Genomic DNA, 70,627 nt, shown 5'->3' on the forward strand with positions numbered 1-70,627 from the left:
ACCGGGGAAGGGGGCCTGCGGCGCTCAAACACCCCAGATCCAGCCGGAGGGCAACCCCAAGAACCGGAGCAGGGGCAGCACGCCCAGGCCGAGCAGAGGGGCCACAACCCCTATTCGTCCCCCCGCCGGTCAAGAGAAGGACCACAGGCCGCCACCAGCGCGGATCTGGAAGGGAGGCCACCATGGCGGCCAGACGGGCGGCTAGATCTCAAGCCACCCCGAAGCCGGCCGGGGCGGCAGCCGCCATGGCCAACGCCGCAGAGGCCAGATCCGGGGCCGAGCACCGCGCCAGGAGAGGATGCCGGAGAGGAAGGGTCGCCGTCGGGAGGAGAGATGGGGCGCAGATCCGGGCAGGGGAGCACGCAGGGACGCCCCGCCGCCGCCAGCAACCGCACGGGCGAAGCCGGGACGGCCGCCGACGACGGCGGAGGGAAGAGGAGGCGGGCGGGGGTGCCTGGCGCCGGATCTAGGGGTTCGCCCCCGAGTCGCCCAGGAGCGGACGACGCGGGGGGGGGGAGGGGGGAGGAAATGGCTTGTTCCCTGTCCTTCGAGCGAACCTGCTCGCCTCCCATGGTGGCCGCCGGGCAAAATCAGTAGGAGGGTACCCTAGGTTTCGAAAATTTACCCGGGGCGGCCGCCCCTACACGACCCCACGGTGGAGCCGCCCCTGGGCGAACCAACCTATGATTAGATGGTTAGGAGGATAGTGGTCTCTCCGGTTCATCAGAGGTCAAGTCCTACACTTCACATTGGTGCTCACATTTTGTTTTAATTAACTCCATGTCTTTCGGTGATGTGCGTTCAGTGGGAGAAGACGTTCATGTCGATTACGAAGACGTGTGTAGCAACTTCGTCAATCTCAAAATGATGTGACAGCTCAGTCTCTCGAAGGAGCTCGTAGGAGTAGGGTGTGCATATGTGTATGCGCGCGTGCATTCATAGGGATGAACGTGTATATGCATATGAGTGTCAGCTGTACCATGTTAAAATAAAAACCACGGTTGAGCCTGGCCCGGTAGAACTTGCACCGGCTAAGATAAACCTACACACCCGCAGACCCCGAGGAGACGTAGCGTATCTACCCTCCTACGCTAGCTGTTCTTCTCGGATCCCTTGATATATCAGAGAGCTTCACCAAACCCCCAGTTAACTAAGATTATATTCCCTTAATTCGCGTGAGCTTAGCTAGCAAGCACATGCATGGATATGCATGAACACCAGCATGCGCCCACCAATCACATGCGCCGGTGGATCGTCACATGCATTAGACTGATTCGACCCGACAGCCCCACTAATTAAGCAGAAAACAAGAGATGGGAGAGGAGGACAGAGGTCCTAACATGGTCCTCTGTTCTACGCTAGAAATCTCGATCGGTGGTTCCGCACTTCCGCTGCACGTTACCCCGCCGCTGCTAGGCGCCATCGATCGCCTATAAAATTGGTCAAGACGCCGTGTGCTGAGCCCATCCATCGATCCGCGCTGACCCCTGTCGTTGGGTGTTCCACTTTGCTTCCCCCACTAGCTAGCTAAGCTCCATCTGCATCCATCTATCCATCCTCCCATGGCGTCCGTGAAGCTCGCCGCCGTCCTCTTGGCGTGCGCCGCGCTCATGGCGACGGCGGCGGCGTACGCGCCGTACCGGCCGGAGCCCGAGCCCTGCAAGACGCAGGCCATGTACTTCAAGAACTGCCTCCTCCTCGTGAGCGAGTGCGAGAAGTGCTGCACGGGCGTGGTGGCCGACCCCGCGTGCTACTGCGAGGTGGAGCGGGAGGCGTTGATCGACTGCGCGCCCGGCCACCACTGCAGCCGCGCCGACAAGAAGATCAAGATCGCCGAGATGAACCTCTCCTGCATGAAGAACCTCAAGTGCAAGCATGCGTGATGGCCGGTACGGTACCTTAGCTGCAGCTTCCTACTACAAGTATATCTCGTCTCTCGTTTGTGTGTCCATCTCCGAGAGTTGATGTGGACTTTGTGGTCTGGCTTTGTTCCCACTATGATGATGGTTGTGTTGTGTCGTACGTCCCTATGTAAACTTTGGTATTAACAACATGGTGCTTGATCTAAAACTATCCACATCATCGTTGTTGTACGCTTCTATCATGTACTCCTTCTATTCAGAAATACTTCTCAGAAAAATGGATAAAAATGGGTGTATTTAGAACAAAAATACATTTGGATACATCCATCTCTTCGGCAAATAACATATATTTCTCCACAAGTATTTCCAGACAGAAGGAGTAGTACTTTGTTTGTCGATATCATGCATGTCTACTATTCTCCTTCTTCGGAGATCAAGGCATTTACCCCCACAAAAGTGTGTAAGTGTTCTTTTGGATTTCTTATCATCGTTCCCAAATTCACATTTAGAACGCGTCAGTGCCCTCTTTCGCGTGCATTTTCTCGGTTGACAACTTAGAATCAAGATGGTTTCCAAATTCGTACGTCAGCGTCTAGAAACCGGATCCAAACTTGTATATAACACATGGTACTCTAACACTATCAGCCCAAATCACGTTTTATATGGTTTGAGAAAAAAAATCAACTGTATCCTGTGATATTGCATGTTGCTTTGTATTCTAGTGCTGGCTTCCATTATATGATAGTAGTGTACATCTTTTGGTGACAACAATAATTCCTACACATTCTTTGTACTATGAGCTAATGATCCTGCAAGTCTAACATTTTGTTAAAGCTAGGGCCAGGGCGTACCTTATCAACCAAAATGTAGCACTAAGAGGAAATGTACCAATAAAAGTATATACACTTGGTGTTACAGTGCATTGGTGTAAGAGTATCAATAAGATTCTGGTACTCGTGTACAGGGCGTGTATCAATAACATATTGAGATTGAGAGCGGCGATTCAGCGCCCGAGCTGAGCTCAGGCAAAATCAAAAATTCGCAAAAAATAGAAAATAAATTCAAAAAAATCCGATTTTTTTTTGCAAGCAAGATGCTTATGTGTGTGTGATCTTCATGTAAATTTTGGTAGAGTTCTGACATTTGAGGAGTGCGCGACAAAAAAGAAAAAATTTCGCTATGTGAGTAAGGTTACTGTTCACGCACTGTTCTGACCGGTTTTCTCTTTTTTGCCATGAGCTCCACAGATGTTCAAATGGGATGAAAATTTACACGCACATCATGCACTCGAACATCTTCCATTCAAATAAAAATTCAATTTTTTCGATTTTTTCCCTATTTTTTATTGCGCTACTGTTCACCAGGTTTATCTAGACCTGGGCACCGAATTGGATATTCGATTGAGATTCCCCTAAAAAACATTTTGATACTCATGTTTGTGTATAGTATTAGTATCGATTTCCGAGTGCTACGGTGGTCCTGGTGGTTTGGTTTGTTTAGACTGATGTGTACTGGCAGCGCTCGAGCCCGGGCACGTACAGGTCCCTGACCCATACGGGATAGTTTTCCTACCCTAGCCGCCGCCACGCCAGGCGACTAGGGAGGCGATTTTCTTCCTCCGATCTCAGCCGGCCAGGGCGTTGGCCCCCTCTCCCTCCGGCTGCTCCGGCGGCGGGAGGGAGGGGGACCCCGTTCCTCCGTTCTGTAGTTAGGTTTTGGATTTGTAGGTCATGGTGCGCCGTTGGGGTGGTGGGAGCGGCGCCCGGACGAATAAATCTGCCTCAACTTTACTCCCACACCGGCGGTGCCGTTGATGGCGACGTCTCGGAGTTGATGGCATCGTGTGATTGCCGATTCTTCAGATCGGCTGTGTTAGGGTTCATGGGTGATGTTGGCGAGGCGGCGGCGACGACTTCATCAGGTGTGTCTCTCCTTCTGCTCTGTCCCCGTTGTTGTGGCGTTGTCTCCGACGTCATGGTGGAGCCGGAAGGTTTTGTCATCCAAGAGTACGTGCAGACGGTTGTTTGCGCAAGTGACAGCTGGAAGATGGTGCATCCCGTGCTGGGTTTGTGGTTGGTGGCTGACAGTTCTGGTTTCCTCCTTCGACGTCGTTGTCATGCGGGGGTGTCAGATCTAGAGTTCGATGGCGTGTCCGGGGACATGTTGCCCCGGTCTGATTCTTTCAACGGCAATGGTTTTCCTTCTGGCAAACTACTTTCGAGGTCCGTAAAGCTGCTGATCAGCGATGGAGCCGCGTCGAGCTCGGGTGAAGAGGTGATCTTTTTCTTTTCCTTTGGTGGTCGCTTCGGTGGTGTCGGAGGAGAGGAACAGGCGCTGGTATTATGCATAGGATTATCCTATCTTTTCAGTACTGTAATGTCGGTGCTTACGTGCCTTGTAACTGGATCTTTATTTTATAAATAAGACACGTATTACCATGCAAAAAAAAAAAGACTGATGTGTACTGCTTGTTTTTTTCCAACAAAAAGGTGGTTTGTGGAGCTACAAAATTGTCGAAGGCTAGTCTATCAAGAACCACAAATATGGATAAATGTCATGTGTGTATGCATACTAATGTTTAGTAGATCGTAGATGTAAAAATGAAGGTCGGGTACAAAGCCAAATATAACCACTAAACGCCACAAAACTAATCTTTGGCCGTCTCATCGACAAAAGTCCAATCTCTAATGTTCTCCCACACACTCATGTGCCACTCCATGAAAAATCTATAGAATACAAAAGTAGTTAGTGAAATTTAAGAAATACAAACATATTGGGCATTCATCATCGGCGACGTATGAGCCACCCTCCGCAAGAGTCGGAGTACAATACCCGGAGGAGTCGCTACTTTGACTCTCACGCTTGCGACCTTGCACTTTTGGTTGTCACCTTCGCCGTGTCACGGCTTGACTGTCGCACACCGACTCTCCTCGAGCTATCTCTCTTGCCTGCTTTTTTTTTTCTTTGAGAGAGGTCTTGCTTGCTTTTGGTGGTCTAGTCTCAAAGCTAGTTATCGCATGGGCCATAGTAGCACGCGCATTAGAAAGGCCTATTTGGTGCTTTGGCTGCTTACTGGTACAGGGCGCCCACGTTCGTTCCTACTGGGCCGGCCCATCTAGTCGTAGTGTGTTTCCAGTTTTGACATAAGTTCCCAACCGATTTTGCTAAGCTTCTAGAAGCTTCTGGCCGGTTTTAAAACTTTCCAGTAGCTCCAGACAAATTTTGTCTATTCTTTGATTATTTTTCTTTATTAATTTTCAAATTCATTATGTGCTAAAAAATTAATCTTTTTAAATTAATGAACATTTTTCAAATTTGCAAACATTTTTTAATTCGCATACATTTTTTCCAATCCATGATTCTTTTCAGATTTGAGAAACTTTTTAAAGTTCAACTCTTTTAAATGTGCAAGCACTTTTCTAATTCATGAATATTTTTGCATGGGTTCTACGTTTGCTGAATCAAAAGCTAAAAATGAAAAAAATGATTGCCATACAGCGATAGAGAAGGAAGATCTTCAAGAAGCATGTGAGTTAGATTCACTAAAGAAATGAGTTTCCTAAAACTCGGTTGACCGAGATTTAACCAAGTTTCGGTCGATTGCTTAGTCAATGGATCTCTGTGTGGAGATTCATGCTAGACTAAGCATCTTCCAACTGACCTCGCAGCATGTCGTCCCATCAGTCGCAACGTCCATAAGTGATGGTTGCAACATGTTGTCTCACCAATCACAGTGTTCCCCTCATTGCTTGCATCATGTCGTCCCATCATCCGCAGCATCTGCCATCGCCTTCATATACGAGTGTGCATAACCACTAGAACTAGTCGACTGTAGTGATTGGTCGTTGATTTGGTCGTGTTCATTGTGTCGTTCCTGCTGGCGGTGAGGTACGCCCGCTGGGCGATGAGTATCAACCAATTCGCGTCCCACGGCCAGGGGACATCGACGAAAGTCGACCAAACGCGCACCCCCGTGCTCACTAGGTGAGTTGGGTCGGCCCAACGCATGATCCCTCTTTCGGTTTTGGGAAAGCTCTAGAACCTTTCTAAACCTTTGTTTGTTTTTCATTTTTTTTGTTATTGTAAGTGCATCTAGTGCCCCTTAGTGATTTTGGTGTATTGAAGACTTATAGGTTAAGGGACTAATATGTTTGTGAGTATACACATGCTCTATAAGTCGATGAAGAGTTTGATATTTACAGTGAAAGTCGACCCCTAAAAATGAATGTCTTCAGCTGAAGACTTTGGTTCTCCTGAAGACTTTGAAAGTGAAGAAATTGGTGTGACTTTGAAGACTTGGATATCATGCGAGGATTATGAAGCGTGAAGATTTTTGTTTTCATAGTTTCATTTTCTCTTTCTTGAGTCATAGGAAACACCATACTGTTAAAGGAGGTCGAGGTAATACTAAGGAAACTGATTTCCAAGTGATGCCCATCTCAAAATCTTACACCTACCCAATCCTTTCGAGTGAAGCCATTGGAAATCTCATATCAGTTCAGTCAATTTCTTCAATGACAGAGACGAAGATGTTCTGGTCTCTGAGGAATTTGTTCTGACTGAGGAGTTAGGAATTATCTGAGGAACATGATTGCCTTGAGGAATTCGAACCTCAAATCCGACCGTTGCTGTGCTACGCGCCAGCTGTCCAAAATATCTTACCAATCATTGAAGGGCATTTATGTCTTATCATGTCGGGCTGCTCCTACAACCACTAGTTGGTTGGCTGCTTCGAGAGAAACCGACACTTGTCAATTGAGAGCATCCCATCCTCCGAGGACTTTGAGCGAAAATCATCAAGTGAGAAAACCCCAAACCCAAACCCAAACACCTACAAACCCAAAGTGATTGAGCATCACTGAAGAGATTGTTCCTGTGTGGAAACCGACACTTGTTATCTTTGAGGACTATGTATCCTCCAGACAGTTAGGCGTCATGGTCTGAGCATTCAAGAGGAATTGTGGATCGCTGAGTGACTAAGTCTGTGAATGTTTGGAAGTCACCTGTGAAGACTTACCACGAGTGTTGGGCGAGGTATGTGTGGTTTTAGCTCAAGGAGAATACGGTGAGGACTGTGTGTCCGGGACTGTGTGTCCTCGAATTTAAATACTCAGCCGCTCCAACCAGACGTACAACTGTCACAGTAGTTGGAACTGGTCTATCAAATCATTATCTTCACCAAGCCTACTGGTTCTATTTCCTCAAACCTTTCATTTCCTCATTCATGTGTTGATGAACCTGATCATTACTGTTTGAATACTTTCACTGAATATTTTCTCTATTTCCTCAATCCAATTTCTTCAGTCACATTGTCTTCAGCCTGCTTATCATGTGTTTACGCTTTCTGTACTATGTGTTTGTTCTCATTTAGTCATGATAACTCTGATATTACTCTGTTATGCTTATACCTGAGTACTTATTCCGCTGCTAGTTATTCGTGACTTACGAATTTCCTCACCCTAGAATTCCTCAGTGATGAATTTGTAAAAATCACCTATTCACCCCCCTTCTAGTCGACTTAACGCACTTTCAATTGGTATCAGAGCTTTATGGATTGGTGTTGGTGTTTGTAAGATGTATTGATCTGAATGCTATGGATGGAGACCTCACCCTTTTGCATGTAGCCTAGGAGGAATATTTAGGATACAATATTGGCAATAGATATATAAGGATGTGTTTGGTTCGAGAATTAGTAGAATGGAATGTCACGGTTCCATTCCATAAGAACGGGTTGGTTCCGTTCCTGTGTTTAGTAGGGACAATTGAGTGGAATGGAATGATTATATTTGAGTGTTTGGTTGAAGAGATGGAATTCGATGGATTTAGTTCAGCTCATCTAATATGCATAGTTGTAGCTATATTCTCAGCGACATTTTTGACTGAATATTTACACTGAATTGAATTTTGACATCAAACAAACGACACATACAAAGATAAAAAACATCAAGTGGCATGCCTATGCCGGCTTCACAGCAAGCTGTTGGATCAATCGAATTGGACGTAATCGGATCGATGTGAGCAAGCTTAGCCCATGCTGGCTTCACAACAAGCTGTTGGATCAATCGATCAAGGTGGTTTGAGCTAGCTTCCCACTCCGTTGCTCGCCTCCTCCTGCCATTCGCGTCCTCTGCTGCTGCTAGCTCGCCCCACCGTTCCCATGCTCCTAGACCGCCGCCACTGCTTCGTTCCCATGGCAGCAGCGCAGACGCAGATCGAGAAAGGGGAGAGTGGCTGTGGAGAGTATCTTCCTCATATGACAGCTCGCCGCTCACCCGCCCCGCTGGTAGCTCGCCGTCGCCCCACTGGCATGCGAGGGAGAGGCCTCGCCGGAGAGGGAGAGAGGTGGGAGTGGCCTCCGAGGACGCATATGAAGACTGGGGGAGAGACGAGGGAGTTGCGGGCTGAGCCGTTCCGCATGGTTCCACCGAATCGGAGGTATGACCCTGTGCCGCATATTGAGGGAATATGCCGCTCCAGAGAATTAGTGGGTTCCGGTTCCATCGTTGAACTAAACGCCAGAACATGGCCCAGGAACGGGCTGGACCCGTTACATTCCAGTCGATGACTGCAATCAAACACACCCTAAGAGGATATGCCTTTATTTTAAGATTAACATAGTTTAGTTAACTGATGTATCAAACATTGCCACTCCATCCGATCCATAACACTTGCCACTCAAAAGGATGTATAGCTAGCACTGAAATAATTTATCAGAGACAAATAATGGTGCGCCGATGCTGGTTCCTGTTCCAAAATTATTCAAGCTCTTTTGCTTCAGCCGATCTATTATTGCCCCTGGTCCCGTACAAACCAATGGTTGGGATGTACGCGAACCAACCTGTGGTTGAGATGGTTAGGTGGACAGTGGTATCCCTAACCCACCAGGGTTCAAATCCTGGTGCTCGCATTATTCCTGAATTTATTTCAGGATTTCCGGTGATGCGCTTTCAGTGGGAGGAGACGTTCCCGTTGACGACGAGGCGCCTACGGTGACTTTGTAAATCTGAAGATGATATGCCGGCTCGGTGCTCAAAGGGGTAGGGTGTGCGTGTGTTTGTTCATAGAAGTGAGTGTATGCGCGTGTATATGAGCGCTTATGTCTGTACTGAGCGGGTTTTTTTTACGGGAGATTTCGGGATTGTTAGTTCGTGGGCTTCAATTTTTGACCTGCTGGGCTTCTGTTTCTACTCACAGTCCTTTTTATTTATATCCCATATTGTTATCCCTCAAAAAAACAAAAAGAACCCCGTGTTGTTCTTCTCCCTTCTTACCCACAATTTTCTGTTCTTCTGTGTTCCAGTTCTGGAGGAATGCAGATTTAAAAGGTGAAGTTAGAGAGCATAACTTCCAATTCCAAGATATACGATGTAGTAACTTTTACCACTCAATCTCATAATATTATGTTTGCTAACATAGTCTTGCAAAAACGTATTATATGTGGACGGAAGGAGTAGTTTATAACAAGAATCTTGGTTTTGCCTTGAGACGATGCATTCTGATTAGTTTATCAATAAAAAATAATCATTTATCATAGAAAAAAATAATGATTTTCCTTCTGAAATGTTTTTATCTGGACTATGTCAAACTAATGCTTAGAATCCTTTAGGAAAAAAATATGAATTCATAGATAAACTTGATTCAGCGATTGTATCGGCTCATCGTGTAAAAGTTTTATCGGTCCCCGCCATAGTTTTCAAATTATACTGGTCTTCCCTTCTTTCATCTTTTTGTTTCTTACTTTTATTTTCTTTCTTTTTATTTCCTTTTTTCTTTTCTGTCGCCATTCACTGGGGCTTATCACACTTCTTCTTCTGACCTTGCAGCACACATTGACTTTTACTAAATACATGTCAAACATTTTTTGTATACAGATCAAACTCATGTTGAATATTTTTTTCAATACATGTTGACCATTTATCTGAACACATGTTTAAATATTTTTCAAATTGACATCAAATATTTTTTTAAATAATTGGTAAATACTTTTTAAACAAACATTTAGCATTTTTTTCAAAAATCCATGAACATTTCTTTAAAACGTGGGAACATTTTCTTATTGTTGTGAACACTTTGTACATGAAAAATACTTAGTATATGTTATGACCAGTTTTTAGGAATACCATGAACATATTTTAAATGTGTTATATTTTTGAAAAAATGTGACGAGTATTTTTTAAACTGCAAGAACAAATTTGACAGCATGCGCCCTGTGTTCCTTTAGTGGATTTTTTCATGGGTTCACTGGATGTTGGTTTTTTCAGTTTTTTTCTTGAATTTCTTTTTGATTTGGTTTTCTTATTTTTCGTTTTTATTTTAACATTTTCTTTCCTTTTCACTATTCAGATTTGGTTTTTCTTTTCACACATTTTCTAGTATGTATGGTGAACATTGTTCAAGTACAAAATTAGTTTTTCAATATTTGGTGAACATTTCTCAAATACACACTGGATTTTTTAATGTATGATTACTTGTTTTTGTCATATACTTTATAAATTTTCAATATACAATGCTATTTTTTACATATACGATGAACATTTGTTTTACAAACTGAATGTTTTTTAATACATGGTGAAACCTTTTTTAATATACCATGATTAAAAAGACACAGATAAGCACAATTTCCTAAAATATATATTTTATTCTCAATAGGTTTTTAACTATCTAGCTCCGTAAAAAAAAAAAAAAAACTGCTCGTGGCAGAGTGGGTCAGCCTATTTGCCCTGGCTTTGAAACGGAGCCTCCCCTGTTTGACGCCAACGGGCGTCCAATAGGAATTCTCTCCTTCTGTCGGGCTAAAGGCGAGGTAGAGGTGTGCCCTTCTTTCTATTCAAAAGAAAAGAGACAAGAGTGGAGGGGAAGAGGGGCAGATAGGTGTGTTCAAGGGGCCCAAGTAGCTCATGTCCGTTTTGTTTTTTTCTCGTCATATTTGGATATCTCCGCTTTTTCTTCTTCTCAGGTAACTAAACTCTACTCATGCTTAAATCAATGGACGACACATTAAGAGGCAATTCTGATTCTAGTTTTTCATACATGACATTACAATATGTTATATGTCGTGTCTAATGAAACTGTCACACCACTTCTATCTACCAATACGCCGAGGCATACCAGAGACCTGTCTGAAGGTGAGTATTTAGGGTTGGTTCTTTTTTGCATGGGTTCTAGGTTTGCAGAATCAAAAGCTAAAAAATGAAAAAAAAAATGATTGCCATACCATGGCAGAAAAGAAAGATCTTCAAGAAGCATGTGAGTTGGATTCACTAAAGGAATGAGTTTTCTAAAACACGATCGACTGAGATTTAACCAAGTTTCTGGCAACTAGTTAGTCGTTAGATTTTTGTGTGGAGATTTTTGCTAGACTAAGCGTCGTCCAACAGCCCCTGCAGCACGTCGTCCCACCGCTTTGCAGGTCCATTTGTGCTTGTTGCAGCATGTCGTCTCATCGATCACCATGTTTCCCTCATTGCTCGCAGCATGTCGGCCCATCATCCGCAGCATCTGACATTGTCGTTTGCGGCATGAAGTTTCATTGATTGCTGCATCTCGTTGTTGCTCACAGCATGCCTCGAAGCGACCATCGTTGCCGTTTGCAGCATCTAGCCCTGTCGTTCGCATCACGCCGTCCCAACAGTTGCAGCGTCCATATGTGCTGGTTACATCATGTTGTCTCGCCGATCACAATGTTCCCCTCATTGCTCGCAGCATGTTGTCCCATCATCCGCAGCATCTGCCATAGCCGTTTGCGGAATGAAGTTTCATTGATTGATGCATCCTGTCGTTGCTCACAGCATGTCTCGAAGCGTCTGTTGTTGCCGTTTGCAGCATCCGGCCCTCGCGTTCATAGTACCACAACTACACAGTCTTATGTCCGAGTTGACTGAGTTCTAGCCTTCTAGGCATACCCCTAAAGGAAATAGAGACTTTAGGGTGATGTTATCACAGACTTATCGACTGAAGGAGTGATCTTCTATCCATGTTGACATCACATGTTGCTTATGTTGTTACGCACATATATGTTGCTTACGTTCTACCAGTGTACAACTATAAGGAGGAAGTACTACCATACTTCTAGGAACATCGTGCTTTCAGTTTGGAATTTAAATCGGTCAATGATCCGGAATCAGGATCATGGTTTTGGTGGTGGCGTCAGCTACTACTTTGTCGATTCAACACATGTTGGCTGCAAATAAACTTTATGGATTGGTGTTGGTGTTTGTAAGATGTTTTGATCCGAATGCTACGGCGGGAGACCTCGCCGTTTTGCATGTAGCCTCGGAGGAATATTTAGGAGACAATATTGGCAAGAGTTACATAAGAGGATATGATTTTGTTTTAAGTTTAACACATGCTTTAGTTAACTGATGTAAGTATCAAAAGAGTGCTAGTATCATTTATCAGAGTCAATGGTGGTGCATTGGTGTTGGTTCCTGTTTCCAAAATTATTCAAGCTCTATTGCTTCAGCTGATCTATTATTGCCCCTTGGTCCCATGCAACCCAATGGTTGGGATGTTCATGTAATGCGCGATGTTTGTTTCAATAATTGTCATTCGGCCCGGCTGCTGAAAGGAGCAACGTCGACTTCAGACAGAGAACGGCGCGGCGAAGCGCGCGTCCGCCTCTGGCACGTGTACGAGCCATGGGCGCCATGGTTCCACATCAGTGTCGACCCGTCCGATCTGACCCAACAGCACAAGCATATTGTCATCACGTCCCTTGGTCGCATCACGAGAGTGGACAGCGGCGTTCCACCAACCAACCACCTGTGACGTGCACACCATCGAGGCCGTTTTTGTGGCTGGCTCAGATCCGAGACGGACGGTGGATCGTGGACCCAGAACCAGAATGATAACGGCGCCGCGAACGCCAAGCGTGCTCGCCGCGTCCTCCGTCCGTCTACAAATAACGGAACGGGGGGATAGCGCTCCCCACCTCGCGCCTCGCAGCAGCACCAACCAACCAACACAGCTCCAGTCCCCGCCCGCCCCGCCACGATGGTCGCCACGGCGAAGATCCCGCAGCGGCAGCTCTTCATCGACGGCGACTGGCGCGCGCCCGCGCTCGGCCGCCGCCTCCCCGTCATCAACCCCACCACCGAGGCCTCCATCGGTCCGTGCCCGATCCATCCGCCTCTCTCCATCTCTCTCTGCTTTCCGTTGGCCCGTGTCGTCGGGTGCTCATGGGTGGGATTTTTTGCGCAGGCGAGATCCCGGCGGGCACCTCGGAGGACGTGGACGCGGCGGTGGCGGCCGCGCGGGCGGCCCTCAGGAGGAACCGCGGCCGCGACTGGGCCCGCGCCCCGGGCGCCGTCCGGGCCAAGTACCTCCGCGCCATCGCCGCCAAGGTATGTACAACTCTGCTGCTTCCGCGCGCAACTCAGTAGGCTGCTGTGTTGTAAATTGATTCTTGAAACACTACAGGCTGTGTATTAATGGTGCCTGCTCAGTCGGTCAATCAGTCAACTTCTCAGTATTTTATCTACTACTAGTACTCCAATCAGTCAAAGTACTCATAATAACAGGCTGGAGTACTTGTTATTATGGGTGCCAATGAATGCCAGATTTGTCAGTGATCCAGTACGAAATCAGTCAAATGACATATACAAGTCCTAAAGGATACTCAGGAATATATGATTCGCGGGTGAGGTGATTTTTTTTTCAAGACCATCCCAGTCTATTCTGGAAGAGAAGAAATTATGAACAGCAGAAATCACTTTTAGTCCTGGATCTGTCTTCTCCCTGAACAGATATGAACAGCTGCTAGTTTTTGTTTAGCGTCTTTTTTTTTTTGGCATATGTTGATCTGTATCGAATTATGCATGATCACACAATTACTGTTATGGTGTACCACGGTAGTTGCCCCAGAAGTGATTTTAACAAAAATTAGAACCGCTTGGATATGGATGATAGCCTTTTTACTCTAAATGAGGAAACGGAATTAAATCTGCTTTTCATCTTGCATTTGTAAAACGTTGTAATTTTCACATGTATGTCAGTTTTTGATGCATTTGAATTTTCTTGCTTCAGATGATTGAGCGGAAATCTGATCTGGCTAGGCTAGAGGCACTTGATTGCGGCAAGCCTCTTGATGAAGCGGCATGGGACATGGTATGCGATCCACCTTTCGAATGTCTGCATGCACTGTATTTTTGTACACATGATGTACTGATGTGCACGATGTTCTTTTTATCAGGACGATGTTGCCGGCTGCTTTGAGTTCTTCGCGGGCCATGCTGAAGCCTTAGACAAAAGGCAAAATGCTGCAGTTGCTCTCCCGGAGAATTTTAAATGCCATCTTAAGAAGGAACCTATTGGTGTAGTTGCTCTAATCACACCTTGGTATTCCCCATTCCCCTCCTGTTCTGTCTGTATCTCTATATATGGTTGAAGCATGCTACCGCAAACCCTTCATATAGAGCTTTAAATCGGTGTGGATGACTATTAGGCTTAGTCATCACAATCCAAATAATTTGATACTCCCTCCGATCCATACTACTTGTTGCTGCTTTAGTACACTTTCTCTCTCTTTCCTTGTCCCCATATTGTGCTCATGTTCTCCGGATTTATAAGTAGAGTGTTCAAGCTCACGCAGCTGACAATGTCATCTGTGTGTGCGTGTGCATGTAAAAGTTTTGGCTAGTGTCACTAAACTTGTTATGGATCGATACAACCCTGAACCCTGTGTTTTCTCCTCATTCAAATATTTCTTTTCCTTACTGGCCCTGGTAATCTGTTGTCAGCTTTGCTCACTTAAATATAATTACGTAGATCTCATTATTCTAGAATCTTACTGCTGAATGAGAACAGTTGATCCAGTAATTCCCGTCAATCTTTTTCCTTCCTGTAAAAAAAAAAACAGTTGATCCAGTAATTTGTTATTGATTACATTCAACTTTGTGGTTTTAGTTGTATTTTTTTCTTTTTTATAGTTTTATGCTATAACTTTAAATTATTTGGTCCTGACATATAATATTCTTGGTTTGACATATTTGCTACAGGAACTATCCTCTCCTGATGGCTGTATGGAAGGTAGCCCCTGCTCTGGCAGCTGGTTGTACAGCTGTACTGAAACCATCTGAATTAGCTTCCGTGTAAGTTTAACATTTGTCTGTGTTTCCATTTTATAAGCAATTTGTCCGTGTTTCCATTTTATAAGCAATGGGAGTTGAAACATCTCTATATTTTTGTAATTACCAGGACTTGCTTAGAGCTTGGTGATGTGTGTAAAGAGATTGGTCTTCCATCAGGTGTCTTAAATATTGTGACTGGATTAGGTCATGAAGCTGGCGCTCCTTTGTCGTCACACCCTGATGTCGACAAGGTACATATATTTGTCCAATATCTTTTTGTGATCCATCTATGTCGATGGAGTATATTCCTCACAATACATGGCTTATTTGTGCTTTTAGGTTGCATTTACCGGGAGCTATGCAACCGGTCAAAAGATTATGGTTGCTGCAGCTCCTACAGTCAAGGTTTGTTCCACATGTCTCTATTTTTTCAATCTTTGTAGTAATGTATCACCAAGTATCTGTTTTTCCCCTCCTTTAGATTTTTAGAATATTGACCAAGATACTACGAGCGCTCTCCTGATAGCAGACCATTCTCACCTTTTGTGTTGCATCTTTTCTTGACAGCCTGTTACATTGGAACTTGGTGGCAAAAGTCCTATTGTAGTATTTGATGATGTCGACATTGACAAAGGTACATGCTGCTGCATGCTGAGACTTGTCCAATTCGAAATGCCCTATGCGAAATCACTTCATACTGCATGGTGTTACACACCTCAAAGCCTTCATTTGGTGTCTGGGGTTTGTCATGATAAATGATTGTTATTACTTAGGATTAGTAACCTCTAAAATGATTAAAAAGAATGATGTCTATAATTTCACCAGACTTTCTGCTTGTTCAAACTGGTGTAATTTTTTGTGGAGGGTACATACAAGCTGAATAACGAAACGAAGAATAGCCTTGGCTAGCTATTTGGTTTAATCTGACTAATCGTAGCTTTTGGAGGATAGCTACTTTTTGTAGGGAAGCCCCCTCAAAGATCCATATGAGTTACCAAAGAGTTGTTCTTGTGTGTGATTCTTGCCCAAAAGTGCAAGCGGATTCGGCTCACGCAACTACTTTAGAAACCATCCCGCCAAATAGTAAATTCTGGCTGTTCCAAAACGCACACCCTTGCTTGGCTAGTCTAGGGGTTTTCTTGCTTGAGGCCCAAACATACCGGAAATTGTTTCATCACTAATTTTTGGTGACAAGCAAGGCAGTTATTTTGAACTGATTATTAAAACATGAGTAGTATGCTTTAGCTCTGGAAACCTTTACGATCTAAATGTTTCTATACAGTGAATCACTCAAGTTAGTTGATACATACATTTTGATTGAATAATATGATTCTGTTAAGTACCTTTTGTGACCTTTAGTTTGATTTGATTGCTGATCCTTCTATTTAAACAGCTGTTGAGTGGACTCTATTTGGGTGCTTTTGGACCAACGGTCAGATTTGCAGTGCGACATCTCGTCTTCTTATCCATGTAAGTATTGATGTTGCAACTTTAACTGTAATGCTAATGAAGCACTCTACATGTTTGATGGGATTCAACGATAGCTCAGACCGGTCATCAACTTTTCACTTATGATTATTGTATGATGCACTACTATCAGTTCACATGACATATGTCATTGCATTTTGTACAGTATGCTTTTCTTAGTAACACATGGACTGCCCGTTGTTTAAAGTACATGTTTTAGCACATTAAGCTGGGTTGCTGTACTGTATGGCTGGCAATCGGGAGCAAATTTCAAAATGTTGCTCTGGAAGCTATATCCCAGATTTATTAATTTATTGCTCTTGAGCATATGGCAGTCAGTTTGCACTCCTGACATCAAACTCTTCGCAGAAAAACATCGCTAAAGAATTCGTCGACAGGATGGTTGCATGGTCCAAAAATATCAAGGTGTCAGACCCGCTCGAGGAAGGTTGCAGGCTTGGGCCAGTTGTTAGTGAAGGACAGGTACTACATGTTAGCTTTATATAAATTCAGAGAGAGAACAGGACATGTCCTTTTTTCTTTTTGCTGGATTTATGTTCTCCTTTAATTTATTTATAGTGATATACTCCCTCTGTTTCTAAATGTAAATCCTTAGAGATTTCAGTAGGAACTACATATGGATGTATGTAGATTCACTCATTTTGTTCTGTATGTAGTCCATATTGGAATCTCTAAAAAGACTTGTATGTAGGAACGGAGGGAGTAGTTTGCTCCTTTGAGTTAGCAGCTGTAGCCGCTCTTGTTCTTGCTAGTTATTACAAACTGCAACTTATACCTGTGTCCAAATGCACTGAAGCACCACATTCTTTGGATTTATTTTTATGTTTTTCACACCAAGAATTCATGTTTCTGTCATAGCCCATGACACTGACTGAGAAAAATAAACATCATGGCCAATCCATCATCATCCAGCTTTGTAAAAATATTCTTTGTGTCTGCATATTACCCGTTGCTTAGACTCATTCCTTGTTAGTAGTCTTACTTGTGGTATTGCCCGGTTTCAGTATGAGAAGATCAAGAAGTTTGTAGCGAATGCTAAAAGTGAAGGTGCCACCATTCTGACTGGGGGTGTCAGGCCCAAGGTAATTCCCAGTTCACTGATGCTTGTACGTGTACAGGTATTCACATTCTACTAAAATCGAACTAACATTTTGTGTTTTTGCAGCATCTGGAGAAAGGTTTCTTCATTGAACCCACAATCATCACTGACATCAACACATCAATGGAGATTTGGAGGGAGGAAGTCTTTGGTCCAGTCCTGTGTGTGAAGGAATTTTCTACCGAAGAGGAAGCCATCGAACTGGCCAATGATACTCAGTGAGCTACTTATCTGTTTCAATAGAGCATCTATTATTTTGACGAGGATTTGCAGCATATATGTTATGTAGCCTGTTGCTTGTGAGCTTACTCTGATAACTGATCCTCTTTCCACAGTTATGGTCTGGCTGGTGCCGTGATTTCTGGTGACCGTGACCGATGCCAGAGATTAGCTGAGGTATGTCTTGCAAATCGCTCTTGGGTCTGTTTGTTGCTGCACTTCTGTAACAAAGTGTCTGATGGCGATCCCAACTACAGGAGATCGACGCGGGGTGCATCTGGGTGAACTGCTCGCAGCCTTGCTTCTGCCAAGCTCCGTGGGGCGGGAACAAGCGCAGTGGCTTTGGGCGCGAGCTAGGAGAAGGGTGAGCCAAGATTGTGTTCTCTGAGGCATGCTATAACTGTCGAGGGTTTTTACTTGACGCCGTCCGCGCCTTTTGTTTTGCAGGGGGATCGATAACTACCTGAGCATCAAGCAAGTCACCGAGTACACATCTGATGCGCCGTGGGGATGGTACAAGGCTCCGGCTAACTAAGATGTAATTGAGCTGGTTCGAGGACCTGGGTCTGTTCCATCAGAGGATAAATCTGTGCGCCGGCCTTTGTAGTGGTGAATAAATGTAGTTTGCCATGTACTCCTGAACCTTTCTTGCAAAATAAATGGCATGAGTTTTGTGGACATATGCTGTGTGTGACATGGATTTACATGCAACTCCCCTATATTATCTCAGTCTATGACAACGGTCTGAATATTATTATCAGCGACGCAAAGGACGTAAAGGAAGCTTGGTCTTACCTTAAGACGAAGTTTGAGATAGAAGACTTGGGTAAAACCAGGCTCTGCTAGGCTTACAACTTGAGCACCTTCCTGGAGTTCTTGTTCGCTAGTCCGCATACACAAAAGGTTCTTCAAAATTTAGTATGGATATAATCTCACCCTGTTAAAAACCTGATGGTTGTAAGATCTTTTAACAGACTCATTCAGACCTTGAAAGGAGAATGGGGAATTTTGGAGACGAATTGCACTGGGATAGTTTTACCAGAAGAACCAAGAATTTTGGAGACGAATTGCACTGGGATAGTTTTACAAAATTTTGGAGACGAATTGCACTGCAAATTTGTGTTTCTCTATTGTGGAACATCAGTTTCTTGGCGGTCATGCAAGCAGACCCTCGTAAAGGTAGTTGCTTTTTATGTGTGGCTGCCTCAGCCGGATTACTAATCACATCCAGACGTCATGTGGACTCAATACCTTTTTTTCGCGAATACGCAAAGGACTCAATACCGGCAACGGCCCCCCACAATTATGTATGCTAAAAAAATAAATGCTCAAAAGAACACCCCCACAATTATATACTGTACAATGATAATGTTGCTTGTGTTGCACAAATGCAAATGCTTTTTTTTAAAAACAAATGCAAACGAGTTATGTCAAAGAGCAATCTCACTAAGCATATACTCCCTCCGTTCACTATTATAAGAAGTTCTATTTTTCTCCTGATTCGGATATATGTATAGAAGCATTTTATTGTGTTTATTCACAAAAATGCCAAATGGAGGCCTTAATTCTAAAACTTCAATATTCAAACTTTTCAATTTTAAGAAAATTCTGAAAACAAATACACATATACCTAGAGACATGTACATGTGTGTACATTTTCAGGTCGAAATACGTTAAAATGAGAGTTGCACAAAAAAAATTGTGCCTTTTCAGCATCAGTACGGTTCATCCTCAAAGTCCATGATTTTTGTTTGTGTGCAGCTCGCGTTTCAAGGCATTTCATCTTGGAATTTTACACACGTACACATTACGTTCTTGTATACATGTGCACTTAAAAAAACGAAATTAAAAAGTTTAAGTTTTGAATTTTTCAGAATTAAGGCCTTCATGGAGCTCGGTCTCCAAAATGCCCTGCTCGTTTGTTCACTTCTTTCAGTTCTTAACATTTGTGAACGGAGGGAGTAGCTCCTAAATTCGTCTTCCCTCGTGAACTTCAGAAGTGGGAAAGTGAAGATCTTGCAAACTAAATCTTATGATGATCTTGCTGATCTATTCACAAAGTTTCTACTTGCATCAAGTTTTCAAAGATGTTTCTTGGCATCAATATGAGAAAGCTAAGAGTTTCAAGGTCCAGGGGGAGAGAACCCCTAAATCATAGCTCCCTTTGATGATCTTATTAAAGGTCGTTGGTCCAGAGGACAAACACTAACCCTTTTTTTTTGAAACTTCGGTAACTTTATTAGATCAAAATATTGTTACATCATCCACTAGCCCTTGTACAATATATGCAATAGACGGGTATCCAACCAACACTCATACATTTGCGACAGGACAAACACTAATCCTGGAGACTAAAGGTTGTACTCTTGTTTTCCTACCGAGATAACAAGTGCAACTTGAGATATGTATGCGGTGCACTCTTTTGTCCATCCTTTTTCCCCATGCAAAATGGATAAAATAATTACAATTATTATAGGAAAGTCTAGAGCTATCCCATGATAGTGGAAAAGTCGGCAGATACAGAACTCACCTCACACAGGTCATACGAAGGAATTTTTAACAAGGCATGTGCATTTCAAAGTAAACATCCGAGGAGGAGTGTTATGCAACATTAATCTATGCTATGCTACTCAATTGATTTCTACAAGTCATGCAAATACTCCCTCCGTAAACTAATATAAGAGCATTTATATCACTATTTTAGTTATCTAAACGCTCTTATATTAGTTTACAGAGGAAGTACTAAGTAATATCATTAGTAACATGTCATGAAGCCTTGGCAACCTATCAAAAGGTTTATTGTGAGCTTATTACTAAACTGCTTCAAGTGGGCTAGGCTATAAAAGGCCATGCGATGGAGAGTTTCTATACAGAATTTGATTTGAGCTCATGAGAGAAGTCATTGTGAGAATATAACAAAGAGCTTACAAGTTTCTTTCTATAAATGTTGGTATTCTTTGTTTTTGCAATGTGTTTATTTACCTATTGAACATTCCGAGTCAGAGATGGAGTTCAACATCGATTTTATGATAATTTGGATATTTCTCAAGAACATCTAAAAATGGAGGCTGCATCTATTAATTAAGATACTAAGCTCCCTAGATTTGAAGTATTCTGATGCATCGAAGACTGTAGGGTTCGCTGGGCCCCATTTGTAAGGGTGTGTGTGGTTGGTTGAGGGTTCATGTTTGTTTTTCTTTTTGTTATTTTCTTTTTTGCTTTCCCTACTCTTTCTATTTTTAATTTTATTTTTCACATTTCAATTCATGAATATTTTTCAAAAATGTGCATTTTTTTAAAATTATCATATTTTTTAAAAATTCATATTTTTTTCATAATTCATGAATATTTTTAAAGTTCATAAATATTTAAAATATAGCACATATCAAATTGTATTTATAATTTGTGAATTTTTAAAATACATGAATTTCTTAAATTACTAAATATTTTTAAAATTCATGTTTTTAATTTTGTAGCATATTTTTAAAAATCCATAAAAATATTTTTATTTAACAAAACTTTTCAGAAAAAGAATGATAGTCAGCTTTTTATGAGATAGCAGTGGAGCGAGCAAAAAAAAGTTATGCAAGCGAGTGGAACAGAGAGCCGAAATAAATGAGCAGTAGCTTAGTGACCGGCCCGTGTGAATGTTACAGTGGCAGTTCCACAATTTCAACATGGATAAGCTCCCAAGGGGCTCATGCCATGACCATTCGCTAACACCAAAAGTGAAATGTGTAAGGACACCGTAAGCACACATCGAACAACTCCACTCTTCTCTTAAACAAATACCTTTTCTAGCAGCACCCAACAGGATACATGAATGGAAAAAAACAAACGTTATCAGAACATAATTAACACCCAAGCCAATGTAGATAAAGCCAAACGGAAAAAAAGATAATCTCATGAGTGAAGAACGGCGTGGCGAAGCGCGCGTCGGCCTTAGCTGTTTGTGAAGTGCTCTAGTATATTTCTTGTTTTTAAGAGAATGAGATTCTTTTTAGGGGTTTTAGAGAATGGGATGGGTATAGAGAATTTTGCTAGTCTCTCTGAAAAGGGCATATGCGGTAGAGTTGAGTTGCCTAAAAATCAAAATCCCCCCTTTTCACTTCCTCGTGGCGGCCCGATGCCGCCGCACGCCGGCGTCGACCTCCCGCGCGCCATCTGCGCCGCCGTCATCAAATGCTCCTTCTCGCCGCACGCCCGCCTTCTCGCCGCGGACCCGTCCCTCCTCGCCGCCGTCCTCGGCCGCCTCTCCCCGCTGCCCTCCGCGGCCCTCGCTTTCTTCCGCGCGCTGCCGCCCCCGCACCCGCTCGACGCCACCCTCGCCCTCGTCCGCCTCCTCGCCGCGCACCCGCGCCACCACCCGGTCGCGCGCTCCCTCCTGCGCGACCTCTCCCTCCGCCACCCGCTCTCCTCCCCGCTCGTCCTCCCCTCGCTCCTCGCCGAGCCCCGCGTCCCGAGCTGGCTCCTCCTCGCGCTCGCCCAGGGCGGCCGCGCCGGCGACGCCGTCCGGGTCTTCGACCACATGCGCGCGGCGGGCCTCGCGCCCGACGCCCACGCCTGCACCGCGCTCCTCACCTCGCTCGCCAGGGCCCGGATGACGGCCACCGCGCGCAGGGTGTTCGACGAAATGGGCCTGGCCGGGGTCGCCATGAACACGCACGTCTACAACGCCATGCTGCACGTGTGCCTCAAGGCCGGCGACGCCGCGCGCGCCGAGGCGCTGATGACGAAGATGGACGCTGCCGGAGTCCCGCTGGACCTCTTCTCCTTTAACACCGCCATCGCGCTGTACGTCAGGAAGGGGATGCAGTACGAGGCGATGTGCGTGCGGGACCGGATGGCGAACGACGGTGTCGAGGCCGACATCGTCACCTGGAACACCGTGATCCACGGGATGTGCAAGGAGGGGAGGATGAAGGAGGCAGCCCAGCTCCATAGGGACATGGTGGCGGCAGGTGTAGAGCCGGACATGGTGACGTATACCACTCTGGTGGATGGGTATTGCCGGGCGGGTGATGTGGGGGAAGCGATGAAACTGCGAGGGGCAATGGAGGGAAGGGGGATGTTACCGGGTGTGGCTATGTACAACGCAATCATTAGGAAGCTCTGTGAGGATGGTAAGATGAAGGAAGTGAACGGGTTGCTTAGCGAAATGGATGAGAGGAAGGTGCAGGCTGACCATGTGACGTGCAACACGCTGATCAACTCATACTCCAAGAAGGGGGACATGCCCTCGGCGTGCAAGGTCAAGAAGAGGATGATGGAGTCAGGGTTGCAGTTGGATCAGTTCACTTACAAGGCTCTCATCCATGGATTCAGCAAGGCCAAGCAGCTAGATGAAGCCAAAGAGGCCTTATTTGAGATGATGGGTGCAGGTACTCCAAATTGATCTTATTTTGCGGTTTCGATAAGTGGTATTAGCCCATTGTAAGGACTAAAGACTGAATAATATGATGTCTAACCAACCACCAACCATTACTTTGAGTAGCGAATGATCCTTATGTTTTGATAGAAAACAGTCGGTGTGCAATAAGCCAAATCACTGGTTACTTGACATATTAGTCTCTACTAATGATGTTTGGTTTTATCTGTATGCAGGATTTTCACCCAATTATAGTGTATTTTCATGGCTCGTCGATGGCTTCTACAAGAAGAACTGCGCAGATGCAGTGCTACTCATTCCTGATGAGCTTTTGAAAAGGGGCCTTCCTCCAGATAAATCAGTATACAGGTCTCTGATCCGAAGGCTCTGCAAGAAGGGGCTGGTTGATCTTGCCCAAAAAGTACTTCACCAAATGCAAGGCAAAGGCCTAGAAGCTGACTGTCTGGTGTATGCCACACTTGCATACGCACAGCTGAGCACAGGAAAGCTGGCTGCTGCTTCCGATACATTGGACGAAATGTCGAAGAGGCAGCTGTCTGTGACGCCACAGATCTACAACTGCCTGTGCACTTCTTATGGGGACGAGAAGGAGACACTGAACATGTTCTGGGTTCATGCCATCGAGAGAGCCCTGATTGGGAAGAGTGTGTACAAACTGATGCACCAAGCAAGGGTGAAATCATCAAATCCTGGAGTTGAGAACGAGGGACATGCTCCTGTTTCAAGGCCGAGCTTACCGGCGTCTGCGAAATGAGACCTCGGCGGACTTATCCGGCAGTTTCATGTATCATTACCATATGCTCCCTTCCTGAACCTTCCATCGTGCAAGGGTACGAAACACACTCTGGTAATTCATGGCATCTCTCTGTTCTTTGTTGGTCCACTGTAATACCGATCTCGTGTATTTACTGCTTATCAAAAATTGTTTTCAGGTGCCCTGTGAATCTGCGTCCCATCTTGTTGGCGCTGTAGGTTGCGAGCTGTGCTCCTCGCATACCCATATCGCGTGCACGAACCTTGTCAACAGAAGCATATTCGATGTATGGCAGCAACAGGACAGTTGAGGTGGTGGAAAACACCTTGTTAGCCGGATAGAAGCAGGACATGTTTGATACTTTGGTTTCACTAGGGATTCACAGCGCAATCTGTTTTTTTTTGGGCAGTTAAGAGTGTGCTAACTCTTTTTTTTGAAACATCGAAACTTTATTTCTCAAATAATCGCAAGGTCATTTACAAGGTTAAGAGTGTGCTAACTCAATTATGTATCTCTGATATCAAATTCCTTTTAGGGAAAAGGAAGCAATGTGCATGCTTATCTATTTTCTGAGCTCAACAAGGTAGCAACAAATAGGCAAATAAAACCCAGATGCTTAGACCACATTAGGCCTGTTCTGTTCTGGGTGGATCCATTCATTTGCCTTTTTGAGAATATATTTGAAAATTGGCTGTTTTTCTGAGTAGATGGCAAAACTTCTATCCTGTTTTGCTATTCAGTTAGTAAAAATAATAATTAAAAACTGGTTTGTGTGGCTTTGGGCCTGTTTGACAACTGGACCGGGGCCAAGCAGCCCAACCCAAGTGACAGAACTGCAGTATTGGCCCACTGAAATTACTTCTTGAGCTACACGAAGAAGAAGATAAGGTGGTGGCCATGCCGCGCGCTCACCTCGCAGTAACCATGCCGCTGCTAGCCCAAACTGCTAAAACCCTATTCCTTTCCCGCCTCCCGCCTCCGACTTCGCCTCGCCTCCACCTCCACCGCGCCACCGCCACCGCTGCCGGCGGGAGGGGCGACGGTGCGGCGTCGGCGGCGTCCGGCACGTCGGCCAGGGACCGGCGGCTGGCCAGGGTGCGGGAGGAGCGGCGCCGCCGCGAGTACGACCGCGAGCACACCTACCCCGGCTGGGCCAGGTCCGTCGCCCATCTCCCCCCGTCGCCTCCTTCCCGAACCCCTCTGCTTTGCTACTGTCCGTGTGTATGTACTGTGTCTGTTTGGATGAATCCTCTGCTCAGTTAGCTTAGCTCACTGGTGGTTTGCTCTGATGGTTTTAGGGTCCTGGAGAACGCCTGCAGGGATGACGAGGAGATGCGCTCCATCCTCGGCGACAGCATCGGGAACCCGGAGCTCATGAAGCAGAGGGTGCGTTTTTCTGTTAAAACAAATAACCGGGGTTTTGATTCTTGGGGCCTCAAAGTGCAGTGCATCTGCTGTACTGAAATTGTAGAGCTTTGTGTGCTTGCTGTGCAGATACAAGAGAGGGTGCGCGCGAAAGGCAGGGAGGGGTTCAACAGACCCAAGACGGGCTCCGTTGCCGCGTTCAAAGTCAGCTTCCGAGAGTGAGTTGTCGTGTAGACGATGAACACACATGTATTTTTATCTGCTCGGCATGCATGATAGCTTAAAGTGATTCTGGACCAGATGATGTGCTTCAATCAGTAGCGAGATTCATTGCCAAACATCGATTTGCTCTCTCTGTATCCATGATTCTATTCTCATTGATATAACTGAAATTCTCTTTTAGTGAAATAATAATAACACGGCATTTCCATGAACATCCACAATCCAAAACAACTTCTGCTTTCAATGTAGTATTTCCCATATTTCAAACTGAGGCAACGATCTGAATTTGGGTCACTCTAATGCATAAATCAACAATGTAACAGCTAAGTTAGACATCAACATTGCAGAGACGGTTGATTTTTTCTTTTTTTTTAGGGGAGTACACAAAAGGTTGATATGATGATTGTTGTGAAAGCAATAGGAGCTTTTCCAAGTTCAAAGATGTGGAGTCTTATGAACTCTGAATCTCATTTATCTTTGTATCCTTGCAGCTTCAACCCGTTAAATGCTGTGGAGTCTTATGAACTCTGAATCTCATTTATCTTTGTATCCTTGCAGCTTCAACCCGTTAAATGCTGTGGAGTCTTATGAACTCTGAATCTCATTTATCTTTGTATCCTTGCAGCTTCAACCCATTAAATGCTTTCATCTGGTTTGAACTCTTTGGAGAACCAACTGATCGAGATGTTGACCTTCTTGGCGGTGTAAAGTGACATTGTATATTTTTTCTTTGGATTCTCATCGTAGAAAGCCATCACCCTGTCTTGACGGCAGCTGTTTCTTCGCAGGTTATTCAGGCTTGGTATGTCATGGGAAGGCTAGGAGCTTTCAACTCTTCAAATTTGCAGGTTGGACTTGTTTGATATTTGAATCCTACATTGCCACCGTGTTTTTCTTCTCATTTCCAGTTGGATTCCTCCACTCATAAAGCCAAATCAATAACTGAAAGATAATACTGTGCATCAATTCTAAGAGAAACCCTCCGAGTTTTTTGGAAATACGAAATAATTTGCACATTATACTCGGTGTCTTCTAAATTTCGAAAAAAAATGCACACTATTGTGATATGTGAACCACCCCTTTTTGTTTCTCTATGTAATTTGTGAACCATCTTTGGCATGGTTTAACTTGGCACCTAAAAAGTGTTGCAAACTCTACTCACAGTCACACAGGCCAAGATATTAAATTAAAAAAAAAGTTTGACCTCTTATAGTAGCGTTTACCTATGGAGCTATTCTTTATCATCTCACCCGCAAAAAAAAGTCTATTCTTTATCATCTGATTACAACATCTATGTAGCAGACGTTGTAAGTTTATGTATATAAAGCTCGCATGCTTCTTCTGATGTTCTATGATAAGTTAGTTGTTTCCCTCACTATATTAGACTTGTGATTTGTAAAATTTGATCTCAGCTGGCCAACTCAATGCTGGATTTTGACCCTTCGTATGATTCTGAAGAAGCTTCTGCTGTAATGCCTTCATCTTTCCATGATATCAGTGATGTCGAGTTTCAAGACAATTGGGGCAGAGTATGGTAAGGATTGGAAACATTCAGTAAGTTTGAAGCCTTGTAAAGTGGTGTATGCTACTCTGGAAATCATCTTCTATTAATTTCAGGGTGGACCTTGGGACTTCAGATCATCTTGGATTGGATGTACTACTGAACTGTCTTACACAATTAAGCTCAGAGTAAGGCATCTCTCACTGACTTAGTAGAATATACGTAGCTGTTTAGCTCGGAAGAAGTATCATCACAGATCATGGTTTCCAATTAGATTGTGGAGATAAATCGGCATTGGCACCTTAACTCTGCAACCATTTATTAGCGGACCCCCAGATGTGAGGCTAAACTAATTGTAGAACCAAACTACCAGCTTTTTGTTCATGTATGTATGATCATGTCTTCATTTGCTAGCTCTATGATTTCTGGTTTCTAAAACCCTCCTAAGCAACATCATCTCATAGCACATTATATAGATTATGAATTGTGACTGCACAGTTTTCCAAATTTAACCATCATCTTGCACCTAACTCACCCTGTCTGTTGATTTGGCAAACACTGCAGGCATTTGGGCATCAAACAGGTGGTTTTTGGCGGCAGAAAATTGGGCGACTGGGAGGAAGGCATGACGAGCTCGGACTATGGATACAAGCACTTCAAAATATAGGAATCAACAAGTGGTATGTGGCTCGAAGCCTCCAGGGGATCACGCAGCCCTCAATAGTCGAGATAAATTTTGTCTAGGAACGAGTTAGGAGTAGTCCCAACTCCCAGGCCTGGCTAGATTTAAATTGCGCGCTCGTGTATGTATGCATGTAAATAACTTCCAAAGGCTAGTGTCCTTGCTCTAGTGCCAATGGTCAATGGTCAAGAGCATAGAGGCTCTTTGGCTGCTTTCCTTCACCGCCAAGATGCTTTTGAGGACAAGGTGGATGAGAGATTCAACATCTTTGGAGTTGAAGGTTGCCTCTGCTAGTGATGTCAAGACAGTCTAGTAAATGATGGCAAGGCCACTGCTTCCCATTCCTCAAGCAGTTTGCCTCCTGCACACACTGAGTTCCCCCTCAGTGACCGTCGGTAGCCAAGACGCAAGGCCTTCACTTTCTATGGCCGCTGACGTTCCGGAAGCTTAGTCTAGTGGGATGTCAGCTCTTCTTATTTTTGTCAAAGGGGGGAATTTTAGGCTAGAAGGCTTCATGGGTCTTTATGGTTAGAGAGTTTGAGAGGTAGAATCCATGGCTAGATAGCATTTTCATGTGGTTGTACTTCAATTTGACTGTTTTTTCTACTCCCGTGAATGAACCAAGATTTGGGGAATCGAGTTTATGAAACTCGTGTTTTTCCGTCCTCTGTTTACATGTGGCTATCCTATTCATTTGTGTTGCAGAGTTTGGGTATCTTGTCGTGCATGAACAAGCTGAACCAACATGGCAAGTTCAGAAAGAAGCTAGACAATCACACGGTACAAATCAATTAGCACAATCCTGAAACAACACTAGACATGTCCCTGAAACATCTTATCGAAACACAGGCCTTCAGCGGGCAAAACGAGTAAGACATAGCATGCTCTTAAAACAACACTGGGCAGTTCACTCAAACATCTTAACAAAATATAGGTCTTTAGCGATGTAACAACCAGGACTAGGACTATGCTTAGGAATTGATCTGTGCATCATAAGTATCATTTTCATCTCATTATAATATGAAAATATTTCATCTCATTATAATAGGAAAATGAGGATAATTGCAATCCTCACCTTTTTCCTAAAGGGCCAAACCCCTAAATTTTGCCAAATGTTCAAAATACCCTTTCGAAACCCTAAATATTCGTAAAGAGCCTCATATTTAATATGTGGGCCCTCCCCAATTTAAAAGAATGCAAGGATTTATTTTAATTGAATTGTAATTCATAAAATGAATGAATTTTGTCTATTTTAAATTGAGGGATTTCACATGGTGAAATCTTTTAAAAACCTATATCTAACCTTTCAATATTATTGGGAAGCTACTAAATTTATTCTACTAATTTTGGAATCATCCACAACACACTTATAGTTAAACCCTAAACTTAATTCAAATTGGTTTAAACTCTATGGTTATGATAATTGCTCAATGGACTACACCAGTTAATACAAAGGAAGTGAGAGCATTTCTGGGTATCATTGGTTACTATAGAAAATTCATTATGCATTATGGGATTATTATCAAACCTTTAACAAACCCGCTGAAGAAAGATGCAATTTTTTTACATGACTTGCCATCCAAACTCGAGGTCTTATTTGCAAGTGCAAGAATTTGAGATCAGAACTGATCCGAAAAGTTTGGCTCATTTGGAACAATAATGTTTACATCTAGCTTGGCAGCAGGAAGCTCTGACTAAAATAATGGGCCTACAACATAAGATCACTTGCAAGAAAGGAACTACAAATTCATCAGCTAATGCTCTTTCTAGGATGCCATTTTATTCTGAACATATCCTGACATTGTCCAGTACTACCCTAGCTTGGTTACTGGACATTTTTGAATTTCACTCTAATGACCGGAAGGCACAAGATTTTTTACAACAATTCTCTTTGAACCCAAACTCCCAGAAAAAGTTTCTTTTTTTTTTTGCAAAATGGATCACTCAAATACAAGGGCAGCTTGTGGGTTGGCAATAGTCCTGATTTACATATGTAAATATTCAAGGTTTTTCATGACAGTCCATTGGGAAGGCATTCAGGGTTCCTTGTTACTTATAGGAGGGTTCATTCCTTATTTTGTTGGACATGCATGAAAACTTTGAAAACATTCATCAGGGATATGGTCAAATGTTGCATTACTTGTCAACAGACCAAACTAGAAAGAGTGCCATATCCAGGTCTGCTTTGTCCATTACTTGTTCCTACTCAAGCTTGGGAAATAATTACAATGGATTTTATTAGTGGATTGCCTACCTCTGGTTGTTCCAACTGCATTTTAGTGGTTATGGATGAGTTTACAAAATATGGGCATTTTATTCCCCTGTGACATGAAAGTGCCATTCTCAGCTTGAGCACACATGAGCTCTGGTGAATAGTAAAATCCAAAAAAAAAATTGAAAACAAATTCTGAATTTTTTCTGTCACAAATTTTTTCAATGCTTGCAAAGTTTCATCATGAAAGTCATGGCAAAAAAAAGTTCAGTCAAGATTCCGCATCAAGTTGTATCCATTGAGTGCTCCATGTTTCCTAGTTGAAGCAATTTGTCGCTCCTCCTCATCATGTACTATCTACATTACCTCCTGTCGATGCTCCGTTACAGGTCCAGTCAAGATTCCGCAATGGCGTGTTCGCCAACACGGGGTGCACACAGTTCGTCAAGTGTCTATCAGGTGGAGTGGTATTGATGATGCCACTGCTACCTGGGAGGAACTTGATTCTCTACGCAGGGCCGGTCCTGAGATTCTAGGGCCCGGGGCGAAACTAAAACATGGGGCCCTCTTAATTTATACATCAAATTATAACATTGAATCAATCAATGGTCATATTGCAAACAAGGAAGAAGTAATATTGATCGTTTTACCAAAATAAATATTTGTCAATGGTCATGGCAAAAACGCAGGCATATGCTATGAGAGTCGTGCCTCCTCTGATTCTCCCTAATAGGCTGCTAATTATATTTCTTCCAAGGATGAACCTGAAGGATCAAAGGGCAACCCCAGCTCATAAATCTGAATAATATCTGCTGCTAAAACATGTACATTCAATCAGTTGTCAATGTCCATATCGCAACAACAAAGAAGTAAAAATTTGATCGTTCTATCCAGATAAAATTTATCAATCATCATGGGGAAACGTAGGGCATATGTTAATACAGTCATACCTTCTTTGATTCTCTCTAGTCTGCTAGTTATATTTCCTTCAGAACGGGAGGGTCAAAGGGCAATTGCCTAGAATCGCATTGCGGTGGCAATGAAAGTGATGCTGATCAGGCCTTGATGCTGATGCGGTTCTCTCTCTGGGTAGAGGGCCTGCAAATCTGCAATGGGGTATCTCCGGCAGGGAGCTGTGGCATGGCCGCTTGGAATAGGTGTTTGATTGGTGACTCCCAGAAAAACGAGGCGGCGGCGCATGCATAAACTGGACATACTGGAGCAAGAATCAAGCGCCTGGCCTTCTAGGGTTTGGTCCATCTTTTCTTTAGGACGCAGGGGTTGATTTTTTTTAGGAAAGGACGCAGGGGGTTTTGATGAGCGATCCATCGATCGCGCCGTGATGCGAGGGCTGATTCCGCCTGCGTACAATGTATTTGGACGATGCCCTTCAGGCGCTGCTTCTGCTTGCGTACTGTTTGGACGAAGCCTTTCCATCGCGATATTATGGGCTGCAAAGCAAGTAGACCTGGGGGCCCCTGGGCTTTGGGGGCCCGGGGCGGCCGCCCCCCCTGCCCCCCTCAGGGCCGGGCCTGTCTCTACGGCAACAATTCCCACCGGCATCGTCTTGGGGTCAAGCCGAGTCTGAAGAAGGGGGGAGTGTGAAGGGCGCCAAGGCAACCGAGGCCTCCTCTACTATGAATGTTGGGCCATCCAGGCCTAGGCCCGCTCGTGAGCATGTTCCGACTAAGAGGCTTGCAGGCCTAAAACGGGTCCAATGACACTGTTTAAATAGCTAACAACTTTCTTTCTTTGAACTTCGACGGGAAGAAATGGGGCGAATCCTATTTGGCGCTGCAGGCGCCCGTTAACGTGTATTCTGCTAACGGGCGCCTGCAGCGCCCCGCACTGGGCCGGCCCATATAGGAGTTTTACTAAACGCAAAAAAGGTGCACAATTGGGGTTTCGAACCCACAACCAATTCCTCGTGACCGTTTCCTGCCAACCACTACACCAAGCCTCGCTTGTTGGTTGAATTTTCTCGTTTTCGCTTCTTGTTTTAATACTGTTTGTTATTTTCTTTTTCTTTTTTCCTTTTACTTTTTTTTCTTACCCCTTTCTGTTTCTTCTTTTTGTTTTACTCAATGCGGGATTTTTTATAATTCGTGAACCTTTTTTATAAATTGATAATTTTTTTTCTAAATTCGGTGAACACTTTTTTCAAATTCGATGAACTCTTTTTCAAATTCAATGAACTCGTTTAAATTTAATGATCTTTTTTCAAACTTGAAGAACTCTTTTCAACTTCCACGCACTTTTTTTGAAAATTTGATGAACTTTTTGCAAAATTGATGATTTTTTTTTCAAATTTGATGAACTCTTTTCAAGTATAATGAACTTTTTCGAAAAGTTGACGAACTTTTTCAAATTTAGTGAACTTTTTTTCAAATTCGGTCAACTATTTTCAAAATTGATGAATTTTTTTAAATTTCATGAACTATTTTTCTGAAATTTGATGAACTTTTTTCTAGATTGATGAACTTTTTTCTAATTTGATGAACTTTTTAAAAAAAATCATGAACTTTTTCCATTTTTGCGATTTTTTGTTCAATTTGTACAGAGCATTTTTGAAAAAAATATTTTTTCAATTCGTGGCCTTTGTGTATGCTTTTTCAAATTTATGTTTTCCTTATTCAATTAATTATTGTGAGTATATAATACTAGTATATGTTTAGTTTTTTTACTGAATGAATGGTCAAATAAGTTCTGTTTCCGTTATTGATAAGCAAACGGAGGTCATCGTAGTGGTTAGCACGCGTGTGCGTTTACCTTCTCATTCAGAGATCGACTCCCAGTTAAAGCTGAACATTTTTCCTCGCGGTTTGCTTTTTTCTGCAGGTTTAGGGTTGTTGGGCCGGCCCATGTGGTGAGGCGCGCGGGCGCCAGCTACCTGTTGTTCGGGCGCTTAAGGCGGAGAGCTCCTCCTCGGCGCCTTCAGCGCCCGCTAGCGAACCCAGCGCCCACTGCGTCGTTTGCATGGGCCTGGCCCAGCAAGGCGCGCTGGGTTGCGCTGGCTCCCGCTCGCTCGCCAGCCGCCCACTCTCGATCGCTGGCTCACGCACGCTCGCTTGTTTTTCCCCCCCCCCCAAAAATTGCTACATTATGTCAAGATTTTCTTAGAAAAAAACAAACCGGGTTGCTACAGTACATACTCTTGTTCTTAGGAAAATGTTCATCGAATTTGAAAAAAGTTCATTGAAATATGAAAAAAAGTTCATCTAATATGAAAAAAGTTCATTAAATTCAAAAAAAAGTTTATCGAAATTGAAAAATGTTCATCAAATTTGAAAAAAGTTCATTGAATATGAAAAAAAGTTCATCGAATTTGAAAAAAATTCACTGAATTTGAAAAAAGTTCATCAAATTCAAAAAAAAGTTTATCAAATTTTAAAAAAAGTTCATCCAATTTGAAAAAAATTCATTGAATATGAAAAAAAGTTCATCGAATTTGGAAAAAAAGTTCATTGATTTGAAAAAAAGTTCATCGATTTGAAAAAAAGTTCATCGACATGAAAAAAAGTTTATCGAATTTGAAAAAAGTTTATCAAATTTGAATAAAAGTTCATCCATTTGCAGAAAAAAAACATGAAGAAAGAAATTTTATCGAATTGTAAAAAAAGGGAAAAAGGAAATGGAGAAATGAAAGGGGACACAAGAAAGGAAAGAAACGATGTGTGTTGTCGGAGTTCGTTCGGTGGCGCGTTGGTTGTCGCGGCCCCCCTTGATGGAGGAGGTCGCTGGTTCGATTCTCCCTCAAGCGTACTTTTTTGAGGCTATGAAAACATATAGTACGAAAGGTAATGTGGGCAGGCCCTTTAGTAGCGAAGGAAAGAAGCGGGGTGTGCGCAGGAACAACTAAATCGGGCGCTTAAGGCGCCGAATAGGAACCAGCCTTAAGGCGACGAAGAGGAGCTCCCAAGAAATGGGTGATGGCCCTGGCTGTGCTTGTTTTTTTAATCCAATAGATGTCTAGGTGCTTGGGTGGACATACACGACAACAAGCCATTTCTCTCCTTCTTCCTCAACTCTGCCAGGTAGACCCAACAAGATGTGTCATTGACCGGAGTTCAACTATCTTAGCTTCTCGCCTGTTTAGAATAATCCAATCGTATAGCTTTTCCAAAACCTATGAGTTTAGCCCGACTTGTGCAGTTTGGTCTTAGAGCTAGAGGCAACGGCTGTGAAGGAGTTTCATGCAATTGTTTGATGCATCAGAGCATCTAGCCGGGTACCTCAAATCCCCTTCATACCCTCGGATGGACGGCCTGGTCACTCGCATTTTCTATTTGGCGCCTTAAGCGCTTGTTACTGTGCGTTTTCCAAACCGGCACACACTACCCTCTGCGCTTGGGCTGGTCCATTTGTTTTTTGTCTTCTTCTGTTAAAATTGCAAAAAGGTTGCGGCGGGAGCCGGATTCAAACTCGGGACGTTACCCTTCACAGAAGGGTGCACCAACCACTACGCCATTGAGCGGCTTTTACTTACTGACATCGTTTGCTTTGTTTTATTCTTTATCCAGCTCGTGAAGGTCCTGGTTTTGCGAAGCTTCCCAATCCGGTTTTTGTTTTATTTTTTCTCTTTTTTTGGCAATGTTTTGTTCCCCTTTTTTATTTTTCTATTTTTTTTGCTAAATGTGTGAACTTTTTAAAAAGATTGATGAAACTTTTTTTTTCAAAATGCACAAAAAATTGAAATACTACGAACTTTTTTTCAAACCCAATAATTTTTTTTTGAAAATTAGATGACCTTTTTAAAAATTCAATTTACATTTTTCAAAATGAATGAACTTTTTTTCGAAATCAATGAACATTTTTTGAAAATAAATGATCTTTTTTAAAATTTCATGAACTTTTTTCAAAATATGATGAAATTTTTCTAAATCGACGAACTTTTTTCAAAATTGATGAATTTTTTTCTTCAGATTTGATGAACTATTTCTAAATTCATGAACTTTTTAAAATTTGTATGAACATTTTCAAAATCGTGATTTATTTTCTCAAATTTGTATGAACCTTATTCAAATTCGTGGTTCATTCAATTTTTTGTGAATTCTTTTTTTAATTTACATTTTTCTTTCTGAAATAATTTATACCGATAAAATAGCACTGTTTTCATGTTAGTAGACAACCAAGTGAGCTTGGCCTAGTGGTCGTCGTATCACGCCGTCAACTTAGTCGCTTATAGTGCCCAATTGGAGCTGCCTGATCACTTACCAATAAAAAAACCTACGCAAACGGACGCCTCAAGCCGGCCTCAAATGTCTGGGCTGACTGACACTTCTCATATCTAGCCCAAGTATGGACGGATATGTGGAGGCCCGGACGCGTCTGCCACGTCGACCCCATCTCACGCTGGTCCATCCGACCTCATATATATTCCTCCTCATTCGCTCTCCGGACCAAACCCTAGCCACTTCACTCCACCTTCTCCGGCACGGTGGGCAGTGCATCTAACTCCGATCAGTCCGGATCCTTCGACTGGAGTGTCGTCCCGTGCGGGTTGGAGGAGGGAATGGTCGTCCGCATTGCACTTTACTCCTCCCGGGAGGGCAGCGCTCGACGACAGCGGGATATATCCGACGTGAGTCCATTGCGTCGGTGAATCGGCGCTCAGATCCTCAAGGGGTGGATCATCGCGGTCCTCCCAGGAGCCTTCTAATCTCCCTTCCCCATCACAGGTCCGCCGGAGTATGAGTGCTACTGGGACAGGTGTGCCCGCCGTAGGAAGGAGAGGATGAGGGTGGCCGAGGCCCGCCTCGCTGCCTACATGGCGACGGCGTAGGCGACTGATGCGGCGGCGCAGACTACCCGAGAGGAGGAAGCCATCTGCGCCCGCATTGTAAAGAAGCGGCAGCAGAGGAACACTCGCGCCCTCGCCCAAGAGCATAATCAAGCGGTCCGTGCCATGGCCGGACTGCCCCCCCAAGGAGGAGAAGGAGGACAACGACGGGTCAGACAACTCTGGTGATGAGCAGATCCGACTTGATTCCGATTGCGTTTTCAACCGCTACTTCCGCGAGAAGGACGGCAAGGGCGCCGTGAAGGGCAAGGATAGCTGTTAAACATACGAAATTTTGGTAGTCCGATGGCATGTCCTTATGTAGTAGCTAGACAATTTGTGTAATGCATCGTTCACATAGTTGCATGAGTCTGTATGGATTTGAGGTATGCTAATTGAGGTGTTCGGTTGTGAGAAATAAAATTTGAGGTGTGAGCAGTAGTGTCCGCGGACGCGCGCGGGCGCGTCCGCGGGCGTTTGAGGTGCCGGATTTGTCAAGTCCGGCTATAGATGTTCTCATATATCTTTCTCGACTATTTAGCTAAGTAGCAATATCGGATATGGTTGTAATTTCTCTAGCTTCTTGTGTTCTTTAGATCAGAAGTTTTTCTCTCGAAAATAAGCAATATCAGATAGTTAAAAAAAAACAAATCATAGGAAAAGCACTAAAAGAAAGCATTATTGTTGTTTGATTAGGGTGGTGATTTTCGTTTTTTTTTACATAACTAGAAGGGCTGCCCCATGCAAACCCATTGGTTCCTGGCAGTACTACTATTGCCACACTCCATAGATGCCAAACTCCAAAAGCAAATGAAGCGACCAAGTCCAAGCGTACTTGCATCGTTCACCAGCCCAAACCATATCTACACCGTGCACTGTTACTCGCGCAGTCATGAAGGTGCTCAAGTGCGTCGTAGTACTACTAGTAAAAATCCTGGTCTGCCCATCTGATCACCTCACTGCAGATGCAGGTACAACTTCATTTGACTGGATGGCAGCAGGAGTGCGTTGCCTGTCCAGCACCCCATCGGCCGAGTTACTGCATACCACGTCATGGCAAGGATGGCTCGCTCGGGAATAGATCTCCCTCGGGACTCGTCCAAACCTCCCCGAGATCACAGTGCATTCGTACTCCATAGCAGGCTTTTATTCTTCCTCCCTTGTGCATGTCTGGGCTGTACTGTTTTTCAGTCTTCTCATCAGTCTTCAGCCATGACGCACTGCCTTCACAGGAATGGAGGAAGGAACAACGGACAGCGACTTCAGTTGGCTCTGTCATCATAATTTTTGCAGGCAGAGAGCCAGAGGCAGAGCTAGGCAGATCTGCAGCTGGGTTCCGAGGTCGATATTCCGGTCAGAGCAAGAATCCAAATCTTGGATCGTTCTGCAGGGTGCCCGCCCTACTTCTCGCACCCATGCCTGCTCCATATCTAAAATGGGAGTACTACTGGAACTACATTCATGTAAGCAATATGGTGGTTAGTTGCATGAACCGTATCTCACCAGGATCTGGAGTGCTATGGGAAATTCTTCTTCACAATTTTTTTGGCAAACTTTCTTACGAATCTCGACATTTTAGAGTCAAGATCCTTACTGGTAAATATATCATTATATATGATTAAAAAAACCACAAAAGTGAGCTGAAGTTAAGTCTTGATTACAGAGAAAAACGTATACTATAGTACTAGCCGGTCAACATGTTGAAGAAGTGTCTGCAGAATCTACAGAACCCCGAAAGGAAACAAATCATCACATTCTTGACGGTTTCCAAAACGTTGAACAAGATACGATCATTGTTTCACATTGAATCTTGGAGAATGAAGTGATGTGCCATGATGATGGACGTTTGAATAGATGAGCTATACATAGATCATCACAGTACTGGTACTACTACTGTTCTACTAGATGGTTGCTCTTGGCAACACATAGAGCAGTGAAGAGCAGCTGCACCTTCTTGAATGCATCTCATCATCATGTTGATGCATTGGGACGTACGAGATCTGTGTAGAGATCAGCTAGGGCGAGTTTGATTTGAAAGCAAGACTTACCGCGCTGCTGCACTCGAGTACGGGAGTAAAGTGTATTAATCACATGTTCTGCCATTGACTTTGGTAGCCAAGCTTACCTCTGATTTTTAACCATGACGTATTGGTACTGTGGTACATCTTTCAATGGCAAAATATATGAAAAACTTATTTTTTGAATGGCATGTAGTGAAAAGGAAAATCTTTTTCTAATGGTAGTAATCTTTCAAATACTTTTTCGAAATGGAGGCAAAACATTGCTTCATCCATTAGTTAAAAAAAATATTCGATTAATTGACGAAATACCAGGCGAAAACCATCACGATCTGCTGAGGATACCACAATATGAAGAAGGCCTTGTCGAGCTAGCACCATGGTGTTATCATTATCACTTCTTCCTTTTTTTAGAGAATAGACATACGCCCGACTTTATAAATAAAGCCATACGGCAGGTCGCAATAACATCGCAGGAAGGTAGCAACAACCCCAAGCCCCAACAGCGGCCAGAGTACAACAAGAAAAAGTCGGGTACATGGCACCCACGCCAGTACACGGCACGCATGCCGGAAGAAGGATTACCCAACTGGTAGAAAGCCAAGCAGTCAAACAAAAGCCCTTAGTCATCCTGCGCTTGTCTGCATAAAAGAGACGCCGTCGTCCGAATTTTGGAGGTCAGCACTGTGAACGCCTCATGGTCGTCGTCCTTAGTCAACGATTTCCACTGCTGCAGGAGAGCACATGATTTAAATAAGCAGTCAACAGGTTTAGCAGGAAACACATGCTCGATAGTAAATTTGTTCCTAGTCGTCCAAAGGGACCAACATAGCGCTCCCAAGCCCACCCAAAAGATTCGCCGAGATACGCCCGTAAAATTATGGGCCAAAGCCCGCAACTCTGCAAAGGAGGCAGGGGCCCAAGAGACATTTAACCAATCCCGAACGCAACTCCAAATGAGCTTAGCCAGGTGACAGTGAAAAAAGATATGTTCGGTGTCCTCAACAGCACCACAAAGAGCACAGAACTGGGAGCCCGGGCCATTTCTCTTACGAATTTGATCAGCCGAAGGCAACCGACGCCGGAAGGCTTGCCACAAGAAGATTTTAATCTTAGGGGGAAGGCGAGCCTTCCAGACCTGGGAGAAACGATTAGTGGGCGTGCCCCCAACGAGCTTGGAGTAAAGAGATTTAACAAGGAACCGACCAGAGGAAGACAGCGGCCAGATCACCGAGCCCCTAGCCGTCGAGAGCGATGGGAAGAGGGCAGTAAGACGCTGCCATTCTTCAAACTCTTCAGGCGACAAGGAACGCCGGAAGATCAGGTTCCACCCCTAGGAAGCTAACATAGCAATAGAAATGGCAGGATCCGAACAGTAAAAAAAAAGAGTAGGGAAGGTCACGAGAGGGGTGAATCTCCACACCACCAGTCTAACCAAAACCTAATCGAGGAGCCGTCCCCAACGACAAATTTAACGAAGGATTGAAAAATCGGCCTAACTTTGACCAACGCCTTCCAGAACTGCGAGCCGCCACGCGACATGGCAAACATCGGGCTAGAGGACGGGAAATATTTAGCTTTTAGGATGTGCAGCCACAGGGGCTGGTCCTCCGCACTCATAATCTTCCACCACCACTTAATCAGTAAGCATTGGTTCATGATGGATGTATTAAGGATCCCCAACTCCCCAAGGTTTTTGGGCCTGCACATAAGCTTCCATTTCACAAAGCGATATTTGCGGCGATTGTCCGCCACATTCCAGTAGAAGGCTCCACGATGTTTATCAAACCCAGCATGAATCCCAGCCGACAAGAGGTAAAAGCCCATCAAGAACATGGGGAGGGAGGAGAGACAGGCGTTAATAAGCGCGACTTTACCCGCATTCGAATTATATCTGCCCCGCCAGGGGAGGGCCCTGTTACCCACCTTAGTAACCACAGGGGCAAAATCCTTAGCATGAAGCACGTCCGGAGAGATCGGAAGGCCTAAGTATTTGAACGGAAAGGATCCCAGGTTACAATTAAGTAGGTGAGCCACTCAGATGGCCTCCGAATCATCCACCCCTGTAACAACCACTTCAGTTTTGGCAAAATTAATCTTGAGACCCGACATTGCCTCGAAGCAGAGAAGAATAAACTTTAGGTGCGCAAGGCATGCGTCATTCAGCTCGACCATGATAATAGTGTCGTCCGCGTATTGGAGATGGGTCAGACCAAGGGGATAAGATGATTGCTTACAGGGGAGATATGCCCGGAGGTAGCTGCCCTAGATAGCAAGCGAGATAAAGCATCAGCCACGAAATTGAACAGGATAGGCGAGGCAGGGTCGCCCTGCCGTAGGCCCCTACCATTGGCAAAGAACTTACTGACCTGGCCGTTAACATTAATAGCAGTGTGGCCACCCGAGACCAACTGCATAATTCTATGAACAAGAGGACCGTCGAAGCCTTTGGCCAACAACACTCTACGCAAAAAAGGCCAGCTAACCGAATCGTAAGTATTTTCAAAATCAATTTTAAGAATAACCGCTTTCGTTTTGTGAATTTTAAGGTCATGAACGATCTCATGCAAGCACAGAACCCCATCTAGGATGAAGCGACCTTTAATGAAAGACGACTGAAAAGGGCTGATGGTACAATGGGCAATGGGAGACAGGCGCGTAGCCAATCCTTTGGCCGGAAACTTGGCGAAATTATTAATAAGGGCAATCGGTCTAAATTGCGAGATCAAATCCGCGCCCTTGACTTTAGGAATTAAGGTAATGACCGCATAATTAAGGCGAGAGACATCCACCGTACCCAACCAGAAATCTTGAATAACTTTACAAATAAGATCCCGCAACTGCCGCCAAAATTTTCTAAAGAAAGGAATAGAGAAACCATCAGACCCGGAAGCCGCGTTCGTGTTAGCCGAGCTAATGACCTGCCAGATCTCCTCGTCAGATAGGGGGACCATTATACCCAAGTTGTCAGGACCCCGACTCAATGGCACACCGATCTAGCATGTAACACCTCATATCACTTTGCGGCCTCACGCACGGTATTCCCACGGGTGTCGCCTTACCAGGCCCGGGACCGTTTGCGCCTTTTGGCTCACGTATATGATAGTGTCGCTAGCATCCATATGACAAGGAGCCCGGGCTGACATGGCTAGTCGTGAACCCAAAGTGGCTCTAACTTACAGGGACATGCATACATGACCCAGCAACGAACGTGTCGGTCATCAGTGAGTGAATCCGGGTTATAGCAACTGGGCTAGCAGGACTCCGGTAAACCGGGCTGTAGCAGGCTAACAGGACTCCTGTAGACACCGCGTGACATTTCCCCGAAGGGACAGACACAGGAACGAAGAAGGACACATGCCGGCCAGCCTAAGTGTTCCGGAGCAGTAGCAAGCTACCAAGGCTCAGTGGAAGCACTAGGAGACATTTCCCGGTAAGAAAGGCTACCAAAGATAAACAACTAGATAATCATATCCCGCACATACCAAGCATTTCAATAACATACACACAATATGCTCGATATGTGCAAATACAACATGGCATCACAACATGACTCTACAACTCAAGTATTTTATTCAATAGGCTCCGAGGAGCGAGATATTACAAACATGGGTCTCATGACCCAACATTCAGAGCACACAAATCAAAGCACAAGCGGAAGCTTAACATGTCTGAGTACAGACAACTATAAATGAAAAAGGCTGAGAAGCCTGACTATCTACTAGATCCTGCCGAGGGCACAAGATCGTAGCTGAGGTAACAAGCTAAGCGTCGAAGTCCAAGCGGAACTACTAGCGAGACTGAAGTCTCTCTGCAAAAACATAAAATAGGCAAACGTGAGTACAAATGTACCCAACAAGACTTACATTAGAACTAACTACATATGCATCATTATCAACAAAGGGGGTGGTGGGGTTTAACTGCAGCAAGCCAGCTTTGACTCAGTGGCTATCCTGAACTACGACTGCAAGTAACTCTTTTGAGGTGGCGCACACGAGTCCACATATTCACCATATCAATACACCACTATGGATCCGCTCCCGTCTCCCTACGAGAACGCCATCCATAGCACTCACACTTATCTTGCGTATTTTAGAGTATCCACTTTCACTTGTCTATGAACTGTACAGGCAACCCAAAAGTCCTTTACCGCGGACACGGCTATTCGAATAGATCATATTAACCCTGCAGGGGTGTAGTTCTTCACACACACTCTCACCATTTACCACCGATTACACGACATGTACTCGGCAACCTTCAAGCGGAAGCCCAGCGAGGGTGTCGGCCACGACCTGACTAACCACAAAGTCTCTCGTCCAGGTTTATCGCCTATTCGGGTTCCATCCGCAAGGAGATCCGGCCGGGATGTCGCTCATGGCCCCAAACGATGTGTGCAGGGTTCCCAAGCCCACCTTGACGGGTGGATCTACGCTTGGTACACCGTGCCATGGTGCCTAGTCTGTCCCAAGCCCACCTGTACCGGGTGCCACTTGGTAGACTACTAACACTGCCTACAAACATCAGAAACTAGTTGCAACTCCTGGACAGAGATCATGTTGATTAATAAGTCGAGAGGAGTCGAGTTACCGGAACCCAATGTGTGGTAGTAACTGTTCATGGATCACAAACACAGAACTCAGTTCCTGAGGACGGTTTCAATGAGACAATCCACCATGTACTCCTACATGGCCTCTCACCGCTACCTTTACCAAATCGTGTTCACACACTTAGCTCACACACAGTAGGACATGTTCACACTCCTCTGATTCATCCCCGATGAATCAGACCTGACTCAACTCTAAGCAGTAGCAGGCATGACAAACAAGCATGAATGAGTAGGCACAACAGGGCTGACCGGCGATGATGATGTGGCCGCTTAATTAGGCACTAATCACCTCCAGTTAGCCCCTAACAGACACTGACAGTGGGCCCTAGGCCACTAACTAAACTAGATTAGTGTTAGTTTAACGCTAACTAAATTAGATTAGTTAGGTTAGTCACTGACCAGTGGGTCCCACAGGTCAGGTTTGACCCGGCCGACCCAGTTGACCTGCTGACGTCACACCGACGTCATGCTGACACAGTAATCTATTTTCTGGATTTTAAATAAATCTAAAATGATTTATTTATTTCAGAAAATATCCAAAACTTCTAAAAATCATATAAAATCAACCGTAACTCCAAATGAAACAAATTATATATGAAAAATGATCAGAAAAATCCAATCTATCCATATGTACCATTTTCATGCATGTTAGAACAACTTATAGCTGCTGGTTAGCACAAATCATATAAATGGCATTTAAACCCTCACATATGGAGTTTGAATTTGAATCTTGGATTCAAACCAACTCCATTTAACTTGCTGCTAGTTGCATTAGCTTAAACCACAGCATATTGCCATGTCACATTCATGCATCATATTGTGCATTGCATTGATTGTGTTCCTCCTTGTTTGCCGGTGATTGTCCCCTCTCAGTAGACGTTGCTTCGACGATGTGATCGATGACACCGATGAAGAACTATATTATCTTCAGAAGTGCCAGGCAAGCAAAACCCCATTGTTCATTCCGATACAAACCCACACTCTCTCGCTCTGCTCTCTTTTACTGCATTAGGACAACAACGTTTCAACTGTTACATGCTGCGGTAGCTGAAACCCTTTTCCTCTGCATGACCTGTCATTGCCACAGTAAATAGATGAAACCCACTAGCATGAGTAGGAGTTGTTTGAGCCCTATTGTGCCTACTCATTCATGCTTGTTTGTCATGCCTTCTACTGCTTAGAGTTGAGTCAGGTCTGATTCATCGGTGATGAATCAGAGGTGTGTGAACATGTCCTACTGTGTGTGAGCTAAGTGTGTGAACACGATTTGGTAAAGGTAGCGGTGAGAGGCCATGTAGGAGTACATGGTGGGTTGTCTTATTGAAACCATCCTCAGGAACCGAGTTCTGTGTTTGTGATCCATGAACAGTTACTACCACACATTGGGTTCCGGTAACTCGACCCCTCTCGACTTATTAATCAACATGATCTCTGTCCAGGAGTTGCAACTAGTTTCTGGTGTTTGTAGGCAGTGTTAGTAGTCTACCAAGTGGCACCCAGTACAGGTGGGCTTGGGACAGACTAGGCACCGTGGCACGGTGTACCAAGCGTAGATCCACCCATCGAGGTGGGCTTGGGAACCCTGCACACATCATTTGGGGCCGTGAGTGACACCCCGGCCGGATCTCCTTGCGGATGGAACCCGAATAGGCGATAAACCTGGACGAGAGACTTGTGTGGTTAGTCAGGTCGTGGCCAACACCCTCGCTGGGCTTCCGCTTGAAGGTTGCCGAGTACATGTCGTGTAAACGGCGGTAAGTGGTGAGAGCGTGTGTAAAGAAGTACACCCCTGCAGGGTTAATATGATCTATTCAAATAGCCGTGTCCGCGGTAAAGGACTTTTGGGTTGCCTGTACAGTTCATAGACAAGTGAAAGTGGATACTCTAAAATACGCAAGATAAGCATGAGTGCTATGGATGGCGTTCTTGTAGGGAGATGGGAGCGGAACCATAGTGGTATATTGATATGGTGAATATGTGGACTCGTGTGCGCCACCTCAAAAGAGTTACTTGCAGTCATAGTTCAGGATAGCCACTGAGTCAAAGCTGGCTTGCTGCAGTTAAACCCCGCCACCCCCTTTGTTGATAATGATGCATATGTAGTTAGTTCTGATGTAAGTCTTGCTGGGTACATTTGTACTCACGTTTGCCTATTTTATATTTTTTCACAGAGACTTCAGTCTCGCTAGTAGTTCCGCTTGGACTTCGACGTTTAGCTTGTTACCTCAGCTACGATCTTGTGCCCTCGGCAGGATCTAGTAGATAGTCAGGCTTCTCAGCCTTTTTCATTTATAGTTGTCTGTACTCAGACATGTTAAGCTTCCGCTTGTGCTTTGATTTGTGTGCTCTGAATGTTGGGTCATGAGACCCATGTTTGTAATATCTCGCTCCTCGGAGCCTATTGAATAAAATACTTGAGTTGTAGAGTCATGTTGTGATGCCATGTTGTATTTGCACATATAGAGCATATTGTGTGTATGTTATTGAAATGCTTGGTATGTGTGGGATCTGACTATCTAGCTGTTTATCCTTGGTAGCCTCTCTTACCGGGAAATGTCTCCTAGTGCTTCCACTGAGCCTTGGTAGCTTGCTACTACTCCGGAACACTTAGGCTGGCCGGTATGTGTCCTTCTTCGTTCCTGTGTCTGTCCCTTCGGGGATGTCACGCGGTGTCTACCGGAGTCCTGTTAGCCTACTACAGCCCGGTTTATCGGAGTCCTGCTAGCCCAGTTGCTATAGCCGGATTCACTCGCTGATGACCGACACGTTCTTTGCTGGGTCATGTATGCCTGTCCTTGTAAGTTAGTGCCACTTTGGGTTCACGACTAGCCATGTCAGCCCGGGCTCCTTGTCATATGGATGCTAGCGACACTATCATATACGTGAGCCAAAAGGCGCAAACGGTCCCGGGCTTGGTAAGGCGACACCCGTGGGAATACCGTGCGTGAGGCCACAAAGTGATATGAGGTGTTACATGCTAGATCGGTGTGCCATTGAGTCGGTGTCCTGACACAAGTTTTCGTCCGGAGAGATCCTAGAACCAGAATCCCAGAATCCAGGACAGAGACCAAACCCAGGATCAGGCTTAGAGCTAAGGAGATTAGAATAGAATCCAACAATGTGTGCCATAATTGTGGGTTGGTCCGAGGTTCTAACGCCATAAATAACCAGGGAGTCAATGAAGCATCTGTGGCGTCTTCCATTGGCAGTCGCAAATAAGTAGGCCGTCATCGCATCCCCCTTCAAGGTCCAATTAAGGGCCCCTCGTTGGCGCCAGTAGATTTCCGACTGGTGGTGAAGCACCAGCAAGGCATCTTCCAGGGCGTAATGAGTGGCCCATTGAGAGGAGGAGAGACCACAAGAATCGGCAGAAAGATCAAGATCCCGGATTTGAGATTCTAGGGAGTCTTTTTCTTTACGGGCCTCAGTCGCCTTGTTTCTAGACCACCCCTTAAGGAATTTGTGAAGCTCGTAAGAAAGTTTATGCCAATCATCTAGAGGACCAAAGGAGCGTAGAGGAGAAGAAAGAAACGTAGAGATCCTAGAACCAAGCATATCATAAAAGCCTTCTACCATAAGCCAAGAAGCATCAAACTGGAAACGGGAGGTCGTGGTGATAGCCAGGATACCCGCGTCAAGGACAAGGGGGACATGGTCAGGCCCAACCGCAGGCCTGGCCTTGAGTAACGCACGGGGAAATAGCGTATCCCATCGACCAGACACAAAAACCCTGTCCAGCATCGACCGGACAGGAGAGGCTTGATGATTAGACCAGGTGAAACGAGCCCCCACCCTAGGAAGCTCACGAAGGGTGCACCTGCTAATGAAATCGTTAAAGGCATTAGCGAGAGGCCATGAGAAATTACTATTGTTCTTGTCGATCAGAGAGCGAATCAGGTTAAAGTCTCCCCCAATAAGAAGAGGGATATTGTAGGCCTCAATCTTGATCGAGATTTCATCCAAAAAAAGTGGAGCAAGCGAATGGTCCGCGGGCCCGTAAACCACCATGAATTCCCACATCATATTCAGTTGGCGATGATGAACAACGCAGCTTGCCCAAAAGATGCCATGATCAAAAGCAATGAAGTCAAAGATGTCCCGCTTGGAGCCAATGAGGATACCTCCAGAATGAACCGAGGCAGGGAGAAAGTGCCAGTCAAATCTACTCATCCCAGCAATCGCAGACAGTTCAGAAGGGGAAAAGGATTCCTTGAAAGTTTCGACCAGACCTAAAATGTCAATATGCTCACCACACACCAAGTCATGAATCTGGTCCCGACGCCTCCTAGCACCGAAACCACGAATATTCCAGAAAAGAGCTCTCATATAAAAAAAGGTTTTTGATACGGAGACTCGATCTGCACGGGGCCACATAAGCCTTAGAACGTTTGGAACGGCCAGATTTAACAGGAATGGGGGGGGGGGGCAGACGCCTGGCCACAACCAGTAGTTGCATCTGCCACCCCGGGCTGGCCCTGAACCCCAACAAGGCCAGCACACTTCGCGGCATCCATAGCCTTAGGGATGGCAGCCCGGGCTTCCTCATTTGCCCGAATTACAGAGAGAAGTTGAGAGGAAGAGCCCAGCCCCGGGTTATCAACCACCCCAATATCCGACATAATATGCAACAAATGGTCGTCTGATAAAGCAGGTAAAACTAAGCGAACCGGGGAAGAAGGAGGAGCTTGAGGGGTAGACGAACCTGCAGGAGGAAGGTCCCTAGCCGCGGCGCGACGCTCCACACGCTCCGCCACAGAGACGTCGGAGTCCCGCACCCGCCGACCCTTCCGCACCGTGGACGCAGGAGAGCGCATCACCGACGAGCCCCGAACCGGCGTCGCCGTGCCTGGGCCAGACCCCGAGGTATCACCGAGGTCCTGGTCCAGACGCCAAGCCAGCCCCGCAACAGAGATCTTGGAGGTGGATGAAGCCCGACTCTTAGCAGAAAATTTCCGAACCGAGACCTTCTTCTTCTTCTTGGTGGGGATATCGATGGAACGCCTAGGGGAAGCAGCGAGATCCTCAATGCCAGAGAAGGAAGGCGACTGCGGGCGAGTAGGCACATTGGAACAAGCACCAGAAATGGGGGTCCCCTTACCACCAGCCCCATCCCGTGGATTCAGGTCCTCCTTCTGAGGATTAGGGGCTGAGGCATTCTCCTTGAGCATCTCACGATCATCGGAGTCCATCTTGTCCCATTCAAATTGAGTAAATCGCAGATCCGAACCACCATTAGGCTTTTGCCCCCCGGCCGAACCATCCCCCTGCGTGTCATATTGGTCAGAGGGTTTGGAAGGAGGAGGCGTAGGCGGAGGGGGAGCATGAAGACCAACGCCCTCAACCCGAACACGAAGCCGCACACCCTTAGGGGAAGAGAAAACATCCACAGAGCCATGAACAGAAGCCGGGTCAATGCACCACACGCTGATACGAACCGGGCCAACCTTCTCCAGAGACTCCGCATCCACTTCCACAGGTTTGCCGATGAGGTTACCTAAAGCCATCATGAATTCCACAGATCGAAGCCCTACAGGCACGTCATCAACCAGCACCCAAGTTTTGCTGAGAGGGCCCACCACCTTCGCACCACAGGTAGCCGCTTTGACAGAAACCACAAGCTAATTTAGGGGCAGAGTAAAGCTGGTACACGATGAAATCATCCTTAGACAGTCCTTGGAGGGGAACACCACAGCAAAATCAAAGTCTGAGAGTTGGCGCACCTGCCAATCCCATCCACCCTCATCCCAGATCTTCAAACCGTCCAAAAGGGTCTGCAGAGAGATTTTCTGACCACACACTATGATAATAGCCGCATTAGAGAGAGAGGGTGTGGCCATCACCACAGGAACCTCAACATCCAGAGCGAAGAAGGAACACCCAGGCAGACCCAGCCCAAACTGCACGAAAGAGGGACCCTTTGTGCGGTTACGGCAGTCCACGATCAAATGGCCATCAGATCGGCAGATGAGACAGAAAGGGGGATTAGTGCATCTCGATTGGAAATGGTTCGGGTGGTGGCAAGCAAAGCAGGTGAGGGTCGGGGAGGGGCCCGAGGGAACAGGGTGTTGACGAGGAGCTGGAGGTGGCGGCGGCAGGATACCGTCGCCAGGACCCCAGAAGAAGTGCCCGGAGCAGAAGGGGGAGGACGCCGGTCCCCAGCCAATGAGGAAGACGACCCAGGACCAAAGCACTGCCCCGAGCGAGAGGCCGCGCCAGCCGCAAAGGAGTAGGGAGGAGGCCGAGGCGGAGGAACCGCCCCCCTGGCCTGGACGGGGCGCGGCGCCAAAGAAGAGGAGCCACCAGCCGCCGAAGCCACGGCAGCCTCCCAGGGATCTGGCCCCGACCCCAAACCAGCACCAGATCCAGGGAGCGGCGTCCCCGATCTGGCCACGGAGCGGTCTGACCCCGCCTCCGACTCCTCCCGCACGCGATCAGGCCCGCGCGCCGCCCGATCTGCCTCAAGCTTCGAACGAAGCTCCGCCTCATATGCCAGATCAGCACCAGAGCCCGGCGAGGACTCCCGAGCCCTCTTGCTCCCCGACAGGGCCTCAGAGGACGACGCCCTCGACTTGAGCAAGTGTCATCTCCATCCCTTGTCCATGAGTATAAACGACTCTGATTTCACTGCAGACGACCGCCGACTCAACTCGTATTGTAGAGGCTGCAATAAGTCAAATGAATATCCATGGAAAGCACTTATCCATCCGCGACACAACTCTGATTCAGACAAAGGGCTACGAAGGGGAGATATGCAAGGCTGACGCCACGGAAGATCACCGAGCAAACTACCTACCTCATGTCATCGTTGTCACCGGGACCCGCCGCTGCAACTCCGATTTGATAGCAACAAACAACTTAAGGAAATCTCATGGAGGCGTCGGAGAAGACACGACTACTGCAACCACTGCCACGACCCCCGACATCACTCACCTCATCATCATTGCCATAGCGAACCCCGACGCCAACTCTACCATCATCCACACACTTGCCACTTATCCCTCTAGCTGAGCCCTCCTCCAAAAATAAAGTCCTCAACAGGAGCACGGCACAAGGCGTCGACATCATCCAATCTGGGAATGCATGGATTTGAGGTTTCTATCAGAGAAAGGACTGGTAGGGAGAGGTGCACTTCACCATGACAACACCTTCAAGAAGGCAGCGACGCCCATGGGAGCCACCATTGCCGGCTCACACAATCGGAGTCAAGCTTTCGCCCGGTGTAGCCTCACACTTCCGAGAGCAAACCAGTTGAACTGCCCGCCCTTTAATCCCTAGCCACCGCAATGGCCCAAGTCATCGATGCTACACACCTGGGGCCACCCACCCAACATCCACACCCACATCTCGCAGGCACCACACCATGTCGTATCCCGCACCATGCCGCAACCTCCTTGATGCCGAAGCCTGCATCACCATCCAACACAATCCTCCCGAGAGAGCTGTCGAAGGTGGCAGGCGAGCATATCCGCACGGGGCTACCTCGCCGAAGCACCACCTCCACGCACGTGCATCGCACCTAGAGGAAGCCCCCCAACCCCGTTGTTGCGCTGCATGCCTCGCACCATGTCTAGCCAGATCTTGTAGCACCCAACAACAAGCCACCACAACAGCAGCACCAACAACCCGTCGGTCCTCCGCAACCATCTTTGATGCCAGACCTCTTCACGCCCGCCGACACCTTCATTGAACATCAGATTCGGCCACCTGCAGCCGCCCGCACCGACCATAGGAGGCCCCCAGGCATCATCCATCGGTGGCGCTAGGAAATTAGGAGGACGAATGACTCGCGCTGATGGCGGCTAGGTTAGCCACCTGTCTGAGTAACGCGAAGCCGTTTTTCTATCAACCTTTTGGGCAAATCTTAAAAATATGAATACTACTGGTAGCTTCACATCTGCCATCATGATCTACATTGTTCCATATGATTATGTTGAATCGTGTTTGGGATTATAATAGTTTGTTTAACCAAGACAAAAAAAAACTTGTTGTTTTCATTGATTAAGGAAGGAGACTTAAACAAAGACCTGCCAAGCGGGGGAACAAAGGGATTACTATTGTGGAATTACATTACCCAAATGCATAGCACCTGCCAAACCCCAAAGATGGACCTCCTTCTTGATCATCCTCAAGATGACCATCGTCGGGGCCCTGAGGTTGGGAAAAAAAATCCTACATCCCGTTCTTTCCACATGACCCAAGTTACAAGCATCATCGAGGAGCAGATGGACTTTCAATTTTGGACCCTTATGTCCGCCAGCCGCTCCATCAATCATTCACCAAAGATCGCAAGGCGCCAATCCGTAGCCATGATGTGTTAAAGCCCAAGCCAATTAGTGATCTCTGTCCAAACCCGGCGCATGTATCGACAATGACAAATGAGATGGACGATAGACTCATGCACTCGCTTATACAGGGGGCACATACCGCAATTCGTCCATCCATGGCGATGCAATCTACCGGTCGCCCACAATTTATTTTGGATGAGAAGCCACACGAAAAAACTTGCATTTAAGGGGAGCTCAGACCTTCCAAACCATTGGAACCATAACAGTGGAGGCGAGGCCAGCAGATTGAGCCTTGTATGCCAAGGACACGGAGTATTTTTCACTGGAAGTGAATTCCCAAGCTATATCCAGAATTCCTTGGGAGATAAATATGAGAGGGATTTTTTCCAAAGGATGAGGAATTCCTAAAATGCTCTCCAAAGAAATGTCATGGTGGGTGTCAATGTAGCTAACCCACAAGTTATCCATTAGCGCCTTGCTTACAATTTAACTCTTGTCACCCAGCCCTCGAAAAGAATTCTATGAGACCAGGTCTCACCGGTTAGCAGATGAGACCCGTACTGATGAATGACACGTGGCATTCACAAATCATAAAGCATCTACCCCACCTTCCACTTGAAATAGGGGGGGGGGGGGAGAGATTAGATACTTTGTGATTTGTGAATGCCACGTGTCATCCATCAGGGCGGGTCTCACCCGCTTTATATGAGACCTGGTCTCATATAATTTTTTTCCCAGCCCAATACCCTTGAGCCATAGAGAATCCCAAAATTTTGCTTTGTTTCTGTTCACCACATAACCTTGGTGGCCGCCACAAAAATATCTCGATCATTGTCATTACATGGTCTATCCTCAAGGATGATACTCGAGATACAATAGTTAAAAACATGTTATTGTCATGGTACACAAATTTCAAGCAGTTACACACATTTCACATATTCCAAAGGATAATACTACCCTTTTTTGTAGATGCAACCACCACTCCTCTATAAGAAAAAGACTTAGGGTTCTTTTGCCTCCCGCCAGCATTGGGGCCAGTCCGCCTCATCTTCAGTGGCCCTAGGGCCATGGATATGTGGTGGACCCTGGCGCCTGCTGGCTGGAGGGATCTTGCTCCCTTTTTAGGTGTTCTTGTGAGTTTATTTAGGTTTTGTGTCCTGCTCAGGAAGACGAAACGGTGACCGTTCCTTGAAGTAGGAATAAGATTCTCCCCGCCTAGCCCATGCATCTAGCGTCGTCACATGATGCGTGAAGGTGTGTCTCCGACGGTTCTCACAAGATTTGGTCGTCGGTGTTGGTCTTCGGTTGATTTGCTTGGATCCAATTTTTGTTCGTCTTCGGATTGGATCCTTTCGATGTATACTTCTCTTCTTCGGCGACTGTTGCTATTTTAGTGCACTGGTCCGGTTCTTAGCACGACGACTTTCCGACTGTCTACTACAACAAGTTTGGCCTGACTCCGATAAGGGAGCGGTGATGAGGACGGCGTCCCTTTGGATCACTCCAGTGCTTTAGTCATTGCTACAACATGGATGCATTCTTTTTCTGTGTTTATTTTTTATACCACCGCGGCATGATGAAAAGATCGGAAGTTTTCTAAAAAACAATACTGCTCATTTTTGGACTAGGGAAAGCTTTACAAATTCGTCGAGAATGGATGCACTAGTTTGCAAATTCTTCAGGGCTGTGTAACTCCATAAGTTTGACTGTTTCTGGTTTCTGGAGAGAGAGAGTGAGAGACTGAAGGGATGGGTACTACGTTGGAAATTCTGCCGGCCGGGAGAAGCGCACGGCAGGGCCGAGAATAAGAATGATTGCGTATCTTTGGACCGAGAACCAGAAGTGCGTCATCAATTCATCACCATCATCACACTTTCTCATTGACAGCTAACCACCTCCATGAATGTACACATCCTGCAGAGCCCTAGGCAGCTCCGCCCGCATTGAAGCTGTGCAGGAGAGGAGAACACACTCTTTGGATCCACTGCTTTGCTGGAGCCTGCCTATAAATACGCACTCTCGCGTCTCCTCTCCACAAGTTCTTCCTCACTCCAGCCAGCTAGCCTTCTTCTTCCTCTGCTACTAGTACCAGTGCCTGTCCGTGCCTTCCAAGCCCGAGTACTACCATTTCACTACCTCAGAAAGAGGTACGAAGAAGTAGCACTAGCACTGCATTTTCACAATCCATCCCTAGTGCATTTCTTGCCTTCTTTCTTGAATCTTGAGTGCTGCTAGGTGCAAGTTGTTTCCTAAATCAAGCGCAGTATGTTTTAGTTTGAACTGTAACCATAGGTGGATGTGAATGTGGTGCAGGTGGCTAGCAGGGCGCGGAGGATGGAGCGGGCGAACACGGAGCTGTACCTGGAGAACCTGTGCATCATGCAGGCGAACGAGCGGCTCCGGAGGAAGGCACAGCTGCTGGCCCAGGAGAACGAGCAGCTCCTCGCCGATCTCAAGCGCAAGCAGCAGCACATGGCGGCCTCCTCCAGGGCGGCGCCCCAGATGGCGAAGGGCGGCGAGCCGTCTGGCCATAACGCGGCCAGCCTCAAGTCCGGCAAGCAGCAGCCCCAGTGACCGTGCCGGAGTCGCGCGCGTGCGTGCATGCAGTCGTGGAAGCCGTACTCGTCTCTGTGAAAAAACTAGTAGGAGTAGTAGTACTCAGCAGATTGTAGATTAGAGCTGGCATGCATGCACGATCGAGCTAGTAGTGATTTAGTTCTACTTTTGGTGATTTAGCAAGAGGAAGTGGTAGTGATGGCAGCTAGCGCTTTTGGGGGTTGTATTTGCATGGCTTTGCCTTTGTGGCGCCATTTCTTGTTTCAGTGTGATGACCCTGATGGTGGTGGGTACGTACGTAGCGTACCAGACTACCAGTAACATGAAAGATGGTTCACGTTATTCGAGTACTGGCGAAAATCTGCAGTTTAATGTGAACAATTAGCGAAAATCTCTCTTTTACAAATACGGCGTGATGTATATGCAATGGCTCGACTGCCAGACATGTGTCTGAAGGGGTTTCAGAAAGTGAGGCTCCTGACCGAAATATTGCAATAGTGCTGCACTTGCGGACTGAAGGCATAAGGAATCATCTACACGCAAAGTTTTTTTTTCCACAAACGAAGGCATAAGCTTTGCCTCATCCATTAATTTTAAGAAGAAGAATAGAATTTGTTACACCACCCATATTACGCGCGAAGGTGGAACTAGCTGTTTGGTGCTCAGTTTTTTACTTCGTGTAAATTCCGGCTCACATCTTTCTCTCGTTCTGCCACATCAGCCCGTTAGCATCCTTTCCGTAACACTTGCCAATAAATCATCAATTCATCCCAAACTTTAGCCCATTCCCACTATCTCACACTCCGACCGCCATAGTAAATTTTCGTCGCCGCTCCCAACTCTCTCCGTCACGACCGTCCTCTCCGATTGACGGCGATCTTGCCGGTTGTCACTGCGTGGGCCGAGCAGTAAACGCACGGCATGTTGTTGCCGTGCCACCCGCGCCGTCCCCAACTCTCTCCATCACCGTCGACGCTGTCCTCTTGGTGGGCCTCCTTATCCATTCCTCTTCTCTGTGTGTTGTGTAACTTGATTCCAGACCGATTGATTGGTCACGAATCGGCTCTCCGGGTTTTGATTTGGCCTGTTGCCGTGAAATAACCCTAGTTCCTACTTGGTAGGGGTAGAACAACTCACAATTTCTCTATTTTTTAATCATATATATGTATGCTTCCATGTTTGATATGATACAGTATGATTTGGTCATTTGATTTAATTCCTTGCATGCAACAATGATTCAAGCACATGATTCTTCTACGGTTCTAACAAAGTCAAACAAACCTCATTAGGAAACTATATGCATATTTATTGATAAATGAAATTGGCTATTAGCTTTGCAGTGTGTGTTGGGGATATAACTATCAGGTGTGACCCGCCCAGAAGACCGGGTTATACCTATGGCGATTCATGATATGAAGCCCACGAGAATATTGAAGATGGCGATTCACAAGCAAGGGCCCAAGGCCCAAGGGCGTCTTAAGGCCCGTAGGGGTAAACCGTCATATATGTAAGACTTGTATTGTAATGCATGTATAGATAGTCATCGAGCCGGACAGATTATCTATGAGCTGGCCGGGACTCCGTGAGCCGCTGGGCGTCAACCTGTGTATATAAAGGGACGACCCGGCGGCGGTTCAAGGCAAGAAACAAGAGATCAAAAGTTAGGTCAAGCGTATTCGCTCCCTGGTACTCGAGATATAAGCAATATCATCTCAAACTGGATTAGGCCTTTACCTTCACCGCAAGGGGCTGAACCAGTATAAACTATTGTATCCTTTGTACCGTTTAACCCCTTTAAGCTAACCTAGTTGCGATGGCTCCACGACTAAGTCCTCACACTAGGACATCTTCCGTGACTATTCCACGACAGTTGGCGCCCACCATGGGGCCAGTGCACGGTGGTTTCGAGTTCTTAAAGGGCAACTTCAAAGGGATCAAGGGATACACTGTGTGCCGGATGACCAAGAGTCGTCGCGGCAAGCTCTACATCGACGATGCATGCTGGGGCCCCGAGGCCGGCTCAATTGAGTACGGGTACCGGGTCCCCTTCGGCGGAATCCACGTCTTCATCGGCAAGATCGGTGAGCCAGGCCCTGAGCCGGACATCTGCACCGACATCATCGAGACGGCTCAGCGTGCGAGACCCACCCGAGCTCAGCCCACCGAGAAACGTGCCTTCATGGGATTCATCCATGGAGCGGAATTTGATGAAGGATCTATGTCTGACGGTGAGACGCCATCTATTCTGATGGTGAGTCGTCCACAAGCGAGACTACTTTATTGTATCAACTGCAAGATGGCAGGCTTGGGGGTTCCTATGGCGACAGTATTCCGGACCCCTGTGAGCCGCCTAACAGGGTTGGGATCTTTATGGCCGGTACACAGCCTGGTCAGAATTCTTCAACTGCAGCGGCAATGATCTCCAGGTCAGCGGCGGGGACGGCGACCGGGGCAGAAGGCCCTGTGCGCCTGCCGGCTCAGGTTTTGACGGATTTAATGGATAATCTAACAGATCTATTGGCAGTAGAGGTCAACCCAGCGAATCAAGCTCAGCATAATGCAGAGATTGCAAGGTTACATGATGAGGTAGCACTAGCCAAGGATGACCTGGCGGCAGAGGACGTCAGGATAGCCGCAGAGTGGGCTGCCCTGGATGCTCAGGCTCAGCGGATTTAGGCAGAGACTTTCCGGCTTACGATGGATCAAAACGCTTCAAATGAAATCATGAGGAGGAGTGACAAGTCTCTTCTACCTCCGGTTTACGAGGCGAGAAACCTCTTTTGCACACCTAGAGCAGGGACCAGTAACCCGCCGCAGACAAACCGAGTTGCAGCACCTAGGGCCGGAACGCCAGTTCAGCCACGCGTAACGGAGCCACCTCGTTTGAATAATGTTCCGTGTCAGGATGTGCCAATGATACGTCTCCGTCGTATCTACTTTTACAAACACTTTTGCCTTTGTTTTAAACTCTGTTTTGAATGGAACTAACCCAGACTGACGCTGTTTTTAGCAGAACTGCCATGGTGTTATTTTTGTGCAGAAATAAAAGTTTTCGGAATGACCTGAAAAATCCACGAAGCTACTTTTTGGAATTAGTAAAAAAATATTGGCGAAAGAATCAGCACCAGGGGGCCCACACCCTGTCCACGAGGGTGGGGGCGCCCCCCCGTAGGGCGCGCCCCCTGCCTCGTGGGCCCCCTGAAGCTCCACCGACCTCAGCTCCAACTCCATATATTCATGTTCGGGGAGAAAAAAAATCACAGAGAAGGATTCATCGCGTTTTACGATACGGAGCCGCTGCCAAGCCCTAAACTCTCTCGGGAGGGCTGATCTGGAGTCCGTTCGGGGCTCCGGAGAGGGGAATCCGTCGCCGTCGTCATCATCAACCATCCTCCATCACCAATTTCATGATGCTCAGCGCCGTGCGTGAGTAATTCCATCGTACGCTTGTGTTGGGAAACGTAGTAATTTCAAAATTTCCTACGCACACGCAAGATCATGGTGATGCATAGCAACGAGAGGGGAGAGTGTTGTCCACGTACCCTCGTAGACCATAAGCGGAAGCGTTAGCACAACGCGGTTGATGTAGTCGCATGTCTTCACGATCCGACCGATCCAAGTACCAAACGTACGGCACCTCCGAGTTCAGCACACGTTCAGCTCGATGATGTCCCATGAACAATGATCCAGCAGAGCTTTGCGAGAGAGTTCCGTCGACGGCGTGATGACGGTGTTGATGATGCTACCGGCGTAGGGCTTCGACTAAGCACCGCTACGATATTACCGAGGTGGAATATGATGGAGGGGGGCACCGCACCCGGCTGGGATAGATCAACAGATCAACTTGTGTGTCTAGAGGTGTCCCCTTGCCCCCGTATATAAAGGAGCAAGGGGGGAGGCGGTCGGCCAAGGAGGAGGGTGCGCCAAGGGGGGAGTCCTACTTCCACCGGGAGTAGGACTCCTCCTTTCCTTGTTGGAGTAGGAGAGGGGAAGGAAGGGAGAGAGGAGAGGAAGGAAAGGGGGGGCGCCGCCCCCCTCCTTGTCCAATTTGGACTAGAGGGGGAGGAGGCGTGCGGCCTGCCCTGGCCGCCCCTCCTCTTCTCCACTAGGGCCCATGAGGCCCAATAAACCCCCGAGGGGGTTCCGGTAACCCCCCGGTACTCCGGTATATATCCAAAACCTTCCAAAACCATTTCAGTATCCGAACATAGTCATCCAATATATCATTCTTTACGTCTCGACCATTTCGAGACTCCTCGTCATGTCCGTGATCATATCCGAGACTCCCAACTACCTTTGGTACATGAAAACACAAAAACTCATAATACTGATCGTCACCGAACTTTAAGCGTGCGGACCCTACGGGTTCGAGAACTATGTAGACATGACCGAGACACATCTCCGCCCAATAACCAATAGCGGAACCTGGATGCTCATATTGGCTCCTACATATTCTACAAAGATCTTTATCGGTCAAACCGCATAACAACATACGTTGTTCCCTTTGTCATCGGTATGTTACTTGCCCGAGATTCGATCGTCGATATCTCAATACCTAGCTCAATCTCGTTACCGGCAAGTCTCTTTACTCGTTCCGTAATACATCATCCCGCAACTAACTCATTAGTCACATTGCTTGCAAGGCTTATAGTGATGTGCATTACCGAGAGGGCCCAGAGATACCTCTCCGACAATCGGAGTGACAAATCCAAATCTCGAAATACGCCAACTCAACAATTACCTTCGGAGACACCTGTAGAGCACCTTTAGAATCTCCAACAATGTTAATGAAGCTACCGACGCAGGGCTTCGCCTAAGCACCGCAACGATATGACCGAGGTGGATTATGGTATAGGGGGCACCACACACGGCTAAAAGATCAATGATCAACTTGTGTGTCTTGGGGTGCCCCCTGCCCCCGTATATAAAGGAGCTAGGAGGGAGGCGGCCGGCCAAGGAGGAGGGCGCGTGAGGGAGTCCCGGACTAGGGGGTGTCCGGATAGCCGAACTATCATCATCGGCCGGACTCCAAGACTATGAAGATACAAGATTGAAGACTTCGTCCCGTGTTCGGATGGGACTTTCCTTGGCGTGGAAGGCAAGCTTGGCGATATGGATATGTAGATCTCCTACCATTGTAACCGACTCTGTGTAACCCTAGCTCTCTCCGGTGTCTATATAAACCGGATGGCTTTAGTCCGTAGGACGAAGAACAATCATACCATAGGCTAGCTTCTAGGGTTTAGCCTCCTTGATCTCGTGGTAGATCTACTCTTGTAACACACATCATCAATATTAATCAAGCAGGACGTAGGGTTTTACCTCCATCAAGAGGGCCCGAACCTGGGTAAAACATCGTGTCCCTCGTCTCCTGTTACCATCCGCCTAGACGCACAGTTCGGGACCCCCTACCCGAGATCCGCCGGTTTTGACACCGACATTGGTGCTTTCATTGAGAGTTCCTCTGTGCCGTCACCGATAGGCTCGATGGCTTCTCCGATCATCATCAACGACGTAGTCCAGGGTGAGACCTTCCTCCCCGGACAGATCTTCATATTCGGCGGCTTTGCACTGCGGGCCAATTCGCTCGGCCATCTAGAGCAAATCGAAAGTTACGCCCCTGGCCGTCAGGTCAGATTTGGAAGTTTGAACTTCACGGCTGACATCCGTGGGGACTTGATCCTCGATGGATTCGAGCCACAAACGAGCATGCCGCACTATCACGACGAGCATGATTTAGCTCTGCGGCCGGACAGTACCCTGGAGGCCGCACTTGAGCCCGCTCCAATCTTCAATTCACAGCCGGCTGCGCAGATCGAGGACGGATGGTTAGATGCCGCCTCGGGGGCTGCAACCTCTGCGGCGATAGAGCCGAACATTGATCTTGTCCCTCACAAGGCTCGTGACTCCGAGGTGCCGGACTCCTTGCCGGACTCCGAACCTCCCGCGCCCCCACCAATCGAATCCGGTTGGGCGCCGATCATGGAGTTTACTGCCTCGGACATCTTTCAACACTCACCTTTTGGCGACATCCTGAGTTCGTTAAGGGATCTCTCATTATCAGGAGAGCCCTGGCCGGACTATGGCCAGGATGGTTGGGATGCAGACGACGAAGAAATTCAATACCCACCCACCACCCACTTGGTAGCCACTGTCGATGATCTAACCGACATGCTATACTACGACTCCGAAGACATCGACGGTATGGACGACGATGCTGGAGACGACCAAGAACCAGCGCCTACCGGGCACCGGAAAGCCACCTCGTCATATGATATATACATGGTGGATATCCCGAAGGATGGGAATGGCGAAGGGGCAGCGGAGGATGACCCCTCCAAGAAACAGCCCAAGCGCCGGCGTCAGCGGCGCCGCTGTATATCCCGCCATAGCAAGAATGAAGATTCCGGCATCGGATATAATAACACCCCGGATAGTGCCGAAGACAACCCACTCCAGCAAGATCCAGCGCAGGAGGACGGGGACGCCAGCCCTCATGAGAGAGCGGCAGAAGAAGAGGTAGAGGATTATATGCCTCCCTCCGAAGACGAGGCAAGCCTCGACGATAATGAATTCGTCGTGCCAGAGGATCCCGTCAAACAGGAGCGCTTCAAACGCAGGCTTATGGCCACGGCGAACAACCTCAAGAAAAAGCAGCAACAGCTTAGAGCAGATCAAGATCTGCTAGCCGACAGGTGGACTGAAGTCCTCGCGGCCGAAGAGCATGAGCTCGAACGCCCCTCCAAAAGCTACCCTAAACGTAAGCTGCTCCCCCGATTAGAGGAGGAGGCATATGAACCCGCATCACCAGGAGACAATACGGCTGATCGACCACCCCGTGGTCGCGACAGAGAGGCCTCTAGGCCCTTCACTAGACCCGTACCCCGGCATCGCTCGAAAAGCACAAGGCCACAGGGGAACGCTCCGGACTTGCGAGATATATTGAAGGATAGGGCAAGACAATCAAGATCGATCTATGGATCGCGTGGGCGCCCCACGATACGTGACAACAACCGTCGCACTGGACAAAGTAAGTCCGGCCGGGCCGAACAAAACAGACAAAGCTCTTTTGAGCTCCGTCGTGATATCGCCCAGTACAGAGGCGCCGCACACCCACTGTGCTTCACAGATGAAGTAATGGATCATCAAATCCCCGAAGGGTTTAAACCTGTGAATATTGAATCGTACGATGGCACAACAGACCCCGCGGTTTGGATCGAAGACTATCTCCTTCACATCCACATGGCCCGCGGTGACGATCTTCACGCCATCAAATATCTCCCCCTCAAGCTTAAAGGACTAGCCCGGCATTGGCTTAACAGCTTGCCAGCAGAGTCAACTGGGAGTTGGGAAGACCTGGAAGCCACATTCCTCGATAACTTCCAAGGGACGTATGTGCGACCACCAGACGCTGATGACCTCAGCCACATAATTCAGCAGCCAGACGAATCGGCCAGACAATTCTGGACACGGTTCTTAACCAAGAAAAACCAAATCGTCGACTGTCCGGATGCGGAGGCCCTAGCAGCCTTCAAGCACAATATCCGCGACGAGTGGCTCGCCCGGCACCTGGGACAGGAAAAGCCAAAATCCATGGCTGCCCTCACATCACTCATGACCCGCTTCTGCGCAGGTGAGGACAGCTGGCTAGCGCGCAGCAACAACCTCAGCAAAAACTCTAGTAGTCCGGATATCAAGGACCGTAATGGCAAGTCGCGTCGTAACAAAAACAAGCGCCGCATTAACGACGACAACAGTGAGGATACGGCAGTCAATGCCGGATTCAGAGGCTCGAAACCCGGTCAGCGGAAAAAGCCATTCAAAAGAACTACTCCGGGTCCGTCCAATTTGGACCGAATACTCGACCGCTTGTGCCAGATACATGGCACCCCCGAAAAGCCAGCTAACCACACCAACAGGGACTGTTGGGTATTCAAGCAGGCAGGCAAGTTAATTGCCGAAGACAATAACAAGGGGCTGCATAGCGATGACGAGGAAGAGACCCGGCCGCCGAACAATAGAGGACAGAAGGGTTTCCCCCCACAGGTGCGGACGGTGAACATGATATACGCAACACACATACCCAAAAGGGAGCGGAAGCGTGCACTCAGGGATGTATACGCGATGGAGCCAGTTGCCCCGAAGTTCAATCCATGGTCCTCCTACCCGATCACTTTTGACCGGAGGGACCACCCCACCAGCATCCGCCATGGCGGATTTGCCGCATTAGTCCTAGACCCAATCATTAATGGATTTCACCTCACCAGAGTCCTGATGGACGGCGGCAGCAGCCTGAACCTGCTTTATCAGGACACAGTGTGCAAAATGGGCATAGACCCCTCAAGGATTAAGCCTACCAAGACGACCTTTAAAGGCGTCATACCAGGTGTAGAAGCCAATTGTACAGGCTTAGTTACACTGGAAGTGGTCTTCGGATCCCTGGATAACTTCCGGAGCGAGGAGTTAATCTTCGACATAGTTCCGTTCCGCAGCGGCTATCATGCTCTGCTCGGACGTACCGCGTTCGCAAAGTTCAACGCGGTGCCGCACTACACATACCTCAAACTCAAGATGCCAGGCCCTCGAGGAGTCATCACGGTCAACAGAAACACTGAACGTTCTCTCCGCACGGAGGAACATACATCGGCTCTCGCGGCAGAAGTACAATGCAGCCTTTTAAGGCAATTCTCGAGTCCGACCGTTAAGCGGCCGGACATAGCTAAGCGCGCCCGGAGTAACCTACAACAAGACCACCTGGCACGTGCCGAGCACGCGTAGCAGCACGGCCCCAACCCCAGCCCCTGTAAAACGTCAAGACAGGTCCTTCGCGTACACCATTATGCTCTGAAGATACCATGGGCATGGGGAGAGGAGCGCGACCATGATAGGCCCAGATTGCGGCTCAACCACACCAGGGGCTCTCAAGTGTGTCGTTCTTTTTCTTTTTTCTTTTTCTTCTCCTTTTTTTTAACCACAGGACTCCGTTCGTCAGAGGCCCTGTCCGGCAATAGACCTGCCGAACTCACGATGCAACAGCCAGGGAAGAAGAAAGGCTACAGCGAATATCCAGGTGGTCTCCATTACGAGCATTAAATCTGTTTTATACACCATTTCGCGGCCTACCCCTGGAGGGGGACATGTTTAACAGTCCCATCCCTTGCTTATCGCACCATTTGTATCGTTCTGCACTTATAGCAGTTTCTCTTGAATAAGTAATGCAGCACCTTTTTGCTTCTAATTGCATTTCTCTTTCATACATATGTTCATTTACGACATTACGCATCTGTACGTTTTGGTACGGCTAAATACACCAGGGGCTTATGTTTCCCGCATCATGGTGTGATAAGTCCGAACACTTCCACAAGTGCGGCACCCCGAACTTATAGCACTATATGCATCAGCTCCGAATCATGTCTTGGGTCAATAGTTGGGTTTGCCCGGCTCCCATGTTTTGGTACCTTACGTTCCGTTGTATCGGCTAAGGTAGCACTGGGAGAACCACTGCGATTGCGCCCCAGTTGAGCTGGGTTAACGCCTCAGTGGAGAAAGCTAAAACTGACCGTCATGATGAGGCGAGAGCTGGTCGCTGTTCTAGAGGTTTTTGCGAGTTCCTAAAGACTTATGCCGCTTAGAGCGAGGAGCCGGTTTTTATCCGGCCCAGGCGTGGATAGCGCCCCAAATTCGGCCTTTCGAAGACTAGGGGCTTCGCCGAAATTTAAAATTATAGAATTCTATGGCTAAGTGAGAGTGTTCAAGCATTATAAGTCCAGTTGCCTTGTTCGTTGTGTTGAGCGCCTCCCTAGATGGACCCAAATATGGGAACAAGAGTGCTCAAATTTATCCCGAACACCCCAGCACTCATGGCATGGGGGCTGAAGCCGACGACTTGCCATCTCTCAGATTTGATAAACAGCCGCACAGAAGGTAATATTTTAAATTAAAAAGCATTGCTTAGCGCAAATGAACTAAGTTTTCAGCGCACAGGATAACAAAATGCGAGTCTACTCAAATATTACATCTTTGGAGCACTCACCCGCAATAGTGCGGGCGCCCTTCAGCACACTCTTATAATACATCTCGGGCGTGCGATGCTCCTTGCCTTCCGGTGGTGGGTCCGTCACAAGCTTCTGGGCATCCATCTTGCCCCAGTGCACCTTTGCACGGGCAAGGGCCCGACGGGCACCTTCAATACAGGCGGAGTGCTTGATGACTTCAACCCACGGGCACACATCCACCAGCCGCCGCACCAGGCCGAAGTAGCTCCCAGGCATGGCCTCCTTAGGCCACAGCCGAACTATAAGGCCCTTCATGGCCTGTTCGGCCGCCTTGTGGAGCTCGACCAGCTGCTTTAGCTGGTCGCTAAGGGGCACCGGATGTCCGGCCTCAGCATACTGAGACCAGAAGACCTTCTCCGTCGAGCTCCCCTCCTCGGCCCGGTAGAACGCGACAGCATCGGACACGCTACGAGGAAGATCTGCAAATGCTCCTGGAGAGCTCCGAATCCGGGTAAGCAACAGGTAATTAACACTCACGTGCTTACTTTGCATGAAAAATGCCTTACCCGCTGCTATTTTCTTCAACGCCTCGATTTCCTAGAGGGCCTTGTAGGCTTCGGCCTTAGCGGCTTTGGCACTCTCAAGAGCCGTTGCAAGCTCAGACTCTCGAGTCTTCGAGTCACGCTCCAGGCTCTCATGTTTCTGCACGAGATCCTGAAGCTCTTGCTGTACCTCCGCCACCCGCGCCTCCTGCTTCTCTCGCTCGGTGCGCTCCGTAGCCGCATCACTTTCGGCCGCGGCCACCGCCTCTTTCAGGGTCGCCACCTCGTTAGTGGCCCCTGCAATACCCACGTTATCCTTGTCATTCTTTTTGCAACCAAAATCCTTTTCTGTAAGGTGCAATTTTAATAAGCTGTTACTGACCTTCCTTGTCCTCGAGCCGCTTCTTGGTACGGACGAGCTCGTTCTCGGACCGCTCGAGGTTTTTCTTCAAAGTATTGACCTCCGCAGTCAGTGTGGCAGAGGTCAGCAGCGCAGCCTGCAATCCCATATCAACATATTTTTTATGACTCCTGCCTATATCTTCTTAGATCCTCAGTCCGGCTTTTCTTTCCGAACACCGAACCGAGTATCAGGGGCTACTGTCTATGCGGTACTATTTTACATATCTCAAAATTCTTACCTCAAAGCCTGTTAAAAGGCTGCTGCAGGCTTCGGTCAGCCCGCTCTTGGCGAGCTGCACCTTCTGAATCACCACACTCATAACAGTGCGGTGTTCCTCTTCGATGGAGGCGCTATTGAGCGCCTCCAGCAAGCTATCCGGCACCTCCGGTTGGACGGAGGCTGCCGGCGTCATGGTCTTGCCCTTCTTACGAAGGGGCCGCCCGCCGGACTCCGGAGCCACTATGGGATCCGGAGCCGAGTCCGGTGCAAAGTCCGGGAGGTTGTCCTGCGACACCTCCGGGGCCTCCTCCTCCTGGCGGGTCCCTTCCCGGGATCCCACCTCGGCGTCGTCCGTGTCACGGGGGGTGGAGGCGGTCGGAAGAGAATCCATATCCGACGCACCTAAGGACCTGCTCGACGAAGCGGGGAGATCGTCCTTGGGCGGACTGCAGGGTTGTATGCGGCATTAGAAAGACATTGCGTGGCAAAAAAGATAAACCATGAAGTTATTCGGGAATCCGGATACTCATGATCTCGCCAGGGGCTTGGCCCTTGGAGGCCAGTCCTCGTCGTCGTCACTGGCGTTGGCAGAGCAGTCCGGGGGAAGAGTTTTTCCCTTCTTGGACCCTTCGGCCTCCCTCGATGGGGAGGCCTTCCTTTTCTTCTCTCCCCCCGCCTGGGAAGAGGCTTTCTTCTTCTCCTCCTCACCTTGGTGAGAGGAGTCGGCCTCGGATTCATCATCCGATAGCACCTGAAAACGGGAACTCTTCCGAGTCCCCGTGGCCTTCTTCTTGGCCTTCTTCTCCGGCACCACATGGGGCGCCGGAGCCAGCAGCCCCGTCAAACGGGCGTCCGCTGGGTCCTTTGGCAATGGGGCCGGGCAGATAGCATGTGCAGCCTTCTTCAGCCAGTCCTGTCAAAGGAAAGGGAGTTTAGATCCCGCATAGAGTCAAACTATGGAAAACAAGCGTCCCTTAAAGGGCAAAATCACTTACCTCGTCAGCTGGACGCTCCGAGCTGAATCCGCGATCTTCGGTAGCGGATGCGGGAGCCTCGGCGCCTTTGAACAGCACCTTCCAGACATCTTCGTACGTAGTGTCGAAGAGCCCATTCAAAGTCTGGTGCTGCGCCGGATCGAACTCCCACATGTTGAAGCCCCGTCGTTGGCACGTGAGAATCTGGCGAATGAGCATGACCTGGATTACGTTGACAAGTTTGAGCTTCTTGTCCACTAGCTTTTGGATGCAAGCTTGGAGTCCGGTCAGCTCCTCCGAATCACCCCATGTCCGGCCGCTCTCTTTCCAGGAGGTGAGCCGTGTGGGGATGCCGGATCTGAATTCGGGGGCCGCTGCCCATTCAGGGTCACGCGGCTCGGTGATATAGAACCACCCCGATTGCCACCCCTTGATGGTTTCCACGAAAGTGCCCTCGAGCCATGTAACGTGGGACATCCTGCCCACCATGGCACCTCCGCACTCCGCTTGACTGCCCTTCACAACTTTCGGCTTGACACTGAAGGTCTTGAGCCATAAGTCGAAGTGGGGCTGGATGCAAAGGAAGGCCTCGCACACGACGATAAACGCCGAGATGTTGAGGATGAAATTAGGGGCCAAATCATGAAAATCCAGGCCATAGTAGAACATGAGCCCCGGAACAAAGGGATGGAGTGGGAAGCCCAGTCCGCAGAGGAAATGGGGAAGGAATACTACCCTCTCATGGGGCTTGGGGGTGGGAACGAGCTCTCCCTCAATGGGGAGCCGGTGCGCGATGTCGCTGGACAGGTATCCGGCGCTGCGCAGCTTCTGGATCTGCCCCTCCGTGACGGAGGAGGCCATCCACTTGCCTCCTGCTCCGGACATGGTTGGAGAAAGTGGAGGTGAGATGTGCGTGCTTGGGCATTGGAGCTCGGGTTCGCGGAGATGGATAAGCCAAGGAGGAAGAAGGCGCAGGCAATAGGGTTGGATCTTTATCCCCTTATATGGGCGGACGAAAACATGTGTCCCCACCGGCCTGGTAAAACTCGCTTATCCCCCAAGCACCGCAATCAATGGCGCGGTTGGGTTACCCACGTCCGTATTGATGGGAATCCCGGAATAAGGGGAACAAGATCTCTGCTTCGACAAGACATGCCAAGGAAACCGCTTCGCTAAATGCACTGAGGTGGTATAACAAAAACAATTCGAGTAAAGGCTTGGTAGTGGTGTGACGTGATGCCACAAAATACGTCAGCAGATTGAACTTGTGTAAATATTATTCTCTCTACGGTGGTATGTGGAAATTATTTTGCAGAGCCGGACACTATCCTGGTGTTCACAATCTTCTATGAATTATTCGGAGGGAGAACCCGCCTTGCAATGTCGAAGACAACATGCGCGCCGGACTCGTCGTCATGAAGCCTGGTTCAGGGGCTACTGAGGGAGTCCCGGACTAGGGGGTGTCCGGATTGCCAAACTATCAACATCGGCCGGACTCCAAGACTATGAAGATACAAGATTGAAGACTTCGTCCCGTGTCCGGATGGGACTTTCCTTGGCGTGGAAGGCAAGCTTGGCGATACAGATATGTAGATCTCCTACCATTGTAACCGACTCTGTGTAACCCTAGCCCTCTCCGGTGTCTATATAAACCGGATGGCTTTAGTCCGTATGACGAACAACAATCATACCATAGCTTCTAGGGTTTAGCCTCCTTGATCTCGTGGTAGATCTACTCTTGTAACACACATCATCAATATTAATCAAGCAGGACGTAGGGTTTTACCTCCATCAAGAGGGCCCGAACCTGGGTAAAACATCGTGTCCCTCGTCTCCTGTTACCATCCGCCTAGACGCACAGTTCGGGACCCCCTACCCGAGATCCGCCGGTTTTGACACCGACAGTGCGCCAAGGGGGGAGTCCTACTCCCACCGGGAGTAGGACTCCCCTTTCCTAGTAGGAGTAGGAGAAGGGGGAAGGAAAGGAGAAGGAAGGAGGGGGCGCCGCCCCTCCCCCCTAGTCCAATTCAGACTAGGCTTGGGGGAGGGGGCAGCCCTAGCCAGCCCCTCTCTCTCCCTAAAGCCCATTAAGGCCCATATACTCCCCACGGGGTTCTGGTAACCTCCTAGTACTCCGGTATTTATCTGGTGACCCTCGGAACCCTTCCGGTGTCCGAATATAACCTTCCAATGTATCAATCTTTATGTCTCGACCATTTTGAGACTCCTCGTCATGTTCGTGATCATATCCGGGACTCCGAACTTCCTTCGGTACATCAAAACACATAAACTCATAATACCGATCGTCACCGAACGTTAAGCATGCGGACCCTACGGGTTCGAGAACTATGTAGACATGACCGAGACACGTCTCTGGTCAATAACCAATAGCAGAACCTGGATGCTCATATTGGCTCCTACATATTCTATGAAGATCTTTATCGGTCAAACCGCATAAGAACATACGGTGTTCCCTTTGCCATCGGAATGATACTTGCCCGAGATTCGATCATCGGTATCTCAATACCTAGTTCAATATCGTTACCGACAAGTCTCTTTACTCGTTCCATAATGCATCATCCCACAACTAACTCATTAGTCACATTGCTTGCAAGGCTTATAGTGATGTGCATTACTGAGAGGGCCCAGAGATACCTCTCCGACAATCGGAGTGACAAATCCTAATCTTGATGTATGCCAACTCAACAAGTACCATTGGAGACACCTGTAGAGCACCTTTATAATCACCCAGTTACGTTGTGACGTTTGGTAGCACACAAAGTGTTCCTCCGGTAAACGGGAGTTGCATAATCTCATAGTCATAGGAACATTTATAAGTCATGAAGAAAACAATAGCAACAAACTAAACGATCAAGTGCTAAGCTAACGAAATGGGTCAAGTAAATCACATCATTCTCTAATGATGTGATCCCGTTAATCAAATGACAACTCATGTCTATGGCTAGGAAACTTAACCATCTTTGATTCAACGAGCTAGTCAAGTAGAGGCATACTAGTGACACTTTGTTTGTCTACATATTCACACATGTACTAAGTTTCTGGTTAATACAATTCGAGCATGAATAATAAACATTTATCATGAAATAAGGAAAAAAATAATAACTTTATTATTGCCTCTAGGGCATATTTCCTTCATCTTGCTGGACGGTGATGGGTTGGATGAGATTTACCATATACTTGAGTTAGTTTTGTTAGGGTATGATCCCTAGTATCCACTATGTTCTGAGATTGATGTTGCTATGACTTTGCTATGCTTAATGCTTGTCACTAGGGCCCGAGTGCCATGATTTCAGATCTTAACCTATTATGTTTTCATGAATATATGTGAGTTCTTAATCCTATCTTGCAAGTCTATAGTCACCTATTATGTGTTATGATCCGTTAACCCCGAAGTGACAATAATAGGGATACTTACCGGTGATGACCGTAGTTTGACGAGTTCATGTATTCACTAAGTGTTAATGCTTTGGTCCGGTACTCTATTAAAAGGAGGCCTTAATATCCCTTAGTTTCCAATAGGACCCCGTTGCCACGGGAGGGTAGGACAAAAGATGTCATGCAAGTTCTTTTCCATAAGCACGTATGACTATATTTGGAATACATGCCTACATTACATTGATGAACTGGAGCTAGTTCTGTGTCACCCTATGTTATAACTATTACATGAGGAATCGTATTCGACATAATTATCCATCACTGATCCAATGCCTACGAGCTTTTCACATATTGCTCTTTGCTTAGTTACTTTATTGTTGCCACTGTTACAATTACTACAAAACTGCTACTGTTACTTTTGCTACTGTTACCATTACTTCCATACTACTTTGCTACTTGCGACAGATACTAAGTTCTCCAGGTGTGGTTGAATTGACAACTCAACTGCTAATACTTGAGAATATTCTTTGGCTCCCCTTGTGTCGAATCAATAAATTTGGGTTGAATACTCTACCCTTGAAAACTGTTGCGATCCCCTATACTTGTGGGTTATAAAGACTATTTTCTGGCGCCGTTGCCGGGGAACATAGCTCTATTCTTTGAGTCACTTGGGATTAATATCTTCTGATCACTATGAAGAACTTGAAAGATGAGAGAACTAAGATTTATCCCTCAACTATGAGGGGAGGTAAGGAACTGCCATCTAGCTCTGCACTTGATTCTCCTTCTGTTATGAGTAAACTTGCGACATTTAAACCTGCTTCTGTTATTAATTCTGATATGTCGCATGTTATTGATGATGCCACCTCTGCTATGCATGATACTTATGATGAAACTACTTCTATGCTTGATACTACTGTACCATTAGGTGAATTTCTTGATGAACAACTTGCTAGGGCTAGAGAGAATGAAACTCTTGAAACTGATAGTATTGATGAAAGTGATGATGAAGATTCTCCCCCTAAATATGAATTCCTGTTGTGCCTGAGGGTTATGTTATGGATGAAGAAACTGTTAGAAATTTTCTTGCTTGCAATGATAGATCTGATCTTAAGAAATTATTAGCTAAGCTGAAACAAAAGTCTCTTAATGCTAGAATGAAACATGACCCTGCTGTTGCTACTTCACCTATCTGTGTTACTGATAAGTATTATGATTTCTCTATCAATCCTGGGATAATTACTTTGGTTGAAACGGATCCTTTTTATGGCAATGAATTTGAAACTGTTGTGGCACATCTTACTAAATTGAATGATATAGCCACCCTGTTCACTAATGATGAGAAATCTCGTTACTACTATATAATTTTGTGCAAATTGAAGGAGAGAGTCTCCCACAAGCTTGGGAGAGGCTTCTTCGATTACTTAATGCTTTGCCTGATCATCCTCTTAAGAAAAATGAAATACTTGATATCTTTTATAATGGACTAACTGATGCTTCCAGAGACCACCTGGATAGTTGTGCTGGTTGTGTTTTCAGGGAAAGAACTGTTGATCAAGCTGAATTGCTATTGAATAATATGTTGAATAATGAAAACAATTGGACACTTCCTGAACCAACTCCTAAGCCAACACTGAAGAAAAGAGGTGTTCTATTTCTCTGTCCTGAAGATATGCAAGAGGCAAAGAAATCTATGAAAGAGAAAGGTATTAAAGCTGAAGATGTTAAGAATTTACCTCCTGTTGAACAAATACATGGCCTTAATATACCACCTATCAAAGAAATACATGGTATTGATAACCCGACACAGGTAGTAAAGGTGAATTCTCTCTATAGATATGATAAAGTTGAAATCCCGTCTACCAAATTCACTAGCCCATGCTTGGATGAATTTGATGGCTTTATGGCTAAACAAGAAAACTTCAATGCTTATGTTGGTAGACAATTGAAAAGTAATGCTTATATGATTGGACACTTGAGTGATTATATGTCTA

The 70,627-nt window shown here is 46.7% G+C and overlaps 5 protein-coding genes across 6 annotated transcripts; all 5 read left to right on the forward strand.

Moving 5' to 3' along the window:
* The first annotated feature begins 1,380 nt into the window (after positions 1 to 1,380).
* LOC123134913 (uncharacterized) lies at positions 1,381 to 2,222 on the forward strand. Its single transcript, XM_044554063.1, has one exon. The coding sequence runs from the start codon at positions 1,563 to 1,565 to the stop codon at positions 1,881 to 1,883; it is 321 nt and encodes a 106-aa protein (XP_044409998.1). The 5' UTR covers positions 1,381 to 1,562; the 3' UTR covers positions 1,884 to 2,222.
* Positions 2,223 to 12,716: 10,494 nt separating this feature from the next.
* LOC123139332 (betaine aldehyde dehydrogenase 2) lies at positions 12,717 to 18,415 on the forward strand. The gene is made up of 15 exons (XM_044559136.1): positions 12,717 to 12,969; positions 13,062 to 13,204; positions 13,887 to 13,967; positions 14,053 to 14,198; positions 14,858 to 14,950; positions 15,057 to 15,180; positions 15,269 to 15,334; positions 15,497 to 15,563; positions 16,323 to 16,399; positions 16,766 to 16,879; positions 17,422 to 17,499; positions 17,583 to 17,734; positions 17,852 to 17,912; positions 17,993 to 18,099; positions 18,183 to 18,415. Exons 1-15 carry the CDS (start codon positions 12,855 to 12,857, stop codon positions 18,268 to 18,270), a joined length of 1,512 nt encoding a protein of 503 aa, XP_044415071.1. The 5' UTR covers positions 12,717 to 12,854; the 3' UTR covers positions 18,271 to 18,415.
* A 3,360-nt stretch (positions 18,416 to 21,775) lies between these two features.
* Positions 21,776 to 24,366, forward strand: LOC123139334 (pentatricopeptide repeat-containing protein At5g38730). Of its 2 annotated transcripts, none has more exons than XM_044559138.1 (3): positions 21,776 to 23,116; positions 23,340 to 23,954; positions 24,057 to 24,366. In XM_044559138.1, exons 1-2 carry the CDS (start codon positions 21,862 to 21,864, stop codon positions 23,876 to 23,878), a joined length of 1,794 nt encoding a protein of 597 aa, XP_044415073.1. In that variant the 5' UTR covers positions 21,776 to 21,861; the 3' UTR covers positions 23,879 to 23,954; positions 24,057 to 24,366. The 2 variants fall into 2 exon arrangements, with proteins under 2 accessions (XP_044415073.1, XP_044415072.1); XM_044559137.1 differs by having other exon boundaries at positions 21,778 to 23,116; positions 23,340 to 23,971.
* A 365-nt stretch (positions 24,367 to 24,731) lies between these two features.
* On the forward strand, positions 24,732 to 28,316 carry LOC123139335 (uncharacterized). The gene is made up of 8 exons (XM_044559139.1): positions 24,732 to 25,035; positions 25,177 to 25,264; positions 25,373 to 25,461; positions 26,091 to 26,169; positions 26,254 to 26,313; positions 26,878 to 26,999; positions 27,083 to 27,154; positions 27,531 to 28,316. The coding sequence occupies exons 1-8, from the start codon at positions 24,776 to 24,778 to the stop codon at positions 27,631 to 27,633; spliced, it is 873 nt and encodes a 290-aa protein (XP_044415074.1). The 5' UTR covers positions 24,732 to 24,775; the 3' UTR covers positions 27,634 to 28,316.
* Positions 28,317 to 52,583: 24,267 nt separating this feature from the next.
* LOC123134914 (protein LITTLE ZIPPER 3) lies at positions 52,584 to 53,446 on the forward strand. Its single transcript, XM_044554064.1, has 2 exons — positions 52,584 to 52,695; positions 52,862 to 53,446. The coding sequence occupies exon 2, from the start codon at positions 52,883 to 52,885 to the stop codon at positions 53,120 to 53,122; it is 240 nt and encodes a 79-aa protein (XP_044409999.1). The 5' UTR covers positions 52,584 to 52,695; positions 52,862 to 52,882; the 3' UTR covers positions 53,123 to 53,446.
* Positions 53,447 to 70,627: the final 17,181 nt, after the last annotated feature.

The sequence above is a fragment of the Triticum aestivum genome, chromosome 6B, assembly GCF_018294505.1.
Source record: "Triticum aestivum cultivar Chinese Spring chromosome 6B, IWGSC CS RefSeq v2.1, whole genome shotgun sequence".
Taxonomy (NCBI): domain Eukaryota; kingdom Viridiplantae; phylum Streptophyta; class Magnoliopsida; order Poales; family Poaceae; genus Triticum; species Triticum aestivum.

What these genes read in the sequence shown, in the direction of transcription:
- LOC123134914 (XM_044554064.1), top strand. Translation starts at nt 52,883, where the DNA reads ATGGAGCGGGCGAACACGGAGCTGTACCTGGAGAACCTGTGCATCATG.
- LOC123139334 (XM_044559138.1), top strand. Translation starts at nt 21,862, where the DNA reads ATGCCGCCGCACGCCGGCGTCGACCTCCCGCGCGCCATCTGCGCCGCC. An exon ending in ATTTGAGATGATGGGTGCAG is followed by an intron (nt 23,117 to 23,339) that starts GTACTCCAAATT and finishes ATCTGTATGCAG; the next exon opens with GATTTTCACCCAATTATAGT.
- LOC123139335 (XM_044559139.1), top strand. Translation starts at nt 24,776, where the DNA reads ATGCCGCGCGCTCACCTCGCAGTAACCATGCCGCTGCTAGCCCAAACT. An exon ending in ACCTACCCCGGCTGGGCCAG is followed by an intron (nt 25,036 to 25,176) that starts GTCCGTCGCCCA and finishes TGATGGTTTTAG; the next exon opens with GGTCCTGGAGAACGCCTGCA. An exon ending in TCAACTCTTCAAATTTGCAG is followed by an intron (nt 26,314 to 26,877) that starts GTTGGACTTGTT and finishes ATTTGATCTCAG; the next exon opens with CTGGCCAACTCAATGCTGGA.
- LOC123134913 (XM_044554063.1), top strand. Translation starts at nt 1,563, where the DNA reads ATGGCGTCCGTGAAGCTCGCCGCCGTCCTCTTGGCGTGCGCCGCGCTC.
- LOC123139332 (XM_044559136.1), top strand. Translation starts at nt 12,855, where the DNA reads ATGGTCGCCACGGCGAAGATCCCGCAGCGGCAGCTCTTCATCGACGGC. An exon ending in CACCACCGAGGCCTCCATCG is followed by an intron (nt 12,970 to 13,061) that starts GTCCGTGCCCGA and finishes TTTTTTGCGCAG; the next exon opens with GCGAGATCCCGGCGGGCACC. An exon ending in ATGAAGCGGCATGGGACATG is followed by an intron (nt 13,968 to 14,052) that starts GTATGCGATCCA and finishes TCTTTTTATCAG; the next exon opens with GACGATGTTGCCGGCTGCTT.